General features: G+C 40.7%; 1 long non-coding RNA gene across 1 annotated transcript; it reads left to right on the forward strand.

Annotated features, from left to right (window-relative positions):
- Window positions 1-3631: 3631 nt before the first annotated feature.
- On the forward strand, window positions 3632-43837 carry LOC127531389 (uncharacterized). The gene is made up of 3 exons (XR_007938449.1): window positions 3632-3796; window positions 38298-38380; window positions 43770-43837. It is a non-coding gene; the product is annotated as an uncharacterized LOC127531389 (long non-coding RNA).
- The last annotated feature ends 28252 nt before the right edge of the window (window positions 43838-72089 follow it).

Genomic DNA, 72089 nt, shown 5'->3' on the forward strand with positions numbered 1-72089 from the left:
TGCCACATTGCTGCAGCGAGTCGAGGTTTAATACTTTATTTGTCAGGGAGATCCTGCTATATACCTGTTTCATTTCTGCTTGAAATTCTGAAGGGGGCAGCTTTCATCTGCCAAAAGCCAAACCTACACCATCCCATCTCTGTCTCCCTCTGTTTCTGTCTTTGTCTCTGTCTCTGTCTATCCCACCACCCCCTGCTTAGTTAAGCTTGCTAAGTGATAGGCTGTGGCATGGGCTTCTTCGTTCAAAAGACAGCCACATCATTAGGGAGCTGAAGAGTGCAGTTCCTGCCCCCGGGGGAGGGATGACAGTCCATCACCGCCCTGGGGCTTACCTTACTTTGGACCGTAGAAATCAAAGATGGTGCTGTGAAATTTGAATAGAATAAGATGAAATACTCGCATTGCTTTTTTCTTTGTTCAGTATTAATTCTGCTGTTGGAAGAGAGGTAAAAAAAAAAAAAAAAAAAGAAGCTTAGAGCATTTTGAAGTGGTAATGATTAATCAGCGAGGTAGGGCCAGGGCACTTCACAGTGTGTTTTTTTGAGGTTTGGGAGTGTAAATAAAACTGCAATTTACGTAAATGAGGAGACGGAGTTGTCAGATGTAACACAGGTGGCCAAATGTGGGTTTGGAGGAGTAAAAAATCAGGCTAATTCACATGCCCTTTAACTTTACAGGCGAGCCTGACTGAAATGTTGTTAGAATATTGCAGAGGAGGACTTGTATCTCTTTCTTTTGGGGAGAAAGCCTTTTTGAATGCGCCTTTTGAGGATTGCCATGATTTTGCGGTTCAGAATCTTCTTGCATCTCTGTGGTATCCTTGGTCTGTTAGTACCATCATGTTGCTCAGGCTTCTGTACAATACATAACTGATCTGGCACTATTCATGCCAAACAAAGACTCGCAGCTTGTCTGCAGAACAAGTTCTGCAATCCAATGAGTTTGGATCACAGACTTTGAATCACTTTGCTCTCGTATGTCACCCTTAACTCCAATTACTTGAAACATTTATGTGCTAGAGAGGCTTATAGATATGCAGACAGAAGAAATGTGAGTAAAGAAGTGCATGTATTAGTAACACTTGGAAATAAAGTACACAAAAATCCTGAACTAGAATACAACATATGGCTGTCCAAATTAAAGTAAAGGTGGTTTGGATATGATTACTTTTACCTATGTAACAAATCTAAGGAGCTTTTTTTGTATTCTTCTTCAGAATTAGTTTCTGCTTTAGCTATACCCATTTTACCCTGTAGAGGATTGTGTGGGGCTGAAGCTCATCCCAGCTGAGTTTGGGCACAAGGTGGGGTGCATTGCATGCAGGTGGAAAAAGAATCTTCATAGCTCTGCAAATGCTAAAGGAAGCAACAGTGCAGTTACATCTAAGAGATTTAAAGGTAGGAAGGGGTTATTTTCATGCAGAAAACTTGTAAATATAAAACTTTTAAGCAGACACTTTAACAGCAGGGTTATCTAGTAAGGTAATCCTGAAGTAATCATACAAATATGAAAGTAACTGTAACATGCATTTTGTAAAATAGTAGCATTTAATTCTTGTATGCAGTGATAAAGTGACAGTTGTATCTTTGTCTCATCTCATCAGTAGCTCCTTCTGTTGCAGCCAGGCTGTCTACAAATCCCAGAACATGCCAGAAACCTTCCATGTATTGATTCTGGTGTAGCCAAAGTCAGGTATAGGTTTTAATAATTGACTGTATCTCAGATCTGCCCTATGTACACCACTCTGCTGCCTTGAATCCCTACAAGGAAGCAAAATAAATATTAACAAGTAAATCAATACAATAATTTGAGTAATTGCCAGTGCTCATCATTTTTTAATATAAATACATTGTCTGTGTGTGTTTGTGTGGAAAGAAGACAAAATACTCAAAAAGGTTGAGATTTGAAGCTCAGCCCGTTCAGACCCTGCATCCACTGTGATTGGACATGACATATTTTTGAGTCTAGACTAAATATTTGATTACGTCATTTTAATAATGCTTTGTTACTAATTGGTTCCTGATTATCCAGTCACTACGAAATTATGACCGATCTGAGAGAGCTGCAGACATCACACAAGACAAGCAAGGCTCTGAAACTTGAAATGAGGAGGCGTGAGCACGTATTTTTCCTCGTAAATATTCATTTATGTTGATTGCAGTCATATCGATTTGCACTTAGTATAATCCTAACAATTCAAAGTAAAGATATTTTAAGTTATTCTGAATATATGTCATAACTATAAAGTGCAGGATTTTTTCAAAGTTCAGTGTCCGTCAGTGTGAATATCAGAATGTGGGTGATATTAGCCAACATTATTTAGTCTCACTATGCAAGGGTATGGAGTATCTGAGTAAAACATTGCCGCTTTTTTTTTGACGTGCAGTTTGACATGGTTGACCAGATGCCAAATTATGATGATAAGAGAGAGACCGCCAGATGCAAGAGGCTTACTGCATGGGAAATACACATCTTTTGTGACAAATGCAGCAGCCACCTGTGCTTTGTGCCACACAGAAAATGCTTCAAAGCCGCTCATTGAAAATGAGTGAATCGAGAAAAATGTCCACAAGCGGATGTCTGTTCCAGTTGTTTTTATGATCAATTATGTAGCCTCAAATGTTAAAAAAATACGACAGTGTGTTCATGATATTTTACCGAGAAAGACGTCAAAACTGATGTCTTGATTTATGTTGCCCAAAATCATACACTTGTAAAGTTGTTCATGTTCAGACCTGCACACAGACATAAACACACATGCAGACATGTTAAAAACACGTCAAGTTTTGATGACATTTCATGCCCATTCAGTCGTTTCGTCCGTTGTAATGGACATTGAAAAAAAAAAAAAAAAAAACATTGACATGGCAAAAATGTCTTTATTTCCCCTGCATTTCTATATTGGAAAGGAGTATAAAAACAACTGGGTAATTATTATTTTTTTGGCTCAACAGTAAAACATCAGGTCTGAAGGGGTTAGGGTCCTTGTCTTATAGCAGGTTGATGGTCAAGCCATTCACATTTGAACATAGCCAGACCAAATTTGTTTGCACATTCTAAATTCTTACTGCTAACTTTCCATCATCCATGAAAAGGTGACCATATGTGTCCAGGCCGTGACAAGACTTCCTCCATGTTTTACTTGTACTGGGATGTTTTCGATCATCTACTTCTCCACGTTTCTGTCTTTGTATCACTTGTTAAGTACCATTTTGGTCCCATTTGCCCACACTACTTTGTTCCCCAACCGTTTTTGTTTGTCTTTGTACCTTTTGGCAAGTGTAGCCTTTGATTCTTACTGCTGATCAGAGGTTTGTATTGTGCAGTATAGCCTCTGCAATTCTGCTGCTGAAGTCTCTTACAAGCTCTGGCCTGAGATACTTTCACACTCTCTAGACTGAAGTCAATGACTGTTGTTTTGTGGCTTTTCTTCACAGCTCGGAGGATTTTTCCATCATCAGCTGCAGTTGTTTTCCGTGGGCAACCTGCACTTTGTTTTATTTTGGAGTCCACCACTTGCTTCTTTTTTTTTTTTTCCCTCAGAACTTTCCACACTGATGTACTTGATATTTTCACTTCCCATGCCATGGTTTTCAATAATTGTTTTTGTTTGCACTTCTTATAGATGAACTGCTTTCCTGTCATAGTCAGGTCTCTGGTCTTCGTGTTGGCATCTGGCTTCAACTGAAATTTCAAAAGATGACAAGAGAGTGGAATGAAGACGAGACGCCCACTGGGTGAGCAATCCATGCAAAAGGAAACATCTCGGCAACGAGTTCGACCTACCAGTCAGCTGGTAAGTTACATTTCCACACATGGAAGTGCATTCAATCAACACACTACAGCCATTGTCATGAAACAGTAAAATCCATGTGCATGTCAGGACCATGAAGTGCTAAATTGCTCTTTTCATTTCACATCCATGTTTTGCGTTTAAATTGAAACACCCGGTGAAAACATTTCATTATGATGTTAACTTTTGAAGGAGATTGTGACAAGCGGCATCAGAGATGTGCTAAATGTGCCAGTTTAGTGTATGCCAGCACTGGACCATGCAGTTTTTTAGTATTTTAACTGTTTTCAGCTTTTAAAACGTGCTCTATATTCACATTCACAGTTCTGGAATACTGAAAAATGTCGTCATTTACTATATAATCCATGTGATTCATCATCCGCATCATCATTATCTATAATCCTTATTTAGAGTTTTTTGAGAACCACTTCTTAGTTTATCATTTATTCTTAATTAACTGACAATGGGTTCCTTAATGTCAGGAATTTTCATGCATTCTCTCACAATTTAAAGTCCCACAGTGGCTTATGCATCCAAATTTGCATACTTTGTAATCTAGCAAGTTGTGCTATGGTAACTAGAGAGCATCCATACCATGAAGGTGGGAACCTGCCCTGCTGTGTCTTGATTTAAGACATTATTTAATGCAACAGTGGGGTTTAAAAGACCCCCAACAGTGTGATCCATGCTGGCACCACAACAGAAATGTGCTATCTGGGTGGCGCTCTGCCTGCCTATACACACGGGAGTCTTTGTTAATGCTAATTGGCCGCCGTACCGACCGACGAAGTGGAACACAGCTTCCCTAGCACATCACGCCTTGTTTGTTATTGAGTGAATCCAAATGGTACCGTTCCTCTGGCACTGTTGGAGCCACCGGCAGTCCCAAGATCTGACAAGAGAGCTTAACCTGTAATTTTGTGCCTACTTGCGGCACACTGGTCAGACAGAAGTCATCAGTTCACTGATTGCAGGTTGTGCAGAGAAATCTCCAATCGGCTCGTCCTCGCCTGCACTAATAGCAAAATTTCAATTCCCTGACACTCAATTCATCTCAATTTATAGTATGTTGTTTCCATGGAGAACCTATTAGTACGTTAGCTGGGTGCTCATTCCGAACGGCACAAATCACAGTGAGAAATAGATTCCTCTCAACTATTCTATGGCACCCTATGTAACTGTCAGAAGCTGCTGGGTGGTGGTAAGATGCGGTAATGTGTAGTGATTGTTTCTGTGGCATTTTGCCTCCTCCTGTTGTCTCGCCTCTCTTATTAACATGCACTTAAATTCCCTTTGTTCTCTCAAGTGCTCATTAAAGAATTCAGTGTCTTCTGATGTCTATAGTTTTACATAATTAGAACCCAAGAGGGTTCCACATGTGCACTAAAGTTCTCCATTTGTTTTACTCTGCATTAGAGGAGCAATTTGTTTAATTTCTCTGGAGTTTAACCTTGCTGACTGTGATGGAAAAGCACCTGCGAATCTTGCATTCAGCCAGATCACCAGTGAGAAAACACAGCTCGTGAGTGTTTTCTTTCTTGTAGAGTCTGTGATATTATGTATATCCATGGAAGGCATTTACATATTATATATTTATAATCATATATATTTATAATATAAATGTGTAATGTCATTGTCTCAAAAGCATGACAAACATTTCATCAATCTCTGGGTATAACTAATTCATAATTGTGATACATGCACATTATTCAGTGTTAAGAATTAATGTTTCCAGTTTAATACATAATTTACTAACGTGCTGTCATTGTATCTGCATGGTGTGATGTGGCGAACGCAAAGATCATTTACGCATTTACTGCTCAGCCTTGTGAAAAATATTGGCAGGATTTGTTGGTCTGCATCTGTCCTGCAACGCAGTTTGACTTTACTACTTCAGTAAATGACATAGGATGTCATTATCCTAAAAACGTTTCAAAAATGTCAAAGGAATACACTTGTTTGTGTTCAAAACATGACGTTAAATCCCACGGCTGGTTTGCATAGCTTTGCATAAAGAATGGAGAAAGAGAGAAAGGGTGAATCTGTCCAAACTGGCAAAAATCCTCCGACCAGGACCTTCAAAGTTCACTGTAATTAACGTGCTGTATCTTTCTTGTTTAATCTGTACAAGTGTAAAACTGACAGTTCACAATTTTACAAGGGTCATGTGCTCTACAGCTTCCTGGCTGGGACCAGTAACATCCTACGATTTCCAGTGGTTGCCTGGCAACTGGTCCCACTCAGGAAATATTAACCTGACAGCGGTGGGTTGGTGGTTCCCTCCTGTTTTTAATCTTTATGCTAGGCTAAGCTATAAGCTAACCAGCTGCTGATTGTAGGTAGATATTTACTGCGCAGACACAAGCGCTGCATCAACCTTTATTTATTCTGTACTAAGCAAGGGAATAAGCATATGTCCACAAATGTCAAACTACATCTTTAAATTTTAATGTATAATGGTCTTTTTTTTTCTTTTTTTTTTACCATTTTCATAAACGTGTTGTTCATAGCCTGACTAGAAAAAGACCTTCATCCTGTGTAGTCGTCTTGTTCTGAGTCATCACAGACGTGCTATGAGGAGAAACTGGGAGCTCTGTACAAATGTCCCCAAAGAGCCATTCATTTCCTAAGCCCATATTGCAGACTTTCTCCTTGGTAAACTCTAAGCCAGGAGGAAAAAAAAGAAGAAGAAAAGTGTGGCTTGTATCCCTCACTCCTCTCCTCTCCTCTCCTCTGAATGAAAGGAAAACATTTGGCAATGTTTGCCATACTACCACTGGTGCCAACACGAGGGACAAGGACAGAGAATTTATTCAAAGCCATGCCCCTCTCAGCATCTTCTTAGCATTTTTTAAAAATTTGTCATGATTTTCCTACCTAAGATCCAGAATGCAAAATGGCCTCTTGTGCCAGTTCCTTGTCTTACAGCTGTATGGAGCTAAAAGTGAGCGGCACATATGCATCTGAGTGTTTTTGTGCCATTGCGCAGTTTGACTGTAGTCCGTGTATGTCGGAGGGGTCTGGACTACGAAGAATGCGAGGTGGGGAGGGCTTGATGTGGTGTTCCAAAGTGAGTGGCCCGCCGAGGAAAACAATAAAGCACGAATGACAGGAACAGATGGCCTTCTTTATTGTCCCCTGAAATGCAAACACTGAATATCTTTGCTTGGTGGGTGGCATCGTTATATATTTATTTTCTCCCTCCTGTCCCTCTCCCCGCTAATAGCACTGGTGGCTGGCACCCACCCACATTTAAGACTAAAAGGCCTGATAAAGGGGTTGGAGCCAGATGCTTATTATTGGTTGCTTAAGATTTAATGGGCAGTGACACAGAACAAAGATGACAAGGGGTGGCACGAGCGTCCAAGCTGTCGGGTAAGTGTGCGCTACACATAGGGCATGCATATGAAAACGCACAACAGCAAAACATCACAGCGTGAATTTGTCCAAAATCTCTGGCTGTTTTCTACCCAGAAACACTGGCTGAAAGATTATGGTGATGCTGCATGTCCAAATTCTTAATTCCCTTCTTGCCATTTAAGCTAATGATGGTGGATCTGATGGAGGGATGTGAATGAGGCTGAGACACGACAAAGACGTCACGCTTTAATCTGAAAAGCATCCCACCCACCATGTTCAGTTCCTATTAACACCACATTTATGTTTGAGCTGCTACAAAACTCTGCGCTCTAGACACAAGTCTTTTGTTTACCCAGTATCCACCTAGGACACAGAAAGCTGCTGACAGGATGTATCTGACAAAATTAAAAACCTCCTGATTGTGTTTTCAGTCTATTATGATTTTTTTGAATCTGCTTCAATCACTGCAAGCCCTAAAATCCATAAACCGCGTGTATAAACAAAACGCTGTCACCGAACACATTTAAAAGCATATCTTTCATGGTCAAAGTGAAAGAACTTCAAAGAATTTGCAAACAGGCCCGGCTACCTCGTGTGCACGGAATGAAAGTTCAATTTTTACACCCTCAAGACAATTACAATTAGCACACCACACTGGCATCACGCAATATGGTTCACACTCTTAGGGAATTTCAAGCCCGATTCCTTGAAATTATGCTCAATACTGCATGTCTGCTACAAGAGCGAGAGATGTAGTGCTGCCCAGATTTAGCTTTTTAATCAATAAAATTAGATAATACGAATGAATGTCCGCACAAAGCTGCAATGTGCTCTCTTAATTTGTTTTCTCTATGGTATCTGCTGGAAGCCAACAATGTTTTTTGTGTATTTGATTTCAGATGGCCAAATATTTAAGTCCCTCTCTGGTTGTTGATTTAACTCCCAAAAACTCTACTAGATGTATCATTCCCATTAAAAATCATCTTTTCCTGCCCTAAAATGGCTCAGATGTGCAGATCTGACCACTAATGGCAGCTCGAGCGCACCAGTTCACCCACGACTCAGACTGAAACCCCGGAAATCTGAATCTGTATTTCTGAGAACGTCATCGACTCACTGCAGCTTAAAGATTTCCTGCTTACTTCGCTCATGATATATCTAAAAGCATGTAGAAAACAGCAGATGGACAAATTAACAAGGTAAAAAAAAAGATTTTCACCATAGGAGGTCTTTAAAAAGTCACTGATTTCAAGCACAAGACTTGTTTATTTTACAAAACTATCCAATACTCAATGTGAACTACAGTCTGTGGAGTCACAGTCCTGTGCTTTTGGTAGAGTCAGTAAAGTCTCTAAATGATACTATAATAAAAACAATTAAAGGCAGCTTTGATTTGGATTAGGAGGATTACTAGTTTAAGCTCTTCATTATTGAGTCTTTAGCAAAGGTACATTCTATTTCACTGCAGCAGTGTGAAAGAAGGATCTTTAAACTGTGGGAGGATTTTTCAACCGTGGGGAGTTTTTTAGCGGGGGAAAAATGACATAAATGCTTTGCTGAAGCTCTACATTCACGCTGCATTGTGTTAAATCATTACTTCATTTGTCTCTCTTACTCCTCTTTACCCCCTTACTCATTTCTCTTCCTCCTCTCTAACTTTTGCTCATCTGTTTAACACGACAGCCTCGCTCCCTCCTGCCGCCTTTTTCTCTCTCCTCCTCCTCCGTCTCTTATCTTTCGCCAGCCCTCCCCCTCTTATCTCACATGCTCTGTCGTTGCCCCTCTCTATTTCATACCACTCTCTCTCTCTCTTTTTTTTTATCCCTCCCCCTCCTTTTACACCTTCCCCCCTCTGCTCGCTCCACGACTGTAACACAGTGGTGGCCCGCCCTGTTTTTTTTTGCTGGGTTCATCGCTCCTCTCCCTGATAATTCCCCTGTATTAACTGGCTGGAGTTATTACCCGTTATATGAGATGTCTATGTTGAGAGCGCTTTATGAGATCCTGGTCCCCGTGGATAAGATGATGGAGTTGGTGAGTGCTGTCATCCCCCAGCCATATAATGGCATCAGTTGGGAAATACACAATGCCATGGATTATTGATAGAGCCATATCTGCACTTCTGCTGACAAATTCCTGGCCTGGGTTGAAGGGGCACATAATCCTGAAGAATATCTCTGCTAATATGGCCGCCTCCATACAGTTACACCTCTGCTCTCTTTGGAGTACTTTGGTTTCCTCTCCTCCCCTGTGACAAATGGCCGAGTACTCCCAGCGATTCAAATGAGCGGGTGAAGATTTATTCTAACAATAGGGCTCTCCCACACCGTCTTACATTGAAATCACCCAACTATCTTTGCTGCTGCTGCTGCTACTCCAAAAAGTATTTTATGACAGGAAAAGAGAGCAGAATCGAATGAGGAGGACCCTAAAGATTCATCACGATAAAAGCTCTCGGAGGTGAAAACCAACATAAGGCAAAAAAACAACAACAACAACAACAAAACGATATTAATATGGCATAAGAAAAGATACCTCCCCTCATTAGCAGTTCACCACCCATCAAAACAAGTAGGTAAACAATCCTGCACTCCCTATAAATAGAGTGTAGTAATTCTCCTGGCTCTCATTACATGCCTCCTCCCTCTGTATTCTTCAATCTGTCTGATGCGCCGTGGTGGGACTCGGGCTCAACGGCGTTTAGCCGGCGTGAAGACCACAGGCTTGCATTCTTAGTTATGGCCTTCATTTTTTGATCTCGCACGCAAGCATTACTCTCAGACGTGTGGTGGTGGTGGTGGTGGTGGTGGGGGCAGCGAGAGACAATAACTGATCAAACGCGAGCGGTTAACGAAGCTACTGGGGGAACGCTACGGGTCGAATAAAAGAGGCCTCCTTCTGGTCTTCGGATGCATCAGAGGCTGCTCGGTTTACACCAGAGTCTTCCAATGCCTCCGCACCGCACCGAACCAGTGGCGGCACATTTGCGTATTGGTCTGAGAAATTGCATGTAAATGACCAGACGAGCATCTTCTTGTGAATTGCTCTTCATTGCTCATCTCGAGACTCAAGCCTCAGTAGCCATGTTGCTTTTCAGAGGAATATGAAATTACTATCACATTGAGGGAAATCAAAGTCTTGTTCTGCTGCAGTCCTCTGGGCAGCATTGTGCAGTATTGCTTTGGAAACGGGCCTAATTGGTATGTGTGGGCCAAACTCACCCCACTGCCTGAAACTAGCTGGCTTCATGTTCACAACAATTGGATTTGGAATAGCTGCCCTAGATTGTTTGTGTTTTGCAGTTAGGGTGTGTGTATGTAGCATCAAGAGTGCAAAGCTAATCCCAGTCTCTCCTCTGTCTATCATATTAGAATGCATGACTCTTGTAATTGCTTGAAGTCTATTGTAGCCAATAGCATCGAACCATGTATTTTTAAAAGCGGTGGGTGGCTGTGGTCTCCTTAAAGAAAATGGAGGGATTTGAGCTGAACAATTAGTGGCAGCTTCCATCTGACAGACCATATTTCTGCCTTTTAGCTCAGTGTATGGCCTGGCAGCGCACCAGAAAGCAGAGAAAAAAGGAACATTAAGTCACCTATAATTTTCTTTCCAACAGTCAGAATGTGAAACAGACACATGACAGCTTAGTGATTCATTTAGTCCTGCACCATGTCTGCCTCCCGAATGATGATTGGCTCTGGCACAGGGTTTGCCTCAACCATAGAGGCACCGTGTGCGGGCTCCTGAGTCGAAGCCTGTGATGCTGTCTCACAAAAAAACAACTATTAACCTAATATCTCATTTTGAAATATGGAGGCAGGGAGTTTCTTCTTTGCGTGTGTCTGCATTCTGTGGTCTCAACACAACCTTGCCGTAAGGGGGACATGTTGAATGAAAGCTCCCCTGCTTGCCTCTCACCCCTCATCTGAGGCTATAAATGCACAATGTGTAAATAATTTGGGAAGCATATTAACTCTCATTCTGTTGTTCAGCAAAACCCTAAGCACTGCTGGTAATGTGCACTGTGCTCACCTCCAACATGGAGGTTTGCCGAATTAGCTTGCGCCAGTAAGTTTTTTCCTCCCAAACGCACCATGGTGCAATATAGGGAGAGAGAGAATGTGATTACAAACAGTAAGTTATTGCCTCGGGCACAATTAAAACTTTGCAGACGAGCATTCCTGATTGCAAACTGAATCAGGTATGGTGTTGGTGGGGCATGTTGCTTGTTAATTGGTTAATTACGGAGCAGGAAGGCTTGCTATACAAGTATTAACTGGGAAATCTGCTCTACATTTTCTGTCAGTCCCACATGTAAACCAGACACCGGGGCAGCCCCTCGACTAAAAATAAGCTCATCAGCAATTTGAAGCCGTGTGGGCTGTCTCTCATCGTGATGGAAGAGCTGTTCACAAATGGGCCGCTTGCTGCTCACACACACACACACACCACAATGCTATCCCTCAAAACGTACAATCTTACTCGATGTGTTTGTTGCCATAGGAGCAGTGCTGCAGTTCTAGTCGGAGTTCGAGAAAATTGCCCTCGTCTGCGTAATTAGGCGAGAAAAAAATAATAATAGTAGTTGTAGACAAGACATGTCGGGTTGTTTTTGCAGTAGTTTTGAATAAAGTGAGAGGTTCTGAAATGCATCTTGTAATTTATTGGAGGTTATTTTTTGTTATGAAGCTGTTCTCTGTGAGATAAGGAATAAATCTGGTTAACCATGGACTGGCCCAAGGACTGTGAAGTGCACAGCACCAATGACTTAACACCATGACTTGCAGGTGTATTGCTTCATGCAACATGTTTCTGACAAAGTCGGGGAAAAAACAGCCCAGGGCGCAGACTCGCCACAAGGACAGCCTGTACAAACACACACACACACACACACACACACAAACAGGCACACACATGCGCACCTCATACCTCTGAGGAAATGTTAGGATTTCTTAGTCAATGCCCTCGCTGCCTCAAATCCTACAGGTCTTACTCAGAGCCAGTGTTCACTGTTGCTTGAGTAAATCAGAAGTGTTTTCTGACTGCAACCGCATTTGGCTTTGATTAAAGCAATGCCACAGGCTAAAAGCTGTCCACATCCCTTTATGAGCATGCTTTTCTGACCTTTCTGTTCAGCGAGTCTTCTTAGGACTGAGGACTTGACACAACATGACATGTTGCCAGGTCAGTAAACATGGTGTTGCTCGAGATGAAACAGCAGCAAGCAGAAAACAAATTGGAGGTTTAATGTATGCTTTGATTTCTTTTCATCTCTTCAGCCAGTGTTTTATTTTTTATAACCATGTGTTTGCTCATATGTTACCTTTATTATACATCATTGTTAATCGAGCTACAAATCCTAGTTAAATGGAGCACTAATCTGCTTTCTATTGTTCGAGCTACATGTCTTTTTATAAATGTTAGACTGAAGGTGATAAAACTAACCATCTCTTATGTATTTGTCCTTTTATATTTTCCATTTTTCTGTTTCAAAAGGCTTGAAATCCTGACTCAGCTTTTTATTTTTCTGCCTGTCCACAAATTAAGAGAAAGCACCAGTAGAATAAATCAGCTTTTAACCCAGTGAAAGCATGTCAAACATGCCAACACGCTTTCCATTTCAGATTTGTTGCATATTTTAACATAATTAGGCAAAATTAAACTGTCTTTTGTATTTATAACACCGTTGACAGTTGTCATAATAATGCTTGGTATTTTTATTGCAAAAGAGTCACTGCAGAGAGCTGCATGAATTCCTCCTTGGTCCTGTAAATTGCTTTCCATCTGTGGCTTGAAATAATTTAACCAAAATTTAAAAACAAAAACAAACAAACAAACAAAAGAAAAACAGGTCACATGAAAAGTTTTTCATGTGTGTATGTCAAAATGACCCAGTAGTAGTTTTTGTTAAATATTAACATCTTATCCTCACATGAAAAGTATGAGCCTAAAAGTAATTATTTAATGTCCACACCCGCATTATGTAAAGTTTGTCATCATATTATCAAACCTGCAGATAGTAGTGGTTAGCTACTCATTGAGCAATGCTACACAGAATAATGCAGTAATTAGTCTTTTGAATTTTTCCGTATAGTTGAAATGTGGTTTGCATACAGAAATACTAAATATGCCTGGCAAAAGCATGTTGCAGGATGAATGGTGCGTATGAATTTTTTGCAGGAAATGCATGCAATTATCACCTAAATTTACAGCTTCCCGCGTCTTTACGTGGCTTTATGGTGAGCTACAGCTCACTGTTTGGCTTTCCGGCTCTCAAATTTACTGTTTTGATTCGCTCTCGCTGTTCTCATAGTTTCCAGCTGCAGCAGACAGCTGTTTTTGGTGGAAAAAGCTCCAATAACCCACTGTACACTATCGACTACCCATCAAACAGCAAACAGATAGAGCAAGACACTGGCTGGGGAACATAATGGATCTTTTGCGGCAAAAATCTGAGATATGCCATATAGTTAAGGAGAGTGAATGTTCAGCATGCAACAAAAAAATGACCTCAAAAGGGATGATGTTAACTAGTCCAATAAATTCTGCTTCTATTTGCAGAAAGATGATGATGTGATTGAAGAAACTCATTTTTCCCACTGTTATTTTTGCATTTTCTGTGCAAATAAAGCTGACAATGGTAAATATACTGCCTCCAGGAAATAGCCACATCCTCAGTCTCATAAGTCCCATAATTTCAGATCAGCTTTATTTATATGACTAGCTCTATACTATTAGCTCATTAACCTGTGGCTATTATTACCGATCATGGCTTATTCTGTCTGTCACTTGCACGTTGGACTGACTCACCGCTTCAGTTTGGTTAAAGGACCAGTGTGCAGGATTTAGTGGCACCTAGCAGTCAAACTGCAAATTACAGCCTCGTGGACACCAATCCCTCAACCTCTCCTCTCCGTCTGTGTAGGAGAAAGTACAGTGGCCGTCACTTCAACATAAAAACAAAAGGGACCCTCTCAGGAGCCAGTGTTTGGTTTTTCTCTTCTGGGCTACAGTAGAAACATGCCAATGCAGCACAGCAGGCTGTGGGAAAGGGGATCTGCTCCCTGTGTAGATATGAAAGGTCTCATTCGAAGCAAACAAAATAACTATGTCTAGTCCAATTGTCATCTGTTTCCTCAGAGAAATATCCAAATGAGTTAATTAGCCCTGTCTCTCACACTGAAATAAGACATATTACATGTACAGAAACATAATTTTGACTACTATAGGAAATTCTTTTACAAATACATCCACCTAAATCCATCACATTGGTCCTTTAAAATACTTTTACTGCCAGTTTGTGTTTAGTATTACTTTGCATTTGGGTTTAAATGTGTTAAATATATTCTGTTCTGATTTTATTTCTGCTACTGTCATGATTAAACACGTGCATTGTGAGTTAGTAGACTTTTTTTTCTCTGCAAAACACATTGCATGGTGACAGTGGGCTGAGCTTAAACACAAAATGAGTCAATGAGTGTTATGTAGCCGACAGAGTCATATTTGAGAGAATAATTAAGTGCATTGTTTACATCCACTTCAACACAAAACTCAAAATACACATTTAGACATTAAGACTCCAGAGGGAAAATGGCTGTAAACGTTCTGGTGCCAGTGTAGGCACAAATTGGAAATATCAAGAACTTTTTAAGAATTAAGAAATAAATATTAAACTAACAATCAAATGAAAGAAATTGAAGGGTTGCCCTAAATTTAAAGACCTCACAGAAAGAGATGAGCAGTTAAAGAATGATCCCATCTTCCTGTTTACCACCTCTGTAACCACTGCAGGGCTATTTCTGTAGATGGGATTGCATTATATTTCATCCTTGTTTCCTAATTGTCTGCAGCCCCTGTATATGCAAATAAGTGATTATCATTACTGACCTAAATAGGCCCTGTAATTTTAATAAGACAACGCTAAATAATTAAATCTTTCTTTTTCTACCACGGATTCAGAATAATGTCTCGTCTCCTCCTTAACACAAGCATCTACTTGTCACTGTCTCATTTACGTTACAAGTAAACAAATCAGTAATTGCTGGTAAACAATCAAGTTATTTAGTGTAGCATCTGTTTGCGTAGCTGTCTGCTTGTAATATGAGATTAGTGATAAATTTAAGGTTAATGGGCCATGACGACGGAAAATTAGTAGCCGGTAAATGGATAGTTTAGCAAGAGTTTTATTGTTAAATGTTGCTGGAGGATTGCATTGCAGATTTATGTTGGGGGACAAAGATAGATGTGCTGCCTGGTATTCACATCTCTTTGGCAAATGCTTGTTTCTACATGTTGGCAGCGAGACAGTGGCTGGTCCTAGTCAGCAACCGGATACTGTAGTCCCTCCAACACTTCCACCTCTCCGTGCCTCTCACTCCCTCTCATCGAGTTAAGATTTATCATCTATACATATTTTTTCCCTCTTTGTAACCAAAGAGAATGTCATCCTCTGTTTTGTTTTCTTGTGATACTGCTGAAGAATTTCACATGAGCACAGAAACCTGAAGTGAGGATGCCTTTGCCAACAGGTCTGCAGTCTGGCACGGTCACCCACTGGCCCACCTAGTTCAGGGGTGCACAGGTACGCCAAGGTGCCCACCACCCACGCGTTCCTCTTATCCTTCGCCAAGTCAGCTTGGTTGCAATGAAACTGCTGTTATTTCATTAATACAAGCCTGGAGGTACAGGTAGGAAGGTAAAAAAAAAAAAATCTAAAAAGGTGATTTCTGTAATGAGGAAAGAGCTTGAATTTATGGTGGAAAAGTAAGTGGAATTCACAGTAAATATTTGCAAAACAAACTAGTGTTTGAGACGTGTTAAAGTCTGAACAAATACAGCCACTAAACTGATAAAGTAAATACAAACAGCATTTTGTTTCGTGTGTGTGTGTGTGTGTGTTTGGGAGCCACATTCATAATTTAACAAGAGCATTTTCCCCTTGTGAGCAAAAATGACCCTTTACAAATGAACAACACATGATTCTAGCCAAGTAAAAAAAAAAAAAAAAAGACTAAACGCAGCCAATTGGGCTTAAAAAGGATGTCAGATGAATAAGTGTATCATTTCAACAATAAGACGTGTTGGGGGAGTATTGGCTGGGGTCTCCAGGCTTTTGGGATTCAAACGTTATCCTTTGCATAAATTATAAACCCTGTACAATTACAGTGTTGTACTCAGTTTTGTTTTCTGATTCCCTCTCCCCCTCACACACTCTTAATCACCACGCTACCACTGCCACAACAACAAAATCTTAAGCTCGAAATCACACAACCCACACAGAGCGCTATCATCTGATAAAAGCATTGGATGATGTGAAGTAATTTATTGTGGCACTTGCTCATACTGGCACAGAGGGTTACATCATTGGCAGTATGAACTGGTGCCTCGCAGCTAATATCCTGTAGATTGATAGGATATTTTCTCCATGTCAGTCTCTGCCTTTGCTGCCTTCCCTTAACAATGCCAAGAGGGTATAGACCGTTGAGATTTGGGTTGAGAACAAATCATGCTGTTGTTCTAGTATTGTTTGACAAACATCCAAGAACTCGGGGTAGATTGACTCAGACTTGCATATCATTCTGTCGTTTTGGAGAGTAAATGGAAAGTGCCAGGGGTGAAGTCGAGGCAGAGGGCGCCGTGAATGGGCAAACGGATTTAACAAGCGCAAGACAGACAGATGGTGTAGCGAAACAAAAACACAGGGAGGAAAAAAAAAGGGACGACAAAAAAGGTAATAAGAGCGAGAAGGCCCGCATCAGAGAGGAAGAACGGCAGAGAATCCCCCTGGTGAAAAGTTGTTGTGCACCACAGTTCTCAGATCTCTCATCCAGAAAACATCTTCAAATATAGCAGGAATAGCAACAAACGACAGTCTCCAAATGTTGGAAACTGTCATTATCCTGATCTGTCACCATATCAGATGGTTGAAATCAAAGTCAGCACCCATCAGTGGGGTTAAAAAGTTGTGATTCAGAACAGGAAAGGGGAAAAATAGACCTCTTCATATGCAGTACATTTTACATCAGTAATCTATGATGGCAGGATGTTGTGGAAACTCTGGAGACTTCAACCAGTGACTTTAACAAAGATTTAAAGCATTAACTACAGAGATGCCGTGACATCTGTAAACTCTCTCTAGTGAGCTAGACTAGTGAGCTGTACACTTGTTGTAGTTGAAAGTGTTTCCAAAATGTTGCATGTCCACGTTGCAAAGATTCCAGGTCTGCTTTGCCTGATGGGAAACCCTGATAATGAGACCTGAGACGTGTTCAACGAGGGAACAAATGTGTAATAAAGAAAAAGCAACTAAATCTTTGATTTAACTGAACTGATCAAACCTAAGCTAACATCACATGCACGCAGTTTATCCATCTGGATGTTTGCCTACGACTTAAATGCGGCTTGCAAGACAACAATGCCCAAGTCAGAACCACGTCGTCTCATCTCAGAGAGCTCCCAAACAACCCTTTCGAGTGAATCTCGCAGAAGAAAATTAAAAATTAAACATGAACCATTTGGCAAGAACTTTAATCATTACAAATCTTAAAACAATAATTATCAGCTAATCAACATAGCATACAAATCTAATTCTAATCCCCATAGTTGGTAAAAACCTGATCACAGCACGCATAAGTGTTTAGAAGGTGACTCCCTTTTACCTTCCATTTGATGTAAATCCATACAGGCATCTAAGTGCAGCCCAAAATACAATGCTAAACACACAAAATCCTGACATAAAGATTGTACTACTCAACATTCAGGTCACAGAGATTATTTATCAGCTTCTCTGAAAAGTCACGATGTCCCGATCAAGTTTATTTGCCTGATCCAATCTGAGTCACTTAGTATTTAGTGTCTGCCAACAATGAGTCCTAATCCAAAACCATTTCCCCCAGATAATACATACTTTAAGTATATTCAAGTTATTAAAATCAACTGACTGCATATGTTTACCTACCTCTGCAATGCATAAAGAAAAAAAACTGCAATTCTGCATCTACTCCACAAACTTTAAAAGACAGCAAACCCTCTATCTTTCCACAGGCATGCCAAAACATGTTATGTACATTCGCTGTAGTGCATAGTTGCACCACCATGTGAAGCTTCCTAATGTTTAAGACTGTAATAACCCGAGCAGAGAGGATTGTGGGAGTTTAAATAGCAACAGGCACCATGACAGTGACATCTGTGACACTCAACCCCGTGACGCGTGAATTTATTTACAATTAAATTTTATATAAAACGTCTGCGTGTTTTTGCTTTCCAGCTGATGCTAAAATAAGTGTAGATTGTTAATTTGTGTATTACACCTAGAACAGATATATAATAATAACAGCTATGTAATAATTAGGTCCCACTCCAACCGGTCCCACGAGAAACCAGTGCTTGCAAAATGTTCAGAGGTGCGTACTGAACGGCACAAGCCGGCAATGGGGCAATGGATATGTTATCTTGGCTGCAGTCTGAATGAAAGTGGTTGTGTTACGAATTTGGGACAATAGACATGTTAATGTCCTCTAGCTAGAGCTGCAAAGTGTTAAATAGGGCATCTCAGTGTATTATGTACACTGTGTTAAACTGATGTAATTGATCTTGATCCTTGAAATCATCTTGGGATATCCCTGCTTCAAGGTCAGTTCATGCTTTCAGAATGAATTGTTAATACACTTCTTCATCTGAAAATATCTGCAAGGGTTTGTGCAGACCCCTTTACATACTTAAAACCATGTGGACTGTACGCACTCCAAGTATACCGGCCACACATGTGCCAAGAAAACAAAATAAATGTTTATATTCGTGATGTAAAGAGTTGTAAGGGAAGTAGTTGCTGTCGGACTTTGGAGATACTTGGATTTGTGGCTCCGGTGCCAAAACACAGTAGGAAGTTCTAAATTCACCACAAATCCTGTGCTGTGTCCACCCACCGCGCTCGGCACACCTCAGGAATAATCACTGACACAGTGCTACAGTCCAAACTGTAATTAGCTTCTATATCCTATAAAAAGTGCAAAAGTGACAAGCAGCCTTTCAGAAACATCCATGGGAGCCCAGTAGGTTCTTTTTTTTCTTCATTGAATGTGAGGAGCAGTGCAACCATCTGTGCAGACTGGCATTTACCTTATGTGGTAGGAATAGATTCATGTGTGCATAAGTTGGTGCACAGATGCAGAAGCCATTGTTAATAGATAACTAACCAGTGACATCTGAAGAACCTCAATGGATATTTTAGGGACAACAAGTGAGCTAACAGAGAGGCTCGTGAGTTGATAAGTTTGAGAATTTACTCTGGCAGTGGTACATCTGCAGATACATCCACTATACAAGCCTTTATTTAATAGATTTAGGGATGCATTGCACACACTGTAAATGCACTGTAAATCATGGGCTGCACTACAAAGTGTTACCTAAAAAACAGATGGAGCGGGCAACAAATACTGAACATACCATTGAATGACAGCCAAAATCGGCGCCAAATGTTGCAGCGGTATAAACAGTGATGAAACTGCTTAGCTTGAGAAATAAGGGGATAAACTGCATAGTGGATGTGGACTACAAATCATTGCACTGAGGTGAACAAAACTATTAGAAATAAACAGCGTTAGATTTGCAGCAAAGGATGTAGTTGCACATGAACACAATATTTAGGCGGCAAGTGTCTCCCCTCACTGACATCTCAGTCCAGCCTGGTTCTGATCACTTATTCCTGGTGATTTAGTGGCACAACACCCGGTTTGGACCCCTCTAATAGCAGATGAGCCACTGTTCTACATGTGGAGAAGGAGATAATCAAATTAATAACCGCATGTAGCAAAGGAGAGCACAGATACCAACACATGTGCAAGGTCATTGGCATGTATTGGCCCGCTCCACCTGCTAATGGTTATGTTTGTATTCGGCTGCAGTACATGCCCCACAGTTTACCCCACCAGAGGCATTTGTGTTTGGAGTTAGGTGCGCTGAGAACCATTAGACTAATTTCACTCTGTGTGTGTGCGTGCGAGCATGAATGTGTTCAAATGCACATGCAAGTTAATTTAGACTTTAAATAATAAGATAGCACGACACTTCAGACGGATTACGGTGCCGCAGCCTACATATTTTCTTTATATGGACTGTTTGTGGCCACACCGCATCGATATTTGCATACTTGAAATATGAAATTGCTCTCAACATAATTGTACCCGTGGAGAAGTGGCATCCATGAAAGCGAGAGAAGAGGAAAGTAAATGGCGTCTGACCAACTCAATAAGATTTTCTACGTTCCATACATTCATTATAATATTTTGTCGCATGAAATTGATTATTTTTACATATTCATCATTTGCGCACATGACTCTCCGTGGCACGGGTCTCGGCTCTCTGCAGAGTGACGAGTGACCTTAGGCATATTCCTGTAAAAGCAAGAAATGCGCTATGAGGTATCGCATCACAAACCCACACATGCACACACACCTCGATGCTGACTGTGGAGATAAATAAATGAACATCCGTGGTCCCTCTCCACCCATAAAATATAACCCACAACCCTTCCCCAGGTTGTTGTGATTTGGAAACAGCTGTTGTTGTGGTGGATTCGCCCCTCTCTTCCAGATCACGTTTCCCCTCTGCTTCTCCCCAGGGAGGCTCTGGTAATATTTTTGCGGTGGGGAGGGGTGTTGCAGGGAGGGGGAGTGTGTGGAGAGAAGCCTTGTCTGCTTCTCTGTCAGAGCTCTAAAGCCCAAGGAGATACTTTGAATAATAGAGCACCTGTACCCACTATCAGTGCACATGCATGCACACCTCCAGCCACATATGTGCGTGTGTACAGTAGGTGCATCTCTGTGTTTGGTGAAGTCATACGACCGCAGGACAACACCAACCGCACACAGAACTTTAGATGAGATGTTTATTGAAGATTTCTGACTGTTTGAGCTGCATATTATACGTGGAGCCAAAACACTCATTACTTTGCTATTAAACTCTCATCTACTACAATTTGCAGACGTATGTACTCTGTCATCTCTGGAGATATCACCATGAACGGCACATTTATAAATTATCCATTTGTAACAATGTGGATTTCTCTCTCTCTCTCTTTCTCCCGCCACCCGGCAGCTCCCCCATTTTGCATCTACATTACTGCTAATCACCTGCTCTGCTCGATCTACGCAAAGATATTTCTTCGTGAATAAGAGGCTATTATATCATCCTCTGCTCAGCACCGGTTTAATCTGAACATTTTTACAGATAGGTGCGAGTCTGCAATGGCTGCCAGATGATTTCAAAGTCTCTGGGAGACTGGAACAGATATTTTGGTGTTAACTGTAAACTGCAAAGAGACTTTTGCTTTCTAATGAACTGTGATTTCACTTTCTTGCATGTTTGTATGTAAATATTAGGTTGCAGCTAGCTTAATGTGACTCACTAGAGAGTAGATTGCAGGTATAAACGTGCTATTGACTGCAAATTTCATGCAACTTTCTCCTCCCCTTCTGCTATCTGCATGCTACCTTTTCCTTTACAACAGGAAAGGACAGCAGCAACCTCTGAGCAGCGACCTATATGCTGAAAGTGGCAAGTTTTGATGAGAGTTTAGAGTGAGGCCTGTTTGGTTCTTTCAGTGAATTAGCTCACGTTTTTGAGAAATGGCATCGTTTTAGCCCCACCCAGTACAATTGTGATTGGTTTAAAGAACTACACCAGACCTTTATTTCTCCCCTGTGTTGTTAAAGGATGATGGGATGCAGTCAGACCATTCTACACAGTGCTGTGTCACCATTAGAGAATGATCTGGTTAAGTGAGACTACAGTTAACTGGGATGGTTAGCCTAGCTTAGCTTAGCATAAAGTGTGGAAGCAAAAGCAAAAGAGTCTTTCTGGACTCCTCTTTGGGAAAAGTGTCAAAACAGAAAGCCTCTTGGCCGTTTCCACATTTTATGCTAAGCTAAGCTAACCATCCCGGCTAACTGTAGTTACTAATAATAACAATAATAATACATTTTTTTGGATTATGTTCATTTTGTCTTTTGTTATTACCTCCGCCAAGGAGGTTATGTGACACCCGGCATTTGTGTGTCCGTCTGTCCGTCTGTCTGTCTTTGTTAAGGTAACTCAAAAACGCCTGGGGAGATTCACATGAAATTTTGAGGGGATGTAGACTATGGTAAGAGGAAGAGCTGATTTAATTTTGGTGGCAATCCAGAAAGGATCCTGGATTCTGGATCACTTTGAATTTTTTTTATTATTAGTACATTTTATTTAGTATGTGGTCCAAAATATGACAAAAACATCATAGGTTAGTATGTCATCCAGCAAAGTGGAGCAAGGTGTCCAAATAGCTCAGCTGGTTAAGAACTTGATTTATAAACAGAACTGTGTCAGAGACAGAGGTTTGATTCCAGCTCATGATCCTTTACTGCATGGGTTTGCTGTTTTCCTCTCTATCCTTGGCAGAGGTCTGCACTCTCTGAGTGCTTTTCTAGTTATAGAATTGCATTACTTTTAAACTGACAGCTAAATAAGGAAAGTATGGTTTTACTTTCATTATTTAGTTGTGGGTTGAATGCAGTTCTATAATAATACATTTTATTTGTAAGTGCCTTTCTTGACACACACGGTCACTTTACAGAAAAAAACAAATACAACAAAACAGATATAACCACACAAAAAGATTTTAAAAAAACACATACATAGAGATAAAAAAACAAAACATACATAAAAGACACAGAAAGAATAAATAGTCTTGAACAGATGAATTTTAGTTAGCTGTATGAGATAAATGGTGAGCTCTAGAAGTGTTGGTAGGCACCACTAGAAAGCACCCTCTTTCCATTCTTTATGCTAAGCTAAGCTAACCAGCTGACCAACTTTATCTCATCTTTGCAAATAAATCAAATGAATTTGTTTCCCAAAATGTCAGACTATCTTATTAAAATGTGCCTGATAAACATGATTATTCGCATTATCTTGAGGTCTTATTGATTATAATCGCAACGGGTAACTTTTAGTATACAAAGGAGCAAATACAAACAGGTGCACTTGTACCTGTGTGTTTGTTTGTGAAGTAACGCATTTAAATGTGCATACGGCATTCCCCATTAATCCAAGGTTTATGGTTATGGTTGGTGCAAAAATTGCATTTTCTTTCCCTAAATAAGTCATTTTGAATTCAGCACCCTGAATATGTTTATTGCCATTGTCTATGGAATACGCTGCAGCTTTTTTAATAGCCTGCCCGGTGTGCATTCATCAATCACAGAGCAAGAGCAGCCTTCTCGCTCTCTCCACAGTCATACGCTAACTGAGTTACAGGCCTCTGAAACTAACTCCAAGTTTTGAAATGCGATAAAAGTAATCACATTTCTCCCAGTCAGTATCCTTACAGATGTGAATCGATGACATTAATTACTGCATCTTATTATACACCACAAATGTGTTTTCGTTCATTCTTATTTATGAAAGAGGGCCTGATAATTTACCGGGAGGGGCGGGTAGTTAGGGAATTGGCAACGGCATTGCACACAATCCTGTTCGGCCACGGCAGTGAAAACGGGGGGAAGAAGAGCTTGCAAAGTGCTGTTTTTTTCTTTATTTCTGTTTTACATGCTGCTATATGTGACACATAGAAAACAAGACTGCAGGTTGTGTGTTTCTGTGCTGCCTGCCTCTTGTCGACAGATGTGTGCTCGCAATATTTTCTCATGACTGTCTTACCTCGTGGGACCTGGAGACCAAGAGACTGCATCTGCATGGTGTCAAAAGAAATAAAAAAAGAATAGAAACCGCGAGGGCCATATAGAAACAATTTCCTCAGATATCCAAAGGCCTGAGGTGACAGAGCTTCTAACTAAGACAGAACACTTCCCCTCACAGACAAGTGACATTACCAAGGCCGGCAATGTGTGACTAAAGCCGCATAATTGTTTGGGTTTCCTTTATTATTCACTCTTCAGCACTAAGCAGCCATATGGAAAAGAAATTATGCTCACTCAAAGACATGTTATGAGATATGAAATATAGAGAAGGGCTCAAATTACAGCCCAGTTCATTTACACATTACAACAGACGACATCCTTGTAACACCAGCGTTGAACGAGTGGAAGATTCCCCAGAGGGTGCCACTGTGTCGCCGCCATTTATCCTCGTTAAAATTTCAATAACACAAGTCTCTCGCACATTATGCTTTTCAGTGGGATTATCAATACAAATGGGATTTGTGTGAGTTTAACTGTTCAGGGAATATTACCCTAAAATACCATTCATTTTTTAAGGCTTTCCTCATTTGTGTGTTTCATTCTTGATTAAGCTATCAAAACAGTGCCTTTTCCCAACTATAGTTAATTCATTTTCGCACCATACAGAAAGCTAAAGGCAGTATCGGATTACACCGATGGCAGTGTCATGAAAGGTTAATTGGTTACACTGTTTTCCCAAAATATAAATTATAACACAAATATGTCGCCTATAATTTATCTTGATGTCTCAAACAGACTCATTACAATAATGACATTATCTCCCTGTCGTCTCCTTGATCATCCTGCTTTCATAAACAGATTAAAACCTCTTTACTTAACCCTAAAATCACACAGTTGGTTATTCTTTACTTTAAATGTAGCTCTACATGCCCAACTGAGTCTAAAAATAGTCGATTTTTTTTTCTTAAGAAGGCAGCACTTTAATTGGAATTCGTTGCCCAGAATGAAACGTGATTTTAAGCTGGCGTTATTTGGCAGGTGCTGCAAAGAAAAAGGGTGGCACAGGCTTCAAATTCACATTCAGCAGAGCCACGAACGCGAGCCGGCTGGTGAGGTGAAGAGTGGACAGGTTAAGAGGTTCCAAGCCACTGAAGGAGAGATGCAGGCGGTGATGGCTTGGAATGAGAGCGGCGGCTGCATGCTGCGTGAGTGTCAGGCTGGCACTTGCCACAACTGGTGGTATTAATAAGACTGGGCTAAGATGAGCTCTGGGACGTGGGTGACTCAACATGTGCTGGTGCCGCTGATGGGCAAGTGCAAATGAAATTAATGGGTAAGGGAAATCAAGTGAGTGAGCCCAGAATCAAATTACCAATCCAGCCCTCAAACAAATTAGTTGGGTGCCAAAGTTGTAATTGATAGCAAGACAGGAGCATGCTATTGGATCAGACAATGTGATCTAACATGCATTGCCTCTGATGTGATTTGCTGCTGTGTTGCCATGATTAAATATTAAAGACGTGTGGATAACAGTGTCCCCCTCCCAATGCATGGCCTTGTGGGACACATTGGGAAGGTGCAAGTTGAATTCTGATAGGCTTTACGGCGAGAAGGCAATCCGCGTTTTGAAGTCTTTCTCTCAAAACAAAGAACATAATTCAAGATGTAAATAAATAAATTCCAAGTTCAGTTTTCATTGAAAGGAGCCACGAACTGAAGAACTATCTAAGCAGGAGTAGAATAGAGTGTAATATCTGAAGAGAAAGAGTAAAACTCTGACTGGGTAATATCACAGCGATAATACATTTAGTCTGACAGCTACAGCAGCTCTTGTGGTAACATTTATTTGTTTGGTTCATAAATGTGTAAACTCCGATTCCTGTTAAATGCTTACTCTCCCCAGTTCCGTGTGTGGCTTTTGATACAAGGCTCTTTTTCCCCTCCTTCCCCAACACTGGAGAGGGCTTTCATATAATGAACTGAGATGCTTTTAATAAAATATAATGATCAGCTAAAAATTGGTTTGAAATCAAACACTCCACAGTGGCTCAGCAAAACGCATATCTCAAGGCACATCCACTCTGGCTGCATAAGAGATGAGAGATGTTTTTTTCCCCCCTCTTTCTTTCCTTTTCTTCCTTTTTTTTTTGATTTGCAAACCTTCAAACCCCCTAAAACATCAAGCTTTTACAGCTTCACCAAATTCTTCGGCTTTGTCCCCACAATTGCTGTGAATATATGATCAGATCCTTTATGATGTGGACAATATCTCACCAGCAGCTATCGGCGTCATCATTCATAAAAGATTGCACACTACTGGAGCACCAATTGGCCTATAGTGTACTAAGACAGCACGGAATTCAAAGTCATTTGAGCTTATTAATAATTTAAAAACTGTTGCAATGCTATGAAATGTTGTACTATTTGCTCTTTTACCTATTTAGGAAAGCAACTTCTCAGTGTAAACAATAATAAAATAGAATCTAAATTTAAAGAAGAAGGCAGTTTGAGGCAAGAGGAAAATAATAAAACTTATCCTCATCTCTTTTTTTTCCTGTTTATGATCCACTCTTGCTAATAATGGATTATTTGAAAAGTTCATCCTCATTAAATAGTGCATGCAGCACTGTACACAATCCCTACAATCCAGTTGGGTAAACCTCATAAACAAATACTGTGCGCTGTGTACACAAGCTCGCATATTTGCCTTGCACATACACACATAGCATCACACGCAGCACACACAAAAACACTCACATGTACCCTTAGAGAGGCACACATGCACACAGCAAATCATCCACCCTGTCATTCCTGCACTGTACTTCAGCACAACATGACATTTCAAGTGACTCTTTCTGCAGAACTGTGCAACGTCTATGTGATTTTTCTGTATCCAAGCCAGCAGGATGCCTAATGTTGACACTGGTCTTATGGTTGGATGCAGTGCAGCACAATTCTTATATGTGAGAGAATGTGCGCTTTGTTGCATACCGTGTGTGTGTGTGTGTGTGTGTGTGTGTGTGTGTGTGTGCGCGCGCGCTTGTGAGCTCGTGCATGCATGCATATGTGTCTCTGTTTCAGCACAGAGCCGTCTCCTTTGAAGTCTGTTTACCAAGCCGAAGCCTTGCTGAGAACACTGGGATGGCAATCTGTGACACCATTGACACCTGGCATGTAAACATTGACAATAACTCAGTCATAAAACCTCCTGCCGCTTTGCCCTTTTCTTACCTTCATAGGCTTTGGCTGCAGACACAATGCCCCCTCTGTTCACTGCTACCTCAGTTTTTTTTTTTCCCTCTAAACTTTAGTTTTACTTTAAACGTGTTTTCCTAAAGGTGTAACCTACTTTGTCAACTTCTCTTGCGGTTTTGTAAAGCAGTTGCTTGCCTATCGTCCTATGATTTCAAACTAAAAGAGACTGAAAAGTAATACAAGTCAAGGAAGGAATGAATTCAAGTACAAATATTATCAAAGGTATTATTAACAAAATATGTTTGATAGTGTGATTTAACATGGCAGCATGCAGCGGAGCAGCAGATACTTTATATTGTTACTGGATAATACTTTTTTCTGGATTGCGCACTGTGTTTACACTATTTGTTTATCTTATTCCCATAGATTTTCAAAAAAAATTCTATGTCTTCTGCGTAATTTCTGTCTTGTTTAATAATATTGTTTATATGTCTTATTAAAGTTTCAGTATATTAGTATTTATTAAGTATCTGCGCTACTTAAAGTTGCTGTTAAGTTATAATATCTACTTTCTTTTTATTTCTTGTTTAAGCTGCACCACAGAGCTGGTGAAACATTTTTTTCTCACTGTTCATCTCTATATGTCTGCAAAGACAGCAAATATGATTTGATTTGAATTAGTTTCACCTGTTAAAGTTTTATTTATTAATATGTAATTGTTGTATTCTGATGCATACATCAGTATTGGGAGAGAAAAGTAGTTTTTTCATGGCTCCAAATTGGAAAACAGTAACCACTAGTTTACCACATTATAATAAAAACAAAAAAGCAAAAAGTAATTTAGTTATATGTTTAGAAAAATGCAATCGAGACAAATAAGAAACAGTATTGTAACCCTGATTTCTGTGAGTGTATCTCTAGCTAGACTCTGTGACAAAACAGATTATAGGTTCTCTTAAAATAATCTTTTTTTAATCAATACCAGATAGTTTACACTTTACCTTAACTTCTGCAGCACGCGTCTCTCCAGCACTTAAACCTGTCCCACCGTCAACAACGGCTAGTAGGAACCAAAGTTACTCTGTGCCAAGTAGGTAGTAAATTAGTTACTCAAATGTTACACATTTAAATATACATATGAAATAGTAAAGAGAATAAAATAATAGATTTCATGATAAATTTATCTAATCTAATATTCCAAAAATAATATTTCATAAATTAATGAGCGACATAAATCAGCATGCAAAAGAATACAATAACCCAAAAACCTTAAAATGTCACTCATTGCCAAAACCTGATGTGTTTGCCATGATAAGAGTGTCTACGTGTTTTAAGTTTGGTAATAACTAGTTTTATTGTCAGCCCTGATGACAGAAAAGAAACTTACTGCCTGTTTTGTTTATCTGGATTCTAAATATCATTATAGATTCTTTTCTACAAGTTTCTTTGTTTCATAACTTTTATATGCATTCATTACTTTGAATACGATTGTCAGGGTAATGTTCATAACTTAGCATAAAATGTAAACACTCAATTACTTAGTTACTTCTTTACTTCCACCACTGTCTCAGTACTGAAATAAGTTGTTCCATCGAAGCCTGGATGTAAAAGTACTGCGGCAATGTGTGAGGAAATCATCTTGTTGCTAATTTTCAGAAGATTTAACAGCACTTTTACCACCGTTCATTTTTCATTCATTTGTTTTATATCCGTCCCGTCCAGTTTTGTTGGAGCACCTCCTCCCTCAAAAAGCCGGAATTTATTGTTTCCGTTTCACCGTGAACTTCACTAACCACTTGTCTCCTCCCGGACCAATAATCTCTCACTCACTGCTGTCCTTGCTCACACTGAGGGCTCTTATGAGAAACAATTTACTTTTTGAACATAATTTGTCACCAGAGCAACGCTGCTTCATTAGCATATCATCCTGCTAACTCTTGCCTTTGTTTTGACAGATAGCGTTCATAAGTCACCGGTAGAAACCTTCAGCGGACGTTTGGGGTTTTACTGTCACATAGGCTCCATCTGCTCGGTTTGGTCGGGTTTTTATGCTGCGCCATCATTCACCTCCCACAAGCAATAAACACTATCTCTCCGCAGCCTCTCACTTTCTTCCCTGCACTCACTTTCTCTTGCGCTCTTGCAGTCGTGGAGGTCTTTTTTATAATTCTCTTTCATGGGAAGGAAAGACAACAGAGCAAGAAAATAGTAGGCAGTGTATTGGTAACACTGAGAGGTTTGATCTATCGTCAGTGTTAAAGCTCATGCCCTTATTCTCGGCTGTTTTGCATAAAACATGTACCGAGTGACACGGTGTGTGACTCTTTGGAGAGAAAAAAATAACTTCAAAGATCTTCTGAGGAATTTATACTGATTAGAAAGCATTACTGTGTAAAGGAGCGCTCAACTCCTGCCATGGTGGAAATTTAAAAAAAAAAAAAAGGGGGCGGCACATGAGGCACAGTCTGTGTAGCTGCTTCATTTTGAACATATCACTGATGAATACATGACATAATCTATGTTAATTTCTCTCCTTTGATACTACTGAATTTACGGCACCTATCATGCATTTGTACACAGCTGGCAGAGTGATTTATGAACCCTGCCCACGACAGACATTAGGGATGAGATACAATTGTATTCCCAAATCAAAATAAATGGGTCACACAAGGTTCTCATATCGTCAAATATTTTTGCAGTAGAAAGCCAGCCCTGCAATACCGACTGTATAATTGAATCGTGTGAAAGCACAGTCGATTTAAAACAATAGATTTGAGGGATGAGGAAACTGTCAAGTCATGCATCATCGTCAGCATTTCACCTTAGGTTGAAGACAAGATTACTTGAGTCCATTTCAATCTCTCTTTTGCAAAACAGATTTGCGACATAATATTTTCCCCCCAAAACAAGCTCTGGTAGATATTTTTGACGTTTTAATGATTCCAACCAAAGCTTAAGTTGTGATGACGACATGAAAAATTGCTTTTTAAATTAACACAAAATAAAGCACAACCTTCAAGGGCAGGATATTTAATACTGATAAGATATTGAATAAATGATTTTAAATGACTAACAGACTTTTTGGTGTTTGTGTCAGAAACAAGCTCCTCAAGCCTATTAAAGGATCGTTTCATTTCTTTTCATGCCATCAATCTCCCCGTTTTTGTAATTTCAGTTTTGTCATGTCCACTTTGTTCGATTAGAATCCACATACAGTGTGACTATATCAATTTCCTCCACCTGAGCCAATGAAATTACTTCCTTCAACAACTTGGTCTTTGCGGGATTTTATCGGAGAAGTATTTCTGCTGTGAAAAAGTGGGCGGAAAACTCAACCGTAGAGCCAATTCACCTGTTATCAATCACCAAAATTCATATATCAAGGGTGCTCGGGTGTTTTGACAAGAACTTTCATCAGAAACAAAGACGAACAGGTATGTACAATATGAGACTACCGGTCTCTGGAGGGCTGCCCAGTGGATTGGTGGTTAGCGCTTTCGCCTTGCAGCTAGAAGATGGTTTGTGCCGCAGCCTGGTCCTGGGATCTTTCTCCATGGTGTTTGCATGTTCTCCCTGTGCAGATGTGGGTTTTCTCCAGGTATTCTGGCTTCTTCCCACAGGCCAAAAACATGCTGAGGTTAATTAGTAACTCTATATTGTCTGTAGGTATGAATGCAAGTGTGTTTGTTTGTCTGTATATGTAGTCCTGTGATAGACTGGCGACCTGTCCAGGGTGTCCTCTACCTTCACTCTGTCAGTTGGGTTAGACTCCAACCCCACACAACCCTGTATAGACAATAGATGGATCGGATGGATGTGTCCTTGGAGCACAAACTTAAGTAAGGTGCCTCTAAAACAGGGGTGTCAAAGTCAATCTAGTTTAGAGGCCCCATTCAGCCCAGTTTGATCTCAAGTGGGCCGGACCAGTAAAATCACAGCATAACCTATGAATAAACACAACTCCAAATGTTTCCTTTGTTTTAGTCCAAAAATGTTCACATTTAAGGAATTGTCTTTTTACAAAACATTGCAAACAACTTGAAATGTCTTAAGAAAAATAAGTTCAATTTCAACAACACTATGCCTCAGTTTATCATTTACACGTTACAACTTAGAGAGCACAGTTTATCTGCAAAGGCACCAAACATTCAGTCACAGGTATCTGGAAGTGAATGATATAGTATTTACCTCATGATCAAAACGACAGAAGTCAGAATGGAAAAATACAAGAAAAACAAGATAAAATATTTTAAAAATGAGACACAAAATGACAAAAAATAAGACAGATGAGACGAAATAAAACAATAAAAGACAAAAAACTGACAAAAAAAGTTACAAAAGGACAAAAAATGAACAAATGACAAAAACCAGACCAAAAATGACAAAAGCAAGGAAAAAAGGAAGTAGACTAGTAAAGCACTCAGAGTGCAGACTTCCGCCAAGGATAGAGAGAAAACAGGAAACCCATGCAGTAAAGGATCATGAGCTGGAATTGAACCTGCATCTCTGACACAATTCTGTTTACAAATCGCCTTCTTAACCAGTTGAGCTATCTGGACACCTTGTTCCAATGTGTTGGACGACATACTAACCTATGATGTTTTTGTCATATTTTGGACCACATACTAACACATACTAAAAAATTCAAAGTGATCCAGAATCCAGGATCCTTTCCGGATTGCCACCAAAATTAAATCAGCTCTTCCTCTTACCATAGTCTACATCTCCTCAAAATTTCATGTAAATCTGCCCAGGCGTTTTTGAGTTATCTTGCTAACAGACAGACAGACAGACAGACAGACAGACAGACAGACAGACAGACAGACGTCGGGTGTCACATAACCTCCTTGGCGGAGGTAATAACACAAGTAAGACAAAAACAAAACAAAAAATGACAAAAATGATGCTCAAAACAACAAATAAAGCAAAACACAACCTGACAAAAATAAGATAAAAAACACAAGTGAGACAAAAAGGTAACACAAAACAACAAAAAAAACATGAGAGAAACAACCAAAGAAAGACAGAGAAAGACCAAAAACAAGACAAAATATTACAAAAAATGAGAGACAAAATGACAAAAGAACAATGAGCAGTCTAGTATTTTACTTTATGATCAAACAACTTATGGTCTAGAAATTATTTTAAATTTATTGTTTTACAAATTTAGAGAATGTCTTCTCTGTAATTTTTAGTCTTTGCTGGTTTTGGGCCGCAGGCTGCATGTTTGACAAACATGTTTAAGGAAACTGTCATGTGACCAGGATCATAAATATAGCTTAGGCTGTGGATTTACTGTAATCTGACTTTGTGAAACTGACCGGTGGAGCAGTTTAAACATGACTGCAGACACTAATAAAAAGAAATAACCCCCACACAACACAACATAGCGACATATGGCTGATAATATAACCTAAACAGTGAGCTGCCCAGAGTCCCACAAGTTCTCCAAAGTTTACATTTCACAGTCAAACCCTAAATTTAATGTTTCCTCGCGGATATTAATGAAAACAAAATCATAAAATTTATATGGCTTGGCAGTTATTCTTTAAACACTCTCAAACAATCTGTGGTTTCTCCTCCTTTTCCTCGTCTCTTTTGCTCAAACAAGAAGAATATTTATTCCCAGAACAGAGCATGAATTTTATTTTGAAGCATAAAATTTTAACATGTCTAGACAAAGCTGTGTATTCCTCTAGCACACCGAGGGCACACTGTCTTTCAAGGGCTCGTTATATGCTAAAATGCAGGAATATTTGTGGTCTGAGTGAAATCTTTTCATTAAATTCAAGGCTCCGGTGTTTCTCCGGCGTTCGCCTGTGGCATCGTCGGCACTGAACCTTACAGGCTGATCTCCAGGATAATTTCTTGAGTTTCCTCCACAGGATTATTGATCCCTCTATGATGAAAGAGAGTTCTGTACTAGTGGTCCAATTATAGTCTCAACACCGGCACACAGCACAATCGTTTATCTTTGATCATTGTGTCAAGTGCATTATTAGATATTTGCCATCCATCAGCAGTCATCAGACCTCCTTGAAAACAATGTAACGTCTTAGTTAGCGGCTCAAGGACCACTTCATTATGTGAGATAAAACTTTATAAAAAAGGAGGTGAGGAGGACAGCTTCACAGCAAGTAAAGAATGAGAACCTCGTCAGGGCTTTGCCACTACGATCACAATAAGCGTGTGAAGCAAATGAGATACACAAGTGTGTGACTCGATATTTTCTTGAGCAAACAAAAAGTGGTGATCAATTAGCAAGTTGTTTGTGTTCATTACCCAAATTCCCACACGACACTAAATGTAAATTTGCCAATTTAAGTGGATTAATTTGGTAGTAATTTCTGGTCCAGAGGGCTTAATGTTTTGCGGAGAGATAGATGGAGACGTGATAGTGTGTCTGAGCCTTTGGTTAATTATGAGAGACTTGCATAGAGGCGAGATAAATGTCTTTTATTCCCCCCGGCTATCTGTCTGACACTGATAATGGCCACATTTGACATGGAACAACCTGATGTGTTGATTCAGTCATGAGTGCACTAATTTGCTGTAACATTAAAAGGGTAATATGGAAGATTTTAAATATATAAATACAGCAGACAACTATCTGTTATGTACACAGCAGAGAAATGGCGTCTTTAGCAGATAACGAAGTTCTCTGTGTGTCTTGTAATCCTAGATTCTCTGCTAGTGCAAGTGAGCCCCACCCTTTGAAACTGTTAGCCCTTATCGCATTTATAAAGAGACTGAGTGGAGCCTCCCACACTGCACTGCAAAAATCCAAAGATGTTTTAAGAAGCATTTTATTTATATCTTCTACCTAATTTATGTGCTCTTATTTTATCTCAGTTCCGTGTCAGAGTCTCTGGTGCTGTTTTTGAGGCGCTCCGTTACCCCTTTTCTCTGTTTGTGTCTGTTCCAGTCCGGTCTTGGGGTATCTCTTTCCACACACCGATAACCTCCAGTCCACTCATGAGCAGTTGTGGTCTGTCTACAGGGTCACTCCATTTAATCCACAACACGATCCAGTCCATTCATGGCTCTGATCCAGTTCAGCGGACTGTGGAAACAGACATATATGGAATGGAACAGACACAAGCAAAGCAAAGGAGAGACAAGTGAAGTGAAGCTTTTGTTACCTGAGCTGACATCAACACTGTTATTGTGGGCTAGAGGTATATTTTGCCATCATGTGTGCACAACCTTTCTGGAAGTTATGGATCAATGTGCGTATTTTTTCCTATGAAATGCTTGTGTTCTTGCCAGTGGTTCTAAACGCTGCACAGAGAACCTTTAAGTGCACAGTGCTCAATGAACATACAATACGGGTTGAGTCGTGACAAATGTTGAGAAAAGGACGAGGTGAGAAGTGAGCCATGGCTTTGAAAGTGCTGCGGTACTTCATGTATTTGAGCAGTTTATCAGCCTTTTCAGAGGTCATTTTCAGTTACAGCTTTGTGAAAGATTTGCAAAATCATATGATGACATGAAGGCTGTAAAATATGTGGTCTCTATGACAACTGTGGCAGGCCATTAAAAGCATAAAAATTGAAAGTGTATGAGAAAATAAAGTGGATATGTGCAGAAACACAAGTTCTTCTTGTGATTTTTTTTTAAACAACTAAATAACCAAATGAAAAAAGTGCCTCCTTTTTTGGTGTGATAGTTTTTGGCAGCGGTGAGGAGCAAAATCTACCTCGCTGTCAGTCTACCACCTGCATCGTTATGTTGTGACACTTCAAACATCTGGAGTGCTCTTTATGTTTTGAAGCATCCAGTTTTCCACAGGAAGAAATTACCAATCAGCAAGGAAGGCAGCTGTGGCCTGAAGGCTTGTGAGAAGGGTTTGTGGCTGCAAGGTTGCCAGTTTGACTCCCAAGACCATCTGGGATTATCTAAGATGGGGGAGGTGAGTGAACAACACTCTCTCCTCCCTTTAACAACTGCTCTTGAAGTGTCCATATGTAAGACTTCCAAATGATCCAGTGGCAAGTGTCTGGTAATGCAGGGCTGCTCCCACAGAATGGGCACGCTGCTGTGTTGAAACCCTCAGGCAGATAAAATAATAGAGAATGTGCTTCTTGTTAGCTTCCTTGGTAAACTGACTTTTTATAATGCCAGTAAGTAATTAAAATAAAATACGGTAGAATACAAATCAAACAGCTTGTTTGCTGTTGATATACAGCTTCTTTGCACATTATGAGACGGGAATGAAGCACAAAATAATTATCCAACAGTGTGAAAAATATTATATATTTATTTAACTTTATATATAAATATATTAGAATTTCTACACTCCTGATTACCCAACAACAAAATGTAATTAATGCTTTCCTTGTTACTTTCATGACGCAGCTTCTAAGATGCCCTAAAAAAACTTAAAAACACAAGAAAAGCACTCGGAGAACGCAGCACTCCTCCAAGACTACTCAGTCGTTGTATAATTTCTGTTGGATAAGTCCTGATAAGCCTGCAGTGGTGGATTTGTAGTAGAGTGGCAACCATGTGATCGTCAGCAGACAGCTGACGTAGCATTCACTTGTTGTCATAGTTACAGTGACGTCATGCCGCCACTGTGCAATGATACAATCTTTAACAAATTTTTGGATCCAGACTATGAGCCGCATCACCACCAAAATCTAATGAGGTGGTCCTTGTGTCATTTCTGCCCTTCCCTGAAAATTTCATCCAAGTCCTTTATTCCATTTTTGAGTAATGTTGCACACAGACATACAAACAGACATACAGACAAACGTACGCTGATCGTCACATAAATTTGCTGCGTTCCTTGGCGGAGTAATAACAGCTTGGGAACCTTTTGTTCATTGATCTCTTGCTGTGAAAATAATGTGCAGCCCACAGTGATGGCCCATTTAAAGCGGGGAACTAAAGCTGGAATATTACTGACCATTAGCAGTAAATCTCAGCTGTTAGCTTCGCCCTGGTTCAAAGCTGGTAGTTGACTACCACCTAAGTAGACACAGTATAGAAGTAGAGTAATTTTTAAAGGTTTGAAGGGACCTTATCTCCAAGGGTAACCACTTTGCCACGCATTTGCCCTGCTCTAAATGTATGCATCTCAAACCAGTTTATCCTTTGAATGCAAAGAAAAGAAAAGAATGGCAGCCCTCCATGAAACCAATTTGAACGCAGCAGGGGGCTTTAAATGGGGTATGGAAAGATTCTTTTGATGCTTGTCATGTTACAATTTAAGGCCAGTCTCACAATTTGAAGGCCAAACACTTTGTGCACACAACTACCCATGTTGTAATCACAATGAGTTCCATTTAAGGCAGCAAGCAGAAGAGCTCATCTTGAATCTGCGATAGTAGCTGTTACTGTTCTACATTTTAAATTGTGACCCCTTACACCTCTTGTTGAGGAAAAATACAATGCAAAACATAGGCAGTGAGATAAAACAAGGAACAGAATAGGAGGAATTTCTTTGCTGAATAGAATAGAACGCAGCGTGTTGTGTCTTGGTGGGAATATGTTTGTTTTTAAATCTATAACAACACATTATTTAGCGGTAACACTTTTCTGTAGATGAGCTTGTTTTGCATTTATTCAGCAGCTGCAGTGTGAACACTTTGTTTTCTGTCTCAGAATGTGTTAAGACAAATTCAGCGTACTGCAGTTGTGCTGTTTTACTGTGTCGGTATTTCATACATCTAACATGTGTAAACATAATATTGAAAACTCTCAATGTACTATGAATCATTATACATCAATTTATTTATCTGCATCTAGGTGAATTATATCAAACCTGTCCTATTCAGTCTAATGTAATCAGTTGATGGACCTGCTGTCAGCTGGCCCAGACTGGAATGACATTATCAAGTATGAAACCTGGCTAAGAATACACCCATGTGTTAATGGATTATCACTTATGATATATACCAGATGAATAAATTGCTTTCAGAATCCTGTGATATTAAACCCTCCGATTTAAATGATTTCCCCAAAATAGACAGCCCCGTGTGAGTGTGTACGTGGCTGTGCAGCCGAGTGGCATTTGCACTTCTATGTGTGAAGTGATGCCTTGGACTTGCTTTAAAGTTTCACTTTAACACTTATTTGAAGTGGTTGTGAGATTATGTATCCAAAGATCCAGTATCGCAGAGTATTGGAAGAAAAATGGTCAGTTATGGGGGCTGGAGTGCTGAGACTCTCACCTTACCCTCTCTTATCAGCAACACAGGTATCACTATAAATGTTTTGACCCCAGACCTCGAGGCAAAGAAACAATTCAAATAAACCTTTGATCACGTCTGATTCAGTTCTCGAAAGTCTGCAAGTTCAGAAAGAGAGAGAGGAACCAGGAGAGAGATAGAGAGAGTTGGGGTGGTGGCCCTCAGCGTTTATCAAAGAGCTTTTCAGAGCCTTTGACAACGCTTCCTCACTCGCAACGGCAGCATACTGATCCACAGGAGCCCACGCACAGGCACACTGAAATCTCTTCAAGGTTTGGATGATGTGTGTAATGCCCAACAGAGCTCTTTGGTACTGTAAAAACAGTTTATCTAGTATACTGGGGAGTAGGGCTGCCCCTAAAGTTGGCTGAAAAAAACAGATTGCATTTCAGATTAATCAGTTAATTGCTAGGTCAATTTCAAAAATTCTCTCAAGTGTCAAAATTCTTAAAAAAAATCTTTCGTCTATCCAACTTCCAAAACTCAGCTTGCTCTTTGTTACATCCGTCACTTGAGGGTCTTCATCTTACAGACTCGTAGTTGTTGTGTTAGAATGAAAGCAGCCAAATTGGGCTGTGGGATAACAATACGATGCCTGGGATGTGCATATTTCGGACCTGTTTGATAAAGTTCTCTTTAATCAGCACTCACCTGGAAACATTAAACAGTCAACTGTAGTTCTCAATGCCTCATTAAGCTTATTAATACATAGCTGTAGCTGATGAAATAAATAGAAGGTGTATATAAATAAATAAAACCTGCCAAACTTGAGGCTGCCAACAAAAAAAAACTGAAATTTGAAATTAAAGATGAAGGTGCAATTGCCTTATAAATTAATAAGAGTCTCAAGTATCTTTTTATCATATGTGTAACAAAAGTAACAGTAAGCAGTTGGTCACTTCTTGTGATTTATAGCTGAAGAAGGTGTCATTTTTTCAGTGTCAGTGTCAATGTCTTACAATTCTGTGCCTCAACAGGACTCCTTCTTTTCCTTCTGTCTCCTCTCCTACATTAAATACAGTACACACACACTCATTCTGCCGTGCTACATTTACAGTACTGTCCCTGTTTTCCCTCCAGCAGCTTGTGGCCTAACAGGACGCTCTCCTCAAACAGCGATGCAAATAGCCGCCCCAGCTGTCACCTATCAGGGAGGATCCGCGGTGAGTACATAACCCATCGTGTCCCACCACTGCAGCCTACGTCTGCCTTCATTTCCCATTACAGCGGGTGGGAAAACATTGGTGGAGGCAAAATAATGGGCCTGCTTAGATATGAGGAGGAGTAATCTAGGACAGGAATTAAACTTTCATCTCCTCCAAACAGCATTTCAACGACTCCACTGATTCGTCTCTGCGCAACAGTGCCATTTGTAAACTCAGACATGAATTATTAAGAGTGGAGCTTTGCATATCGTTGAGACTCATCGGACAGCTTTTACATCTTGGCACTCAGTGGGCCGCAGCCTCACAAGGTTACAGTCGAGGTACAGTAATAATGGAGCTTAGTACACTTTAGTAGACAAACAAAATAAGAATCCCATTAATTTGAAGTTGCAGGCTGAGGAGCGTGGTACAGCACGTTAAACACAGATTATCATTATTTACAGAGCAACCTTTCTTTTGTTCCTGTCAATGAAAAAAAAGAAAAAAAGCAGCAGAGCAAAACTCCCAAACTCAAAACTTCATTTTGTCATTACAGGGGAGGCAGCATAAGGCTCCAGTTAAGGTTTCTGCTGCCTCTGCAGTTCCACCTATATATATTGCCTTGTGTATTGGAATTGCCAACAAAGAGATGACTGGAACCATATGCCACTCATTTATTGCAGTGTGTTTTTTTTCCCCCTCCCCACAATCAGCCACTTAGATGCGGACTTGTCATTTACATATTTGCATGCAAGACAAGCGGTCGATTACGTCGTATATCAGCACAGCACACCTTTTGTAAGGAGCAGCGACACTCTTGGGGAGTCGGGATTGAAAGTGGAAAGCACACGCACAGATGCCGTTGAGATGAGGGTTTATCCTAAAGCAAGGTGTGTATTCACACATGCATGTTATATTAACACAACTATCGGGGTTTCCATCCATTCAGGCTTTGCTCTATTAAGCATTCAAACATGATTTTATGAACCGGTGAATAAAAAAATAGGCGGCATTGCTATTATTACAACAGGGACAAAGTGCAGGCCATAAAAATGTCTCCAATCCATTAAACACAAATGAAAAAAAAACAACCTCTCAAATAGGCCTTTTAATCTCACTTTATTGCTGCTGCATATATCAAAGGAAAATGTGCAAATGAATATTTAAATATTTCACCTAGGGTGGCCGTTAAATGCGTTTTGGGTTGTTTGCTATACGACCACCAGTTTATGCCGATCTGGTATCTGGGGTATGCAGATATTCGTTGGCCAAATTCAATTACAGACAATGCCTCAGTTCCTATATTTGCGTTCCATTTTTCCATCTTTGCTTTTTCTTGTTTAAAAAAAATAAGTTGCTACTATTGATTTAAGTGTGATTAAAAATTGATTGGCACTTGCATTGGGTGCCAGGGCTAGAAGCTCCCTGTGCATCGCTGCTGTTTTGTACCTTGGAGCATTAACTGCAATAAAAGTAGATGACTCCGGAGCCACCGAAGGGCCGACCGGGGCAAAAGGTCCACTTCATGGAGGAAGGAGGAGGAAAAATAAGCAATTTATTCGAGAGAAAGGAAGCTCACCTCTAAGACCTCCCTTGGCAGCAACTCAGAACAAGCTGGATACTGCAGCAATATAGATACGCCACTGTCAAATGGACCATGTTCAATGGCATATCTGACAATATTAAAGCGATAGTTCACACCAAATAGAGCTTGCACAGATCTGCTAGTACGTACTCTGAAATCTTAATCTAGGCATGTGGAATCCGTTTAACACTGCACAGCTTGATAGTTTATATTCAACGATACAGTAAAGGGTAATGTGTGTATATGCCTTCTTCCCTCCTCCAAGAGATATCCACATGCATGCTTCTGGAGTGTGTCACTACTTAAAGAACTCTGTTTGTATGCGTCAGTGTGTTCTTGCTTCCATCTGCTTCTACAGTATGGTCATTGCTTGGGGAAAAAGGTCAAACTGTGTGACACGGGGAGGTGTCAGGTTATGACGAAGGTTCGTAGCTCAGGGAGGGTCAGATGAGCTCCGAGAGATTGAAGGGTGCGCGGTGGTTGTGATTGTGGCTGCATCCCTGAAGGTCAAAATGGGGAGTCATTGACCATGACACATATAACTTCATTATAAAGTCAGCAATTGTGAGAATATGAGCTTTGTAATTTACACAGTTATAATTAAAGTTGTCGTTTTGTGTGTATTTTTGTGACTATGCCATCTTTAAATAATTTTTTTTGGTGAAAATTTATTTAGCTTTAGAAAAATGCCCTCAGTATTCCATAGTAAAAGTTCAAATAATGAAAATTTCACAACTTTCTAGATCACATTGTTATATATGCTATGTGCTAACTTTAACCTGGAGAATTATTATGAATGTTTCCAATCAAACCAGCGAATCCACCTTAAGAAAATCTCGAAAAGCTACAGAAAATGTTGCTTTATGGCCACTGTACTTGATGCAAAGTCCATGCATGTGTGTATAGACACACTTCTGCATGCATTAGTGTATGTGTGGACATGTATGCATGAGTGCCTCCACAAAGCCCAGAGGCTTGGGTGAGTACGCTCAGACTCATGTGCCCAGCAGCTCCCTGCAGCAGCCTCAGACAGACACAGCGCTGCTCTAATTAGCTGACCTGTCACCATCGACACCCACAGCTGTGCAGCGCTCAGGGAGCAGGCTGAGCACAGACAGAGGCTGCAAGGTGCAGGGAAAGCCAGCAGTGAAAACACAGACACTGATGAACACATCCCAGAATTCTGTCATCACCTTCCGGACAGAGGATGCCACCTCGTGCTTTTGCCTGAGAGGTCATCCTGCAGCTTTTACATGCTTCGCTGTGGTTGCATTGGGACTTTCAGAAACTCTTCAGTTCAGTGACATTTTCAGTACAGTTTGGATAAATATTTGGATAAGGCTCATGCTTTGTTGACAGTGGCTTCACTTCTCCAGTGTGTAATTACACTGAAAATATAATTGCAAAATCTACCACAATGAAATGTTAACGCTATTAAAATCCAATAAGTGCATAAATTGCAGCCACAAACTAAGGCTGCACATTTGAAGGTGATAAAATAAGAAAATGACCATGCGGAATTGTTATTACACCAACTAAAATACCAAATATGTCATGTTTGTAATATTATTTTGGGCTTTGCATAAACAAATACATCCCTTTGTTTGCCAGAAACTCACAGACAAATAACTGTATGCTACTTTACATAGTGAAGTTACTCACATTTGGGCTAAATTTGACTACATAAAGGTCTCAAGATGTACTTGGTACAGCAAGTTATCTGATCGTGGCAGAAATCAAAACCATTTATAGTCGTTCCAAACGGCACATGAAGGTGGGATTAAAAAAAACGTCAATCACAGGGAAGAGAGAGAGGCTATACTGTTCAAAATTGGAGATAACACCATGGAAGATATTCATAGTGTTGCTCTTGTTTACAGCTTTAAAATGTGAACTAGCTGGCCAATCACTGAGCAGGAGTGGGCTGTCTGTCAATCACACTTCAAGTGAGAAACCCCCCATTTGGTTTTTCCAACCATATTTTGTAGCTCTGGGCTTTTCTGATGAGGAAACAACCAAAAACAAGCAAGCATAGGTAACAGCAAAGGTTTAGCATAATTCTGATTTTGATTGCTGTCATGTCAAAATCACGTTACCATCAATTCCTAATAAAAAGGAAAGCAAAAAGAAACTTGCAAAGTCAAGACAGAACAAGGTGATAAAATGAAAAACTATGTTGAGGGCCTGGTGTCCCAGAAGCACAAACAGAACATGAAGGTTCAAAGACATTTCTTCCAATAAAATGTATTGTTTTGGGTGGAAAAAATGGTGTTAAAACCTATAAATATATAATAAAATGAGCCACTGTTGAAGAAAACCACTGATGCCAACGAAGCATAGAGCGCATGTTTCCATCCACAACCTGCTAGCTGCTTCCTGGCCCTCTGTGTTTGGGCCGGGCTGCATGTGGGAACATGAGGGGAGATGACACCAGGGTAAAGATTTAAGACACGGTGTGCTGGCTATCGGAGGTCTCCTGGTAGGCCTCAGACACGGTGCTCAGTGCTTCCCGTCCGCAGCCCAGACACGTTCTCAGTCTGGCTGCCACGCACACGCTTAGGCCGGGCAGAGAAATCCCTCATCTTGTATCTGGTTCAAGGTCCGCTGCAGTTGATGACAGTTGATGACAATCCAGCCGGGAACAAGGGAATATCACCTGCGACGTGAAATGGAAAGCAGTGAGAGAAAGTAGAAAAAGGAGAAAATGCACTGCTGGAATGGAGAATAAAACCAACGATTTCACACTTTAATTTGAATTATTGGCACACAAACCTGACATGTATCTGCTCTGTATTACGCATCTCATCATCAATTTACTCCCCACCAAATGCTAGAGTAAGATTATGCCGCGGAATATTTTTTCCTTCTGATTATAGATGGATCATCAATTGGTTATAATTGGAGCGTGCTCATTCAAATGTGTAGCGATCACAAATTTTACAACACTAAAACATTAAGGGTCTGTCGGGAAGCAAATCCCAGATTTTTCACAGTGGCAGAATCTAAACCACAGCCAAACAAAACTATCGATCTCGCTCACAAGCACACGCCTCCTGCTTCCTCTCCTGCGTGCACACACACTCTGAAATATGCATTGTGAATCCACATCTGCTGAGAGCTGTATGCTGCTGCATTATGCTTGAGTGATACAATTTATATCATTTCAGGGGAAAGGGAGGAAATCAATGAGATTTAGTTGGCAGCATAATTCATTCTCAAGGTTTGGATAAAATGTGTGACTAATGAGGGAAAAATGTAAATGTTATGAAGTTTCACTTCACCACCAACACCTCCCGCTCAACCCCATCGCAGCCATAATCGAAGTTCAGAAAGTCAATAGACTGTCTGCAGGAATTATTTTACCTTGTATCCATCATCTGCTATAAATACTGTTTATACTGGTAACACATATCAGCATTTTTTAAGTATCTGTTTTTATATATTTATGTTTTAGGTATATACATTTACTGAAAGACATAGTATTTTACTTAACCAATTAACCGTCATGTACATAATTTTACAACCTGACAGAAAAAAGTATATAAAAAATTAAAATCTTCTGAAGTGGCTGGCTCAGAAGAACCAGTGTTAGTCAACGCAGCTTAACATTATACTACATTTTCTGGCCTTTTAGGAAAGTAAACAGTTACAATGAAAGGGGGAAAAAACAACAACTGATGTTTTTCAGAAATTTTTTTCTTGGATAAATATTAAAAGTCACTTCAAACTTTGATCGAGGTTCTTCTGAGCCTTTCCCACATCAAGGAAACTACCCACTTTTCATTCCACCTGTCAACTGCCACAATCTGTTTTTATTTCCAGCCACCATCGCTGTCTGGGCTGGAAATCTGCTTCCCAGGCTGAGCTACCCGCTACTGAGCTATTGTCAGGTATGTTTGGGAAATGGAAAACACTGTGAAGTAACTTTCGGTTGTGATTTTCGTGGTGCTGCATTATTCACCGGATGCAAGTAAAAATAACATCAGAGGCGGGGAAGTGTTTCTGTCGGAAGAAAGTCACCGCCGAGAACGTGATACAAACATGAACCTTCAACCTCCAGTGTGGCGCCTTGTACTGTTTAACATAATTAGTGGCCATTATGGTGGATTGCATGCATATTAATAATGTGTACACTGTAACGAGTGAAATGAGGGACTGTAAGCTCAATACTTATGTTGCGTCCTTCATCAGAGTCAACCTCATGGCGGCGTAATCAACCAACCAAGGACTAATTACTGCTGAGGTGTGATTGAGACATAAATGGCAACTGCTCATGGTCTATTTGTGTGTGTGTGCATGTGTGTGTGTTTATTTATTTATTTTATTAGTTTGTTTGAACAGGGACAGTGCACATTAATCAACATTTCTGTAAATGTACCAGTTTTAGCTATAAAGCTAATTTCCAACTGTAGTCCGTGGGCAGATGAAAATGCCAGCAACAACATTAAAAAATAAGAGTAAATAAGTCATTAAAATACAGTGATAACACCAATACCAGTCACAACATCCACACAGCACAGCATCATACAACAAACATCACAATAACATTGATAGATGCAGACATAGCAACATTGGCAGCAGGCAGGCAGCACAAAATAAAAGACAATTTAAAACAAATCATGTCTAGCTGTGAGTACAAACTTGATTGTCAAGCAGCCATGATTTTAGCAATTTTTGTTAAATTTTTCAGTATATTGCCTCTGTAGGGAACAATTAGTTTATGTGATGCGGCAGCTCTGGTTCGTCCTCTACTCAAGTTTAAAAAATTGCTAAGTGGTGGCGGGGCCAAACCATGAGGGATTTTAAAAACCAGAAGAGCATCTTGAAATTTAACAAAATTTTCCCAATTCAGCAGACTATATTTATCTTAAATGCCGCAATGATGATACCGAAAAGGTTTCATATCTAAAACTTTTAGGGCCTGTTTATAGACAGAATAGATTGGCTGTAATATTTTCTCACAGCCCTGAGACCAACTGGTGACACAATATGACAAATGTGGCATTATCATAGCATGAAAGAAAAGTTTCGCAGCTTCTGTGTTCAAACTCTGTCTGATATATCTAAAATTTGACATGTTTCGTTTTACCACTTGGGTAACTTTCTTAGCATAATTTTTAAATGAAAAATGTGAATCTAAAATAATTCCCAAGTATTTATATTCTGTTACCACGTCGATCTTCTCTCCAGCAATAGTTATGTCTGGGTCTGGCGAGTTATTGGCTGTCTTTGTAAACAACATACACTGCATTTTGTGTGTGTGTGTGTGTGTGTGTGTGTGTGTGTGTGTGTGTGTGTGTGTGTGTGTGTGTGTGTGTGTGTGTGTGTGTGTGTGTGTGTGTGTGTGTGTGTGTGTGTGTGTGTGTGTGTGTGTGTGTGTGTGTGTGTAAAATATGCGTGCATGGAGGATGTTTGTATTTATTTATGAGCGGGAGTAGGGAAGTGTAGGCCTGGAGATTCGGGATGAAGTGAAGGACCGATGTGAGAATATGGGAGGTGGGAGGTGAGTGTGGAGACGGAGGGGGAGGAGTAATATGGAGGAGGTCGGGGTGGGGGGTGGGGCACCGAAACCTTTAATCTGATAGGAATTCATCCAGGCAGAGGAGCCGAGCAGAAAGGCACCCGTGATCTATGAGCAGCGAGAGCAGCCCAGATGCGGTTAAATGGATGAGAGCCACGGTGTTTATGCCACTGACATTAAAGGAGAATTCCACCCTCAGATTCACTCACACTATACATCATCAGCTGGCGATCCTCGGAGCATCTTCATGATAAAGTGCCATAATTTAACTTGATGCTGTACGCACTCGCATCAACTAGCCTATAACTTTCCCGGCTTGGCTTTTATTAAAGAAACTTGCGTAGACTTGTTGCATTCAAGCAAGCTTTACAGGTCAGAGGAAGAGGGAATAACGAAAGGTAAAACATGTTTATGGCTGCAATGCATTGTGGACTGTTGAGGCTGCAGATCAACAAACAAGAGATCATGTCCTGGTTCAGGTTTCATATTGATGAATTGCTCTCCTCTCACATGTCAAAATTCGATTTACCTTACTGTGTTTAAAATTAATTCAAATATCTGTTGGTCTGTTAACAGTACCAAGCTGACAAATAAACTTGTAGCCTACGTAGCTGTTTGTTTAATCATGTTGCGCATCACAGTGTGAGCTGGCTCATCTTTCAGCTTTAAACAGAAGGGCTCCTAAACAACCTTCCCTGACAACCCTGTGATCTTTACGCTGTTTAAACGTTGTTTTAATTGATACATTTCTTTCCAATTGTTCCCCCACCAGCTCCTTTTCCATCCACACAGAGGCAGAAAAACTCCAAAGGGAGCCAAGGAAAGAGGTAACATCATAAATTTAAAAAAGATACACAAATGGCTTGGGTGGGAAGCAGTAGTGGGAAGCTATGATGGATATGAGTTCTTTGGGTTTGAATACTCACAGCTTGTGAATTTGGCTTTGTAATCATATCTGCACAAAAGCAGTTGCTGGAACACACTGATCTACAATTCACTGTGATAAAAATTTCTGATATTTCCTCAAAACCCGTGCAACATTTTAGCTCTTACAAATCAAGGCGTAGTGCCATTCATCAATGGAAAGGACAACAGCAGGGAGAAATGTTTATCTTAAAGTGGTTTATAGTGGTTTATAGTGGTTTTGCTTCAGAGCTGCAATAATCAGCATTTTAAAGACTGATAGTGGAAAGCTTTTTAGTGTTCTTAACATATCCATATGGTATTTTTGTATGTGCTAGAGGACATAACGTGCAAATAAAGACGTCCAAGCCATGACTGAGAATTTCCACTATGGGATGTTTTCCAAAGCACAAATTTAGACATCTGGGATTTCATATGTCACAAACCTAAGGAATGATTCCTGTTCATTTACAGGGTGTAGCTTTCTGTATCATTTTTCCTCTCTAGAATTGGTTTCTGGTTTGAACATGAATTACAGGTGAAGGTGAACTGGTGTGCTCGAGAGAAAGTTGGAGGCTTCATTGGTTTGCACTTTCTCGAGCAGAGGTGTCAAACATACGGCCCGCGGGTCAAAACTGACCCACCCGAGGGTCCAATTCGGCCTGTAGGATGATTTTGCAATTGTAAGCAAAGATGGCAAGTTTCAGTAGCAAATTAAGCAGACACTTTTGCACTTTGAAGAATATATTTCTGTGAAAATGAATGCTTAGTGTGGAAAATAATTAAAGACATTTAACATCATGCAATGTATCAGTCAGCCGCTTCAGTGCCATAGGGTTTGGTTTGGTGGAACCCTGTTTATGCACTGCCACCACACTTTTTTGTCAAAGTTTTCTACATTTACAAGGCAGGGGAATAACTTCACCTTCTTCATTCATAGTTCCCATTTAAGTTTGTCTGCTGTGTCAGTTCAGGTGGTCAGGATTACTACGCAGATGTAGAAATGAATTTAAATTTAATATCATTTGTAGATCTTGACAAGTTGCTTTGATCATAATACCACATTGTTGAGCTCCAGATTCCTGTAACTGAATATCTTGTGCCTTTGTAGATACACTGTGAGCTGTAAGTTGCAATGTGTAGATGACAAACTGAGGCATGAGATTGTTGAAGTTGCACAGATTCTTCAGAAAGTTCAGGTTGGTCATAATGTTTGGTAAAAAGATATTTCATCTGATGTGAACATTTTCAGACTGTACTTTTTTGCATGTAAACAAAGGGAACATGTTGGAGTTATATGCTTTTACTGGTCCGTCTCACTTGAGATCAAATTGGACTGTAGACCCCTGTTCTAGAGGAAGTGTTAGAATTATATTAAAACCAGTTCAAGGAAGAGATTAATCATTTCCTTGAAGTAAATGTCTCATAATGTAACTCAAATGAGTTTCTAGGGGTTTAATCATTGATGGAGGGTCTTTACTGTTAACAGTGGATGTGTGAATGGTGGTGCTGTGCAGTCCTCCTCAGCTCTTTATAAAGAGAGTTTTACCTTTCTGGTTCATTTCATATTTTTTCATTTTCTGGCTGTAACTTACCACAGCAGGCAGATATTTGAGTGAAAAAGCTCTTTAAAACCCACTGTGTGCCACCTACCCAGCACCATCCAGACAAAGTTAACAACCAGCTGTTGAACCAGCTCGCTGTCATTTCCAGAGTGTCAAAAACTGCTGTTTTGTTAAAGCAATATGTTCAAAGTTTTTTTTTTTGTTTTTTTTTTAGTGTATGTGCCACCCCCATGAGTATCCAGTGCTGGTAGACATACAGGAGATTTTCCACTTTAAAGAGCAGCATTAGAACTTTGGTTTGCTGATGACATAAGTAATTTACACCAACAGACAGAGGGCTATTCCCTGTGTTGAACCAGTGCTTTTTCATTTATTTGAATTTTTACCCGCTATCTGCTCAAGTTCAGACAACAGGATTATTTGGTTAGGTTTCCAAAAAGATCATTGCACCCTTTCCCAATATCAAGCACATGTTACAAACTTCTTGCTGCCTCTAAAGGAGTAACAGTGATGGCACCAGCTGACAAAATTTGGCTACACGCTCATGCCGTCTGTCTCTGATGTTCAGGGAGTTTTATAGGTCTAGCGGACCACCTCGCATGTTGAAAACCGATGCTAAAGGGTAACTCAGTGTCTTTAAATGTGAGTCCTGCCAAAGTGAGTCCTGCCAAGTGACGAGATGGGAGTGAGACCGAGCTCGACGAACACAGTGAAGCATTTAGCAGCTGCAGATATTTCCTTTAGGAGGTAGTGCAGAAAAAAAAACATCCATTTGAGTTATCAAATGATTAAAAGTGATGCTATAATGAAATCTTTTATTATGCATGTGTGAATAAGCCACTTCTTTTCTAACAAAATCAGTGTATCAGCATGTAAAGATAATAATGTGTAAGTGTCATAGTTTGTTTCTGTTTCTGCCAAATAATGATTATTTTTAGTTAGATAATCCTACCCCATGTCTTAATTTAATGTACAAAAGTTGATTTCCTTTCATTCTTTATATATTGCATCTCATCTAGAATAATTAAATATCCACGTCTTTTTCTGCTGTGAATATTTTTGCACATATTATGTTGTTTGCTAACAACAAAATCAAATCAGGATATTTTTCTCAGAGACACAAGGAAATGAGTGAAGTAGCTTCAGTCACGTTAACAAGTTAGTTAAATTTAACAATTTAGCAATTTAATTTAACAAGATGAAAGCTTATTTACTTCTTGGTTTGTTGAGAAACTTCTTTGATTACCTCAGCGTGAGGAGGCTGATATATTTGTGCAGCTCATTCCTGCGAATGTACATTGATGCAATCAGTGATACAATAATAGCTTATTCTATCTATAATCTGTCAAAAGAAACTCCAAGGGCCACGCTGGCATGCTTGCAGCACACAATTCTTGTGTGAGCTGTTGCATATACAGGATGTGCAGTGTTTTCATCTCCTTGATGTTCCACAGACTCAAGCAGCACACGGGAAAGGCAGGCAGGCAGGGAAGGAGATGTTGCTTTGGGCCTTACAAATGACCTAGATACTTGAGTATGAATTTCATTTACCTCTATCACAGCATCTAAGTGTACCTCACTTTCCTTACGCATCCATATGGCAACCATGGCGCTGGAGCGGATACAAAAACAGCCCACAGGTACGCTTACTTTTCTCTTTTTTTTTGATCAGCATTTAGTCGCTCGGTCCTTCACTCACTTGTTCACTCGCTCGCTCAAAATAAATGAGAGAGAGGAAAGATAGAAAGAGAGACACCTCCATGTTTCTAATCCTGCCAAACTTATCTGCTCAGTGGGTAAAATGTTTTGCAGTAAGCCAGGTTTTAGCTGGAGCCGGGATAAGTTAGATGTTTGCTATTCTGCTCCAGGACTGAACATTTCCCTCCATGTAATGCAGAGGTTACAGGTGTTAACCGCAGCCAATGGAAGTATTGATTAATCGGAAAGGCAGTTTGGCGAGGCTTCTTAGACCACAAAGTGGCTGATCAGAATTCTGGAGCTGCTAGTTCCAACAGTTTCTCGCTGAGCACGGAAGGAGAGGTGAAGAAATGGTGGAGACAGAGGAGAAGGAGGAGGTGATGGGTGGGGGGAAAGAGATATGACGCATGGGGTAAAGAACAGACGGGGGATGATGGAGTGAGGGTGAAAGTGTGGAGGGGGAACAAGTGAACGGAGAGGAGAGGGATGAATTGCACGGCAAAAAAAGAAAAAAAGATGTGAATTGAAGGCCAAGTAGCGTGGGTTATCATATCTGAACTGCGGGACATGAATCTCAATCCATCAATAAGCGCTGCATTTTGATAAAAATACCCCTGCTGCTCCTGGCCCTAATGGATAGTGTGCCGTTGAATGTGTCACTTTTACTCCTCCCCTGATATACCAGAGAGAATGGGTCCCACTCCACAAAGAGATCTGGATCAAGGTCAGCGATCGCATAAAAAGTAGTAGTGGCCCTCACTTTCCATATACATGTGCTCTGTCTAAGCGGCCGGTGAATCAGAAAAGCTTGCTCTTTCTAAATAATTTTCACACATTTCCCACAGGTGTAGCATGCTTTCCATAATTCAAAATTCCTTAGGCTAAATCGCAACTTATTTCACTTCCATATTAGCAAGAACGTTGCCTTGGGAAAGGTAGTCTCTTTGCTTACATATTCAGTATATCCTTGCATTCTTTAAACACAGAATATACGGTGCATTAATTCAGCACCAGCTTTGTAACTGACCATTTGCAAAGGCCCGCCCTCCTTATTGTCACGTGCTATAGCTTTAGTTAGCTCGTTAATGATGATAGTGTCATGAGTTAGTTAAAAATGCTCTTTATTGTTGACTGTTTAATGTATGAAGCTGACTGCCGCAAAACAAGAACCTTTTTATGATTTTGATAGGTGTCCTGCTAAAAGAAGAGTATCCTCACCAACTCATGATCCATAAAGCATAGAAATGAAAAAATGTATCAGGTTTTACAGTGGAGTGACTTTGGACCTAGCTGGTATTAGTAGTATAAGGAAAAGTGCATAACCATACTGTTATTGTATACTAACAAAGCTGTGATTACCTGATTAGAATAAACACATAACAAAAACAGAGGAAAGATGTCTGTTTTGTTGCTACGTTTCATTTTTAACATCACAAGAGAGGATGGCCAGTGTTTTTGGCGACTTAATGCTATCTTGAAAGATCAACTGTTGGAATGAAAGCCTCCTCAAATCCAGTAAAAAGGAGAACAGAGCTAACATTAGCCCTCACTTTGATATCATAACATCAAAGACTGGTTTCCACACGGTGATGAAACACTGCACAGGGCTTGTTTTTCTTTCTATGTAACCAGTAAACCTACCGGTTAATGTAGCATGAAACGCTCCTCGCTGTGGTATAGATGCTATGTAAAAGATGGACGTCTCAACAGTGATGTCCCCCACTTTGTGTTGACTACAGTTTTGGAGCCTTACGTTCAAAACTTCGGCAGTCACCATCCTGTTATTTATTTATTTGTTGGGTTTTTTTGGAACCCAATGTGATAAGCGAGGGATCTTGTTCTGGATCCCAAAAGCACGATGCACGCACACACAGTAGAGATGTGTCAATCACAAGGTACTCTCTGCTTTATTGTCTATTTCACTCTAAACGGTGACATCGTTTACAAAGTGAAAACTGTGCTGTATTGATGGAGCGTTGAAACTAGCAATTGAGACCAAAAAGTAATTAAGAAAATGTTTACTGAAGGAATAAATTAAGTGAGCAATTAATTATTTTTATTGTTATTTTTTCATACAATCTGACTTCTTTCTGCAACTAAATGGAGTCACCCTCTGCTGGCCATTAGAAAGAATGCATGACAATTGCACATTTGTTTCTCTTTTCAGACCCAGAGACTTTAAAAAAAAAAAAAAAACACTCTATGCATGTAGCTTAAAGTAACTGTAAAAACAGTCATGTTCTGGCACCTGGCTGCCAAAGATAACCATCTCACAAAAATATCGTAAATATCCATAATTAAAATACATTTTCTAACCTGAATTTTACACAAGACCATGTGCATATTTTGAAGCTTTTTCAGACAGACAGAGAGAGACAGAACTGGAGAGACATAATTATGTATATGACTGATTACCAGTGCTTTTGGATATAATAATGAAGAGCACATTCATTCAACATTTTTGTTGTGAAAACTATCATTTTACAAGATGTATGATGTTTAACAAATAAATCAATAGAAAATACAGAACCATTATCGTAAGGCTCCAAAACTGTAGCCATTATTCTGTTGATTGTCGCAAATTGCATTTAATTTTAGAAATATATTTATAATATTAAACTTGAAATCAATATTGTAATCTAACAAACAAAAAGGAAATATTTGTGAAATATGTTAATAATACGAGAAAGTGGAGATGATAGATTAGTAGTCTTTTCAATGGAATTCAGTTTTTAAAATATTGACATTTAATTCATGGTTTATTTCTTGCAATTTAATTCATATAAAAAGGAAATAGACGATGGAAAAACTAAATTTAAAAAGTTTTTTTTTTGTTTTTTGTTTTTTTACAGACCATAAAATGCTCCTGACCTTGTAAATAATGATGGTTTAGGTTACTATCAGGGCTGTAGTGTTCATACAAAGGGTGAGAAGGCTGTTTCTTACCTTAGGTACTCACCCAGTGTCTGGAATATAATAAAACAACAAAACACACTGATGGGGAAGTCATTACTTTAAACTGACTGAAAAGTTTATCCTTTTGATAAGAACAGATCAAATTATTTAAACATTTTGCTCCTGTTTCTACAAACCTTGATGTATACATTCCTCAAACAATACAAGAAAACATTCAATTACCTGCTAGCCCCTGTATTAAAAGATCTGTCACTTTTATCAGGTTCCAGTCTTTTGTTCTGAACTTTGTTGGATTTACGTTATGACTTAACAGATCGATAAATTCGACTATAACACTGTTTCTGCCCTGTCAGAGTTTATAGCCTTCATGGTTCTCTATCGCCTGCTACCTGGCCTGGTTCTGAATCAGTTTCTCTCTTTTTTTTCCCTTCATCTTTCCTTTAATTCTTAAAACATTTACTTTCCCCATGTAGTCTTTCATTTGACAGGTTACTATTTTAAATGAAGAAGTCGCATACAGCCGATGCAAGCGGCTCCAGCAGCACTGAGAGTCTACCTGTGAGCTTGTTTTAAGCCCTGCAAAGCACGAGTAGGTGGTGGGTTGATATTATTGCTTGCTAACAGAAATTAATGATGCTGTTAATGGCACTGACATGGGGATGCAGTGTTCCAGAGGAAAACAAAACAAGTAATCCCACAATTTGAGGAAGCTACAAAGAGGGGGAGTCGATTTTTAGCGCTTTAAGTCTGCGTTGATGCTGAGTGGCATTTGAGTTTTTTGGGGCCTTGTTACTGTTGCTGACTGACGATCGCTGTTCAAGGCAGGAGTCGCTGAAAGAAGTTGTCTCTTGATAATGTTTTTTAGACTGGCTTTTATGCTGGTGCCACCTTCTGTTATCATACATCACTCGAATAAACTGTGTCACAAGTCTTTTCAGTCACTGCTGCTGCAAACGTCCAGCATGCTATATTATGTGTCGGTGTTGCTCTTGTTTCCAGTCAGCTCTAAACCCACCTCCAATACATCTTTTTCTACAACAGATCATCAGGACACACACGCACACACACTGACGGATGGCACTTCTGCTGCTCTAAGCCTCCCAGTACATAAAACTAAGATGCAAATACAAATTCCAGTGCGACATGTGAAACGTTGTGTCAAAATCACCGAAAGAAAAAGGGAAGGCAGCAAAACCAGCCGCCCAGGAGCAGCGGGGGGGATTTCATGCTAGCTTAAATTTAGGCACGCTGTTTGGGGTCTTTATTGTTCCTCAGAGACCAAACTTTAAGTGAATTTCGCTGCCAGGGGTGCTGTTCTATGAACGACGCTCACACCAAGCATACTGGAACGAGCAGAGGCAGACATCTGCAATCTGCCAACGCCCCAGGTAAAACTCTGTCCTCCTCTATGCTGATCTCAAATGAGCTTTTCCATCCTGTGCTGTAACACTTTCCTGTCAGTGGAAATAATTCAAAAACTGGTCTGTCATCCCGTGTGTGGAGACAGCTGTATAATGCTTTGTTTAAGGGCTCTATTACTCTGGCAGGGAGAGTGAAGGCTTTGAGAGGTGATTTTTGTCTTCCTCGTAACTTTTGCAAGTATTGATTTGAAAGCAAGATTCTTTTAACCGGAGCCTGGCGAGCAGTCACACGTTACAGAACAAATGAATATCGCATCTGAAAATTGCTGGGGGAAAAAAATGCTCCGAAAAACATTGCAAACATACAAATACACATGAGATTTCATCATAGTCAAAGCTCTGTGATGTGCTGTGACCTAGACGGGGCATGTTTTCTCATGACTTCTGCCATGTTTCAAGGTGTAGTGAGCATGCTCGCCTTAGCGATGCATGCACCGAAGCAAAAGTAATCAGCACTGCGGGAGTCTTTGGAGGATACTCTCTAACAGGTTTGCAGGCAGACATTTTAAGAGGACATGATACCAAGAAAGGAGGTAAAGGTGACGGCTAAAGGTCCCTGTAGGAATAGCAGGTAGCTGACCTGGTGGCTTACAAGCTCAAGCTCGCATTCCCATTTCATGCTTTGTGTTGCAGAATGATTCAAGAGACAGTGGATATTATTCCCTGTGCTCCAGGCCCTGCTGAGGTCCGATCAAAGATCCGAGCCTTTGATGTTTTAACCCCTGGCTGTTTGGAGTTAAAAAAAAAAAAGAAAAAAAAGAGCCCTCCTCTGAACCAGATGGTGCCTGTTGCATGCTGGGAGCAGCCAGGCAGTGTTACGGGTCCCACCTGTGGTTTTAATTACAGTGCATGACGAGGGGATGCGGTGGAGCGGAAGGAGAGAAGAAAGTAGGGGTGACCCACGCTGTTTGACGAGGGGGAGGAAGGAGGAGGAGCGTGCTCACCTGTATGGATCACAAATCATCAACCATTTTATCTCTGCCCGCCACACTCCTTCCTCCTCTCACTCGGCTGACACCACATTCTGTTGCTATACATTGAACGTGCAGTTGTGTTAAGCAACTGCAATATACCTTGCGCATTTAGCTGCGCATGACTCCAGCCGTCATGTTTTCAAAGCACCTCATGATGCCTCTTTTTCCTCCATCTTCCCTCCCCTGTCACAAATCATCTGAATTCCACACACACGCCCATTTATTCTCCCCCTGTCTGTCTTCCTCCTCTCGCCGGTGTATAATTTGTGCAGATCACTGTTGCTTCTCTGCATGGATGAACTCATATCAGATTAAACTGGCACTCACTGATTCTGACCTGCCCGCCCCTCCCCTCCACGCGCCACCCCACCCCAGGATCCCCAGGGTCCACGTACCCTCCCTTCTCCTTCTTCGCCAACGCCTCGCCTTCTATCCTTCTTTTGACATTTCGCCTCCTTCTGCCATCTAAGAGGTCCCGCTGAGTGATGAGGTGCTTCAGCAGCATGAGGGGGGGAGCCCAAAAAAAAAAAAAAAATCCCTGCAGGCCCTTATGTGTACATTCACAAAAGGTTCTGAATATTTTCTGATCTTGCAAACGCATCCCTGTGTTGTCCCTGAGAAAGGGAGTTTAAATTTTACTCCGTGCATGAAAATCACAAAACGCCGGCTTGTGGATTTTTCTCAGGTTCTGTTTTCTTCATAAGATTATGTACGCAGACGCAACATGGCGTGAAAAGCATTTGAAATACAGAAGGTGTAAATTTACGATCTCGGGAACCTTGTAGCTCCTTTGCCATGCTCTCGAGCATATTGCATGTTTCATCTTTACTTATTTTGACCTCAGCTTTGGAGGAAAAAAACTTCATAAAGTTAGTTTTTATTTCTCAGTAATGTATTCAGCCAAGATTCTTGGGGAACTGTATTTTTTTTTTCCCTCCCTTCCTCTCCCTTTCTCTGTGAGTGTGCGGAGCTGCGTGTCAGATCTGTGGGATGCCTGTAGGCTGCTCCCAAGAGAGACACGGTGCGCTCATCCAACACAAACAGGGTCACAAAACAACGACTCAGCCACTTGTGCAGAGTTTACTTCAAATTAGCCCAACTCTTGTATAAGTGCATCGCAGCCAATCAAGCTGTCAGACAATGAGCTGCTGACACCGTGAGACACAAACGGAGGTGATGCCAAAGGTAGAAACCGAAACAGGTTGCATCAAAGTGAAGTGAGGAGAGTCTTTTTTTTCCCCCCTCCTCTTTCTCCTGTTATTTTAAAATAAATTCTGCACAGACAGGAGCCAACAGTGAAACAAATTGCTAAATACTCCCCTCCCAAATAACAAGCTGATCTCTCTCGGTCTCTTTTTCTTCTTAGTTGTTAGTCTTCATTGTAGAGTCTAATCCACCAAATTATTCCAAACGCAAAGCTTTGATTTTCAGGTAGTCTCACTCACGCTTGGGCGAGACAGTCATCGCTGCTAATGGACAAACATAACAGGGCTCGCTGGACCTTCTGAGCATCACGAACAGCTCCGATAAGCAGAATTAGCAGCGCAATTAATATTCCAGCCATATTTGCCAGGGAGGAAGCAGAGGGCACAGCAGCTGCTCCCGTATGCAGACCTTGCTGTTATGACCGTGGGGGCGATGTCAGACACCCTACACCCCCACCACACCCTCACCCCTCACCACCTCCACCTCATCCCCCAGAAGGCAGGCCCCCCCCCCCCCCCCATCCTCTTCTCTCTTTTTTTTCTGATTTATGTTCCCCCTCATTTGCATTTTAACCTCCTCCCCATTGTTTCTTTTTTCCACTGCTACTCTCACCTTTTCTCCAAAAATTATGCGTGAGCAACGGGGACCACCCTTCACTTCTGGGTGAGCAGGCATCCACCCTACCGCTGTGCCCTTCAGCAAGCCACCGACTGCCTAACCTGCTCTCGCTCCAAGGGAAATTCCCAGGATGACTGAAGGAGCTGAGCATCATTATCCCGACTGTCGCTCCTTTTGCTGCTATTAAATATGGTGGAATCAAAGAGACTGGAGAACTAATTCTCCTGGTAAAACTCATCTAATTGAAGAGTGTTTTTTATACTCCCCACCAGCAGCTTAACAAATCCTACCGGGCCTAGGTGGTCTGCATATACCAATAACCGTCCAAAAAAGGAAGGGAAGCTTATTGTTTCTTGAGTTTTTATAAATTACAAGCTGAGATTTTTTGGCCCAGTCAAAGCAGAGTTTAATATTCATCCAATGAATGTTGTAAAAAAACACATTTGCTCACTTTACACAGTACATCTCACGCAACGTTGACCTACTGAATCGTGTGTGATGCCTGCAGTTTGAGAATGACAGCAGCTTTGGTGTGACAGAAATGAACTCTGGGTAAAAAGGGAGGGGATTGCAGAAGTACTGTAGGTGGCACACAGTTCATTATTGATGCACCAAGATAGTGACACAACTCCACATTAATTTAAAGCAGGTTTTGATTGTATGCACAGCAGAAAACATACAAAATAAGGTAAGAAATAAGTAATTATGGAAACTAACTGTCACTGTTGTGACTGGTATCCATCAGTGCACATATATCATTTGCTGTCAGTATAAAACATTAAAGCGATGAATTTAACGCAGCATGTTGTCACTTACCTTTGAAAATCAGAGATAAATAAAAGGACTAAGTATTCCTTAAAGGAGTTAGACACTTCCTTTTCTACGCTTTAAAAAAAAGCAGCATCGCTAAAGTTTTAACTGCTTTTTTATTTGCTCATCGGTGTCGATGGTTCTCACAGAACAATAACAATGCTATGTAACAAGAAGTGTCAGCTGCATAAGAACACCAGTATACATTCCTGGATAACTGTTTGATAGCAAGTCTAAGTGTTGTGAAACTTTTTTAATGCAGAATGATTTTACAGCATGTTTAGTTAATGTCTGATTCAGACTGGGTTTTACTTTTTTCCATGTTTACACACAGGCTGTTTGAATGTTGAATTGAATACATTAGTTCAAAGTTGTTTTGTGTGTGTGTGTGTGTGTGTGTGTGTGTGTGTGTGTGTGTGTGTGTGTGTGTGTGTGTTTGTACCACCCAGTCATCTAGGTTACCACCCACCTCATAGTTGGTGGTGTCAGGGCTGACATGCCTAAATATAGAAGCTGCCATTTACTGCCATTCATTTTCATGCATGTTGGGGGGAAAAAAACAACAAAAAAAAGCAGCCTCAGACTTTGAATTTTTTTTTCCCCCTAGTGAGATAATCCATCACAGTCTGTATGAAGTCATAATTTCATCTCATCTCTGTTTTATTGTTATTCTGTTGTGACTGAGAGGAATGTTTTCATGTCAGTGCACACATTACATTACACTCTGCTTACTGTCAATCACCTGACACCCACTGCAGTCTCCACCAGGAAATAATCCCTCACCAAAAAAAAAGGCACTCACAAACTTTCAAAGTTTATTATCAGATCTTTGTATTTTGGATGGCTTGTCAGCAGGTAATTTGAGGATGGATTTGACAGTGTAAAGTTGGCGTGTTAAAAATGACAAAGGAAACAAGGAAATGCGGAAAAATGAAGATTGCATGTGTCGAAGCGGAAACAAAGTGCAGTCTGTAAATGGGCCGTAACTGTAAATGGCACCGATATTCTCGTTTAAACTTATTTTTTCTCTGGCCATTAAACCTGTCCTCACCTTCACACCTGCACCAAATCCCTCTGTGTGTCGCTACAGATGCAACCGCTACACCTCTGTTAACTTTACAGCAAAAACTGGCACACTTAAATGCATACACCAGCTACCTACAGAGGCAGTAATGCTCAGTACAAGGAAGTAAATGTATGCACAACACTTTCTGTGGGTCATGGTTTAATAAGAGGGGGCAGCATTGCAAAGTCAGGAGGAGGAGAGTGTAATTGTGGCCGTAGTGAGACTGTTCCCTGACATGTAGTCACACCTGGGTGGTTGGCAGCACAGTGAGCAGGAGAGGATCCCCTCCCCAGTCCCTGTTATTGGTATGCTGAAATACTGCAGTGTTACAGTGAGAGGAGAGAACAAGGAGGCTGTGGAGCGCATAGAAAGAGAGCATGTTCCTTCTCCGTCACTGTGAAATACAGTGAGAAGGGGAGACAGAGAGGAGCTTTTGCCGGCCCAACAAGACATGTGTCACAGGCTGAGGAGCAGTGACATGCATCTCCTCAATCTCCAGCACCGGCGACGTTTCATCAGATTCAGGATGGGACTGTCAGTATTAAGCTGCATGTTCTGCTTATTCCTCTCTTCCCCCCCCCCCCCCACTTCCAGTACATAAATATGCGTGCCGCATACAATCTGCAGCAGAGAATGTCAGACACTTAGGAAACAATGATCTTGCAATAGCGTGGCACAGGTGTTAAAAAGTTTAAGGCAAACTTTTTAGTGTACATTGCAGAGTGAAAGCGGGAAGGGAGAATCCTTATGCAGTACTTTTCTATGCTAATGCAGACGGCGAGGAAGGGGAGCGAAAATCAGGTCCTGCGCCGGTATTGAGTGCACTGTAAATCAAATTCAGAAAGTTCAAAGAAAGACACAGCTTTGTCCTGGGGAGAAGGGAAAATGCTCGCTAATATATACGGCGGGATCAGCGTGAGATCAGTGGGTATCGGCGCTGTCCAAATTTGCACAGAGGCCTCAGTGTGACAGTCACCGCTGAATTCCTGATCAGGAGGAGAAGGAGGGTTTTATTTTATTGTTCTGTTACTGTTATGTTAGAGGCCATTTTTATGAAGTTAGCTTCCAAATGGCAGATTTGCTGACTGGGGTTTTAACAAACAAAGCGAAGTTATCCATATTTTATTAATTGGTAATGCCGCAGATGGGGATTCATTTGCTTCATGGTGGGTTTTGTTAAATATCTCCCTTGAACGGTATTTCAAAAAACATTCGGCTGCATCAAACAGTTATAGTAACGGACGTGAACAGCTCCTCCACCCCATCCTCTTAAATCATGCAAAGCTTCAGTGTGTGTCTGCGGCACTTGTGCTTTTATGATTACAAGGTCTTTTTTTAAAAAAGCAGTAATTATTTATGAAAAATTTACATTGTGTTGTGTTATTTCCTATTAAAACTGAAAGGCGTTTGATCCTGCACAAAAAAGAAGCTGAACATGAATGCATCCAATTAAGCTGTTTTAAAAGTGTGAAAAAGGTTGGCAACATGTATATTCTTTCATTTACTCTGGTCCTATCCTGTCCCAGCTGTCTTTTTGTACATGTACCCAACAAAATACACAAGAGACAGATTTGAATGTTTTCTTCCCAGAAGGCTAGGCTGCTCACTGTATGGCATTGTGATTAATGTAAAATCAACAGTCTCAGCATGAGTGATAAATTACGCATTCAAGCAGCACATAAATAACATACACACCATATTTTTTTCAACAGTCTAACCATATATACATTCTCATGATCAGAAATTCGTTTACTAATGTATAGATGGAGATCGGGAAGCAGTGAGTCAAAGATCATAAAAAATAAACTCTCACTTCTGAATGTATTTGATCCATATGCTGACTTTAAGACAGAGGATACGACACTATATGAAAAGGTTTATGTGAAACAACCACCGCGGGCTTCAGTTCTGTCAAAGCAGCTGCGCAGTGGAAGTGACAGCTTTATTTCCCCTGATTCCATAACATTTTGCAGTTTAATTAAGTTAACAAAGTGCATATATTGTGATGCCTTGGCTGCTGCATGAGCCGGTTTCTCTGCTTTGAGTGAATTACAAATGGATCTTCTCTCTTCTAAAGGGCTTAACCAGGGAGCTGCCTCAAACAGACTGTCAGAAGCTCACACTGAGTGACTCCAGGCCCAAATCTGGAGCAAGAAGTGAAGGTTTGCAGAGTGAAGCTGAGCGACGGTAGAGAGCGAGCTCTTTGACAGTGGATCAAAGATGAGTGGGAGGTCAAAGTGTACAGCTGGTGGGGATGAGGAGAGCACAAAACGCAGCGAAGGGATGGAACCACATGCCAGTCACAAGCATATTGTGGACATACAGTCGCACACAAGCAGTTACATTCGCACATAAACCCAAGTGAAAATTGTCTCTGCACGTCCGTCTTCCCGCGCATACCACATCCAGAAATTAAATGCTGTTCAATTAAATCTCCTTTAACAGTGCAGAGTGACTCATACAGATCAACCTTAACTGCTATGCAAAGGTTTTAATTTCACACTCAGTAAGGGAGAAGAGCATTGAGCGCTTTCATCATTGTAGCTCCGGTCTGCTCAGTCCTGCTCCCATTGCAAGCCAACAAATTAGACCTCCGAGATGAGATGAGGGATCTTTCATATTACAGCTAATAGTGACAAATGAGACTGGGTGATAGCTACAGCACATCTATAAATGTGTGGCAGTTTCTTTTTGGCAAATGCCATTAGAATCTGCCAGTTTTGCCATGCTAATCAAAATTATGGGCTGTTATTTTTTTCCCCCTGTAAGAAACTGAGAGGACATTAGCCCTGTGATTTCAGAATCGAAAGACCAAGAAAAGGGAAATCAGGCTTTTCCTCTTTTTCTTGGTCACTAATTGCACTTGGTTCTGAGCCACTGCCTCTTTCCCCGCGTCAAGCATGTTAGCGGAATATTTGGAGTGAAATGTTGACGCAGTCAACATAGGGGGAGCTAAATATAAAATGGCTGCTGTTATGCTAATGGATGCCACTGAATAATTCAAGCATGGATGATAATAAAAATGGAAAAAGAGGGGACCTGTCGAGCCACGCCACCACACGTGTCATGGCAGGGCACTAATTTGCTGTCAAGCCTCATACTCTACTTTCCCTGCTTTTACACTTCAGCTGTGGAGATTGCTAAATATTTTGTCCTCCTCTCTGCTGATTGTAAATATTCCAAAGAAGACAGCGGCGAGGGTGGGCCCTGGCAGGCTGGGGAATTTCGCTCTGGAAGGCTAGCTGCTTTTGCTCGATGCTCTCTGTCATGTGTTCTCAGGAGAGGCTGAGGATGGGTAAGGATGGGGCGGAGGGGGGTTAGAACAAGCTCGCCTGCTCCCTGCACACTGCAGGCCATCAGGGCCGACACACGGGGGTGAAGGCCACGTCAAAAGCCAAGAAAGAAAGAGACAAGAGCGGGTCTCCAAATTGGGAGGGCTTCTTTTTCTTTCTTGGACTCGTCTCACAGTCGCCTTCCCATGCCTTCACTGCAGGCCCCCCCTCCTCCTCCTGTCACCCTCCCCTCACTTGGCTCTCAGCGCTCACTCTCTTTTCACTGTTAAATCAGTGGATACCTGCCAAACACACACACTGCGTCATCCCCTTCCAGAAATAGTCCCATGTGATAAACGCACACACACAGTTAAAAGCACAACACTTGTTCACGCGTACACAAGATGCAGATGTACGCACGCTTAATCACTCATACAGTACAGACGCCGTCCTCCGAGCTCCTGCAGTCAACCACGGTGCGAGTAGTGTGTTTATAATGAGACGGAAGCTCGACTGCTTAGGCGCTAACAGTAATTAATATCATATGTGAGGTACACACATGCTGCCAGCTGACGTATAAACACGCAGCTTAAAGGTGCATGGTGATGTGACAAGGCGGACTGTAACCATTAACTTTTCATTTATTTTAGTCACTTGTTTTGCTGGATTTGCATAAAGTCTCTGCATATCGGATCCTGCTTTGCTCTCATTATCCAGCTCTTCCCTTGGTTTTTTTCTGCAGTATCCCTGTCCTGGGAACGGTCTCACACTATTTAGCAGTGTCCCCAGGTATTGCTGCCATATTTCCTTCTGCTTATTCCGGATGCTCCCATAAATAAAGACCTCTCTTCCTGGCATAATACATCTTAATTCCCAGCTTTCCACGAGGCATGCTGTGGCCCTTTCGCCGGCTCCGCGCTTAGCTGTGGTAAGCTTCCTGAGCCGGATGCAAAAACGCAAACCTTTGACTGGCTTTCAATTGAACATTAATGATGTTATTTTACATAGAGGCATGAAGATGAAAGATGTGTGGAAAGCAGCCTTTAATGAGTGCTCATAAATGGCCTTTGTGTGTTCGCTAAAAAATATTTGAGAAACGGCATTAGCAGTGCTGTCGCTTTCATATTATTGATTTTTACGATATGCAGTAAACATAATGGTTATACATGTCGCCATTATTATCCATTAGGCAAATAAAAATGGGGCCAAATCAAAATGCAAACCCAGTGGTCATTTGCATACAAGGCCGAAGACACAGGAAGCATCTCAACATCCTGCTGTTTTTTTCTCCCAGGATAAGCAAACTAGTCCCTGTAGTCATCTGGACCTTCGGTATTTGTTATTTATCTCATTCAAAAAACAAGATATGGTCTTATATAATCTTTTTGTTTTTGTTGCTTTGAATGAGATTCTATATGCTTCTTCTACTGTGCAAAGTGATAATAGCAGAGCCCTTCAGATGCATTTGTTTTGTCCAACGTTGATTCATAAAGTCCATCTGCTCCACTAAAACTGGGTGAAAAGTTGCCCCTGACTTTCATAAATTGAGCAAGCTCAATATTTCATAACTAATGATGAGCCTAAGTCATTCTGTGTGGCCCCACACATCCTCCTCTGGCATAGTTTTGTCATTATTTTACATTATGCTACATCCGGAGGGCATTTAACAGAGATAAAAAAGAAATATGCAATGCAAGTTGAATTTCACTCCATTATTTAGTAACACTGACTCCTCAACTGCAATCCGTATTACTGTGCGATGATAATTGTATAAATACAACAGAAAGTCATAATGTGATTTGCATAAGAATGCATATCAGATGCAAGCGTCATTAATTATCAGAAGCCAAAAGCCACTCATTCTGTCTGATTTTGTCTTTTCATTATCTGAGAATAAATAAAGGGGCAGAATTTAAGAGTGAATACTTAGTGATGAGTTTATTCTGCCCAATCTGCATTAAATCTCCCTGTGAACGCCACAGCTTGCATCATGCTGTCGCTGGATGTCTTTTTAAGCGCTTCAGCAAAATGTGCAAGACTTAAATGTGTTTGCTGAGAAGAATATGAATTTCTAACCAAATTCGTGTAGGGAAAGTGCAATGCAGTGATATTTATTATCTGCATAAAGCAAAAAAAAAAAAAAAAGTCTCTCTGCCAGTTACATCTGTATGTGGGCGGGAAATTATTATGAGGTGTAAAATTTAAGTGTGGTAAGATACATTGCGAGGCTGAAGGAGAGAGACGTGCGGATAAAATACTGTAGATGATGGTGATGCCAGTGAAGAAGCTGGCAAACCCCATCAGATATGTAAGAGAGACTGCCCTTGAAAACTAGCTTTGTCTGATGCAACAGTGTCAAGAGCCATTTTGAATCCACAGCTCAGCAAATATGTTTCATAATTGCAGTTCTCTGCTGTCTTCTGTTTTTGAAGTTTGACTTTTTTTTTTTTTAGATTTCCAAGCAAAATTTGTTTTTTTCTTGCCTTTCTTTTTTTTTTTTTTTTTTTTTTTGTCGTTTAACTTCTTTAAAAATCATGCCGGTCTCAGCTTTTTTTTGTCAGGGGTTTTGTTCCTTCGAAACAGATTTTTCTGGTTCTACCCTAATGAGACCCTCTCACCGTTTCCATGGAGACAGTCACAAAACTGTCAAGTTTCCACTCTTTCAAAAATCTTGTGGGGGGTGTTCTGCAACTGTCAGAGACACATTTTCAAACGGCACATCGTTTCTTTCAAAGGTGAGCCTCTCATTTTCGGTGAATTCAGCCAGTTTGTGAATCCTTTTATCAAAACACACAGCCTCACTGTGTCGAAGAATGCCAACGCACCGATTGTTGAATAAATAAAGCACATAAGCAGCTGAGTAGTTGTTAAGTTGTCGCTCGGCTTTCTGGAAAGCCTTCTATGGCTTACACTGCAGAATGTGAGTGTTAAACGGCCCTACAGATGGAAACACAAACCATCAGAATTAAAATGTCAGTATAGTAAATCTGCTAAGAAGTGGCGGCTTTCTAAGACAGATAAATGGACTGAACTACTCTGACAGTGATGGAACTTCTTCTTTATGGATGAGATCACAAGAAACATAATTTTCTCTTTCATTCTTGAAGCAACACAACTGGCCTCTTGCACAAAATCAGTGTCTTGCAAACTCACGCTTCACAAGAAAAGCTCAAAGTTCACTTCACACAGATTGAAATGAGCTAGTTTTCATCCATAGTTTCCAGTTCTGAAGTTTGAATCAAGGTCATGGTCATTTCTCTCTTTTCTTTAAAATACTAGTTACTCTTTTATTAATATACGACCTTTTCGCTCCCATCCATCTCCAGCTTACAACTGTTGTCACCTCTCAGTGGTTGTTGTGTGGTTTAATAATACTATCTGCTCTCTTTAGTTTGACTCAAGAAACAGGTCTCTTATTTTACATGTTACAGAATATTAGCTCAGTCTTTGTGAGGTGATGCATTGTTAAAGTGAATAATGATGACAAATGTTCAAATAAAAGCAAACTAAATTCTCAATTATGTTTAGATGGAAACATACCAGTATGCTTTCCCAGATTACATTTTTTTTTTTTGCAAAGTATTAACATTTCTAACCAACATGCCATTTTTTGTATTGCTTTTCTAATCATATTTTACTGTAAATGGGATTGGACTCTAGAACTTGACCTTGAGAAGCTTCAAAAATGTTGTGAAAGGTTGTATTATAACCTAAAGCATGATATATTTGTTCATCTAACCAGTATGTTTGGTACTTTAACCCAGCCAAACAACAAATGAAAATGAAACTTAAGTCCAAAAATAACTACAGGAGACAAAATCCATTCTTCTGGGTGAAAGTCTTGTGGCGGCCTTTAAACACCACCACACCTCCAACCTCCTGACACAAACTATGTGACTCTTTGAAAGTGGAAATGTTTCCATCCTGTTGCCTTACTGGGGGAAAATAAGTTTCTTTCAAAGCAGAACTGTGAATTCAGTTTAGTTGTATGGGGACATAATTTTTTGACAGGGTTGAAATGGTCGATGTTCCAAAAATCGAGCGAGCAAAGCCTTTGCTGCTCATGTTCAACCTATAACACTCATGTTCCTGTTCTTTAGCTGAAAATAGATATGTTCACCATTCACCGAAAACATGCGCATGTGCGTTCATTGCATGTCGCGCACAAGACTGCCCAAAATTAGATTTTCTTTCAAAAGATAGTGCCGTGCCGACCTTCACTGACATCAGTGCAGCACACAGTGCTTTGATTTGTGCTCTGGTTTAAGAGCCACTGCCCTGCAACAAGGTAAATGTGACCACAGAGGACAGTGAAGGATTGAAGAACATCAAAGCCTGAGCACATACGAGCCCTTTGTAGAGAGAAGACGTGTATGTCTCGGTGCTCCTCGGTCGGACCTAAGGGCGTAAATGTACCCCGTGGCCTCATGGAGCATGTAAGGCCTGCAGATGAGCCCTGTCAAACCACACCTGTCATTTTCTTCCTGGCTTGGAAGCATTAGATCAGGCACAAAAGAAAAAGATCTCACAGTCTCGCCTGCACTCACAGCTTTGCATACAGGAATACACTCAGGAATACACGCAAACGCACACATAAGCAGCCGCTCACGCTCTGTCAAATAAACACCCCCCCCCTCCCCAAAACACACAGGGGACCTGAATTCTACTCATATAATTTTATCTCCTTTTTTTTTTCTCCTCCTCTCGTCTTCACAGTTTCTTATTCTCTCTAAATGTCCTCATTTCTGTTCACACATATTTTGGCGCACTGAACCGTGTGAGAGACAGTCCCTTCTCCTCAAGCAGATCCAGACGTCAATCAAGCAGCACATGGCATGCCTCCCTGTGAGTGACAGGTGATGCAGATGCACATTTCAGTCGGAGCGACACGGCACTGCTGGCAAAACAATGCGGACAGGAGGGAGGCAGGACCGCACGCTGCATTTATTAAACAAGACAGGGACATGGACCACAATGAGCAGAGATCAGCTGTACACAGCAGCGCGGCGTTCGTAGCGCCGAAACACAGTTTACACAGTGTATTGTCATTTAAACCTAGTGTGAAATCACAAAAGAGCAGCTTACACAAGAATGTACTCATCTTGTTCCCTGCCTCATCAATAATAATGAGCAGAATCTGATATTCAAAGCCGATTTCAGTGTGATGTTCCGTCCTGGCACATGCTCAAGGTTACTTGGAGCCAACGATTGATATTTACTTTTCTGAGGCTCGATAAGGTGAATGATGTGGTCAGAGTGTAAGCTTTGTCGTCAGGCCCTGTTGTCCTCGTTGTGAGAGGCTACTGAGGAGAGAGTGAAGGGGGGGGGGGGTAAGATTAGCCAGTGCCTGTCTGCAGGCGGTGGGCCACAGGGCAGGTGAGAGGTGATGGGCAGTGAAGCGAGAGGAGAGCGAGGGGGCAGCGGCTGACTCAAAGAGCCCACAGCATTCAGCCCCTCTCTCCACAGCCCTACAGCAAACATACACTCACTGTATTCATGTATGTAAGAAAACAGTAAAGTTTCTAAAGATGACGCAGCATTGCAGCCCATCACATAACGAAAAGTAATGTGAAGTGGATCGTGCATTGTAGCTTCTGCCAGCTATGGCAGCAAAAACTTGTCAGTGAATCCAGCTAAAAATATATTTGGCATATCACTGGAAATTCAAATGTCTGTTTTCCCCTCAGAATAATTCTATTTTTGTTTTTTTCTCTCTCTCTCTCTGTCTCCCTCCCTCTCTCTCTCTCTCTCTCTCTCCCTCCTCCTGTCTGTCTCCCTCATCCTTCACTTGACTGAATAATCTACTGGCATTTTGGCAAAGTGAAATGTCAAGGTCATTTGACTTTGTCTTTGGAGAATTACTGATCTTGGTGTCATCTTTTCTCATTACATGTGACAATCTGCACCCGTTTTTGATTATAAAAAGCAAAGATTAAGCAGAAAATCCAGCTGTATGCGTATGTATTGTTCCCCTGTTAGACTAGTAGCTTTTAAATAGACAGAAAGTGTTGATTTAGTTGGAAGTGGGCTTTCTTAGGGATTTGTAAATCCTAGTGGGATGCCATTTATAGGACATTTTGTTGAGTGTGATCGTGTACCGTTCTTTATAATCTGTCTATGTCGCAATGAATGGGTGTCATCGTGTACCCACGGATTTGATATCTGATGGATATGTGTGAGCAGAATCATGCAGTCCATTTTTTAAGACAAGATATTCCTGGTTAAGGTATGAATACTAAGAAGAAGCTTTTAGCGCTGCTTGTTTTTCATTTAGTTCTGTTTTGCAGTTTAACTTCAGGGTGAAGAGGTGAGGATTTTTTAAAATTGTACTCTGTATGTTTTAAATATGCTTTCCAAACTCCGAAGTTTCATAAACATGCTAAGCCATGCCCCTTCGACTGCCCCCCCTGGGACATTAAAGGCATATTTACCTGAACTACGGCCCTCTAAGTGCCCCGATCATTCCCTGTGTCACAAGCAATCCACCAAGGCCACCGTGTGTTTAATTAAAAAGACAAGATTTACCCGAGAATATATCCCTCCAGCATTCCACATACATTTCAATGAGATGCATCTTATTTCTGTAGCAAAAGGAGAGTGATGGAATTTCAAATGGCAGCATAATTATGGTGTGCTTTTCCTTCTGACAGAAAATCAGTAGCCAGTCCTCCAGGTGAAGTAAGCTTGGCTGAGCGGAGCTGATTAGAGGCCATCAGGGGAGAGAATACACCTTTAACAACATTGACGGCAAAGCTCAGAAAGGGGCTGTATTAGCATACACCTCAGCTACCGGCTATGTAGATTACTGTATTTGTTTGTGGGGAAACAGTTTAGCAGTCAATTATACAGCAGCATCCATTCATCCATTAGCTATGCCCGCTTTATCCCGTGCAGGGTCACGGAGGGGAGCTGGCTGGAACGTAGCCCAGCTGGCATTAGGTGAGAGGTGGGTTACACCCTGGACAGGTCGCCAGTTCATCCCAGGGTTGAGAAAAAGACAATCATTGAAGCTCACAGCCAGTTTATAATAGGTAATTAGCTTGGTGTCAATTAAACATGTCTTTAGACTGTAGCAGGAAGCTGAAACACTTGATAAAAGCCACAAACGTTAAAGAAGAATGTGAAAATTACCAGAAAGTTTGAACCCTGAACCTTCCTGCTTCTTACTGAGAGGCGACGGTGCCTTTTCAGCAACAGTTAGGAAAATATTGTTGCTCTCTTGCTCCTTTGATATTCCAAATTCCTCTTGCCTTTGATGAATGGTGCCTCACCTTGACAGTGCCAATTACAACTTGGTTTTCGATAAACAAAATAGACCAGTGTGACATCTGGGGATGACAAAATAGTCTCTGCACTGTCAAAAGACATAAAGTTGATCTAACCGAAAATGTGGGAGACATGTGTGCCTTAAAGCTGCTGTCCGGAGTTTCCGTTTGTTTTCAATTTATGTATCATTTTTTAACAAAGCTTAAATGTGTTAGTCTAGTTCGATACTATAATATAAAGTTAGTATAACGCGATATGAAAATTTATTCCTGAGCTCCGCCTTCCTCTCATAGACCCCCATGTTATTCCAAAAAGCGCCGGTTGCTGCCGACCAATCAAGTTCGAGCTTCAGCTTTGTCATGCTGTCAATCAACGGTTACGCGCACAGCAAGCAAGCCCATGCAGAGGTGGGCGAGCTACGCACTACGCAACCGCGCGCACATTTGTTTTGCTTGTGGAGGAGAGAGCATCAGGGATCAGCAACTTCCAGAAAAGTTACCAACCCCACGGCTTGTCAGGCCAAGAGACTGCAGGACGTTTTTTGGCTCGGGGTGCTCGCGTCGCTCCCCGACCACGGCCTCCATAGCCCGCCTGCGGGCTTCGTTTAGATGCTGTGGTCGGGGTGCTCGCGTCGCTCCCCGACCACGGCCTCCATAGCCCGCCTGACGGCTTCGTTTAGATGCCCGACCTCTGGAGGAAGATGTTGGGGCGTCTGGGACATACTCTTCGTCAGAGGAGTCATGCAATTCTGAACTCTAGATAGAAATAAATAAACAATCTAACACATATACACGCGTAAATGCACTAAGTTTGATAAACAACGTCCTCGAGAGGGATACACGAGTGTAATCACATATTGAAACTTTACTAGTTCGTCCTAGCAGATTCATGTTATTTTGGTATTAGGACAAGTTAGACTCAATACAGCATTCTAACGTAGTTCCTTTATTATTTACTAAATGTACTAAATGCAGAAGAGGGGAAAACAGCAAAACAGGCGAGATGCTGCAGCACTCCGGGCACTCCTCTCATGTACTGCGCGCGTGCACAAATAAAGGGGCGAAATCAGAGGGAGGGAGGGCGGGACCACCAGTGTTTTGGGAGACGCTGCGATTCAAACTCCGGACAGCAGCTTTAAATGGTTTCAATTAATAGCATCACACTTACATGAAGATGGAGAGCTTATGATTAGAAGTAGAACTGTCAAAATCAGATAGACTTCTAGTCCAGTATACACCACCTTCTAAAATAGCTGGATCCTACAGCTCTCATAGTGCAACTTCAACTGTTCGCTAGACCCTTCCTGTATCTTAAATGGTCACGTTTGCCAAATTCCTAGTTTAGATTGGAAATATTCCTTTACAAATTAGCAGTTTTCAAACCCTATCTAAAACAATACTAACCCTGACTGCATCATATGGAACCAAAGACACTGTGAAAATGTTTTCATCAGGAGTTTAAGGTGGAGTTTTTCGCCACATGCTGAGTTACTGAACATTAACCGACCTAAGAGGACTGCTTTAGTTAGATAAATCAACTTAACTAAGCTTGAATAGTAAGTTAAAAATAATAAAGGAAGCTTTTTTTCAAGTTATATTCATTTGTAAAGCAAATCTAAATCTGATCTCAACAGGAAAACTTTGAATTACTCAAGCAGGTTACTTGAAAATTGTATTTAATTACACATCGTACCACAATAATAATTAGAAAAAGTCTTAAAAGCAATACTTTACGAAAAAATCAGAAGTAAACGTAATGTACATTACTCATCAGTGAAGTGACCATGAAACAAAGAGTATGCATTTGTAGTGCAACTGGCGACATGTGGTCAGTGCTTCGACACAGTCTAAAGTGTTGATATAATGTCTACCTAACACGTACAACAGACTGAGTGGTCTGGATGGAGTACATGTGAGGCTCGTGTCATGTAATATTCTCCACCATGTGAAACTCAAACCAAAAAGGCAAATAAAAGGCTGTGAAAGCCACCCTCCACTTGCTCCACTCACTTAGAAGTGGCTTCAGTCTTTCATTTTAGCTGGATTTTTTTTCTTTGCGCTAGCTGCAATTATATTTTTGCTCAATTATGCATAATTTCTGACTTTGTAGCCCGAGCTTGACTTACATGTGTGCAATTTGACTGACTTCAAGCACAACCCAGTGGTGGCAACTTTCCCTGCTTTCATCACAGCCATTACCTAAAAGCTAGATTTTAATATTCGTTTTATCATCCTGCAGAGTTGACTTTTGAAAATCAAAGCCAATCAAAATGTAGGATATTCACCTTAATATGTGGGATGAGCGAGGAAAGTGTAGTGTAAAAGTAAAATCAACTGTAATCTCTCAGGTTATCGTTTATTTATTCTCAGGCATGTCTTAATCCTCCGTTCATGATTGGTTGTGTATATCTTTAGGCATTTTGAGACAAGCTAAATGACCATGTATTCAGAGTTGTAGTAATTTGAGATGTTCTTGGTGTGCAAGAAGAGAGATCTCAGTTTATCTTTTAGTTTGAAATTGCTCTTTGGTCAACTTATGAATGTGATTTAACCCACAGTTCCTGATGAGAAGATCCCTTAGTCTCATATTGAGAAAGCTGTTCTGTCTAAGGAATCAAGTTCTCCATGTTGTAAACAGTATTAAATTTACCAACAATCTTGTTTTCTGTCTCCCCGAAATATTTCCATGTCAGCAGTCCTGCAAAAAGTGGGACACCTGGTCATTGCATCAGTTGAAGATGCCTTTAAAAAAAAGTCGAAATCCTCTACACATTGCATCTGCTGTATTAAGCATATGCTGAAACCACCAGCTGTATATAAAGATAGATGAACTCTCCGTGACTTCACCTATAGGTTTACTGAACAGCAGTTTTTAAACTCAGTGTGGTGACTCCAGCTGTCACCGTC

This window comes from Acanthochromis polyacanthus, chromosome 20 (genome assembly GCF_021347895.1).
Source record: "Acanthochromis polyacanthus isolate Apoly-LR-REF ecotype Palm Island chromosome 20, KAUST_Apoly_ChrSc, whole genome shotgun sequence".
Lineage (NCBI taxonomy): Eukaryota > Metazoa > Chordata > Actinopteri > Pomacentridae > Acanthochromis > Acanthochromis polyacanthus.